The 72,089-nt window shown below is 37.4% G+C and overlaps 2 protein-coding genes across 2 annotated transcripts; one reads left to right on the forward strand and one right to left on the reverse strand.

Annotated features, from left to right (window-relative positions):
- Positions 1 to 8,779: 8,779 nt before the first annotated feature.
- dhcr24 (24-dehydrocholesterol reductase) lies at positions 8,780 to 34,905 on the reverse strand. The gene is made up of 9 exons (XM_056481181.1): positions 34,555 to 34,905; positions 29,515 to 29,670; positions 28,805 to 28,910; positions 19,116 to 19,234; positions 18,771 to 19,034; positions 17,684 to 17,827; positions 14,886 to 15,083; positions 10,379 to 10,557; positions 8,780 to 9,693 (listed from the first exon to the last, which is right to left on the reverse strand). Exons 1-9 carry the CDS (start codon positions 34,783 to 34,785, stop codon positions 9,540 to 9,542), a joined length of 1,551 nt encoding a protein of 516 aa, XP_056337156.1. The 5' UTR covers positions 34,786 to 34,905; the 3' UTR covers positions 8,780 to 9,539.
- Positions 34,906 to 37,192: 2,287 nt separating this feature from the next.
- si:dkeyp-51f12.2 (uncharacterized protein LOC100151460 homolog) lies at positions 37,193 to 47,725 on the forward strand. The gene is made up of 2 exons (XM_056481496.1): positions 37,193 to 37,784; positions 43,497 to 47,725. Exons 1-2 carry the CDS (start codon positions 37,501 to 37,503, stop codon positions 43,735 to 43,737), a joined length of 525 nt encoding a protein of 174 aa, XP_056337471.1. The 5' UTR covers positions 37,193 to 37,500; the 3' UTR covers positions 43,738 to 47,725.
- The last annotated feature ends 24,364 nt before the right edge of the window (positions 47,726 to 72,089 follow it).

Raw genomic sequence — 72,089 nt, forward strand, 5'->3', positions numbered from 1 at the left:
AGAGAGAATAAAACTACACCATGGTATAATAGTCATACCCGCGCTCTCAAAACAGCAACCCGTGCCCTGGAACGTAAATGGAAAAAAACTAATTTAGAAGTCTTTAGAATTGCGTACAAAGACAGTATGTCCAGCTATAGGAGGGCTTTAAAATTTGCCAGCACCTCCGCAAACTGATAGAAAATAATCATAACAATCCTAGATTCTTATTTAACACCATTGCTAAATTAACAAATAATTGGTCATCTTTGGAACAAAATGTTCCACCGCAAATTAGTAGTTGATGACTTCATGAATTTTTTCAGTGATAAAATAGAAGGCTTTAGACAGAAAATAGGAGATATTAAACTTTCTGCACCGCCTTATACTTCAGATCCAGTAAACACGCCACTGAATCTAAATAACCTACAGTGCTTTAAAATCATAGAACAGGAAGAGCTAGACAAAATTATAAATAGCTCTAAACCAGCTGTGTGTATATTGGACCCAATTGCAACAAAGTTACTGAAAGAATTGCTACCTGTTATAGGAGAACCTCTTCTTAACGTCATCAACTCTTCTTTATCTTTAGGCCATGTTCCAAATCCTTACAAGTTAGCTGTTATTAAACCTATTATTAAGAAACCACAACTGGAACCCAGCAACTTAGCTAATTATAGGCCTATTTCAAATCTTCCATTTATATCTAAAATACTAGAAAAAGTTGTTTCTGCTCAATTATGCTCCTTTCTGCAGACGGACAATGTTTTTGAAGTGTTTCAGTCAGGTTTCAGAGCTCATCACAGTACAGAAACTGCATTAGTGAAAATTACCAACGATTTACTCTTAGCTGCTGACCAAGGGCACATCTCGCTATTAGTTCTACTCGATCTTAGTGCGGCATTTGACACCATTGACCATGGTATCCTTATTAATCGCTTAAAGTCTACAGGTGTCCAGGGACAGGCCCTACAATGGTTTAAGTCATACTTAGCTGACCGTTACCAGTTTGTGAATATTAATGGACAACCTTCACAAGTCAGCCCAGTAAAATACGGGGTGCCTCAAGGATCAGTTTTAGGCCCTTTGCTGTTTACAATATACATGCTACCCCTGGGAGACATTATTAGAAGACATGGGATCAGCTTTCACTGCTATGCAGATGATACTCAATTATATATTTCAACTAAACCTGACGAGACGTCTAAACTGTCCAAGCTAACTGAGTGTATTAAAGATGTTAAAGACTGGATGATCAACAATTATCTTCTCTTAAACTCAGACAAAACAGAATTATTACTTATTGGGCCTAAATCCTGTACACAGCAGATCTCACAACTCAACCTACAATTAGAGGGATACAAAGTTAGCGTTAGCTCTACTATAAAAGATCTGGGTGTCATATTAGACAGCAATTTAACTTTTAAAAATCATATATCCCATGTCACAAAAACTGCTTTCTTTCATCTGAGAAATATCGCTAAGTTACGAAGTATGCTATCCATCTCAGATGCAGAAAAGTTAGTCCATGCTTATATGACTTCTAGGCTGGACTACTGTAATGCACTGTTTGCTGGCTGCCCAGCATCCTCTATTAACAAACTTAAATTAGTACAAAATCCAGCTGCCAGAGTTCTTACCAGGTCTAGAAAATTTGATCACATCACCCCACTTTTATCCTCCTTACACTGGCTGCCTGTTAAGTTTCGTGTTGAATTTAAAATATTGCTTCTTACATATAAAGCTTTAAATAATCTAGCTCCTGTTTATCTAACCAATCTTCTGTCTCGCTACAATCCAACTCGCTCTTTAAGGTCTCAAAACTTAGGGCTTCTGGTAGTACCTAGAACAGCAAAGTCGAGTAAAGGAAGTTCGAGCCTTCTCATTTATAGCTCCTAAACTCTGGAATAGCCTTCCTGATAACGTCCGAGGCTCAGACACACTCTCCCAATTCAAAACTAGATTAAAGACCTATCTGTTCAGTAAAGCATACACTCAGTGCACCACTTAGGGGGCTTCCACACAAGTTCTGCATCTTGTTTATATACACTATGAACAGCAGCTACGCTAATTATTTTCTTTATTCTCCATTTCCACCAGGGGATACTCTTCCCAAGGCCCTCAGACTATGCAGAGTCACTGATTCGATCCAAGACCAACGGCGAGATGATCCCAAGGTTTCCATATCCTGGACCAGGCCGTATCCTGGGCAGCTACTGTGGTGGTCATGGAAGAGTGGAGAACATGAGACTGATTCCTGTGACGCTCCAGAGACAGACGAGTCTTCGCTGAGGCCAGCTTCCAGCCTCCGCCACTGAGACTGCAGCTCTGCACAAGCCGTTTGGCCAGCGGAGAAATTAAAATGATCGTGCCCAACTGAGCCTGGTTTCTCTCAAGGTTTTTTTTCTTAACTTCCGCCATTTAGTGAAGTTTTTTTTCCCTCTCCGCTGTCGCCACTGGCTTGCATGGTTCGGGATCTATAGAGCTGCGCATCGTTGGATTTGCTCTTCAGTGTTTGGACTCTCAGTAGTGATTATTAAACCACACTGAATTGAGCTAAACTGAACTGAACTTAAACACTACAAACTGAACTACACTGTTCCAATTTACTATGACCTTTTATGTGAAGCTGCTTTGACACAATCTACATTGTATAAGCGCTATACAAATAAAGGTGAATTTAATTGAATTGAATTAAGGCACGCAGAAAGGCACGGAGAAACGGTGGGCGGGGAGGACTAGCCTTAAAGGAGCAGTACACCAAAACCGTCACCCAGTGAAAAAATGTATAAATAGGAATTTAATAAAAGGTATAATAACAAATCTGTTTTGAGCTGAAACTTTACAGAAACATTCTGGAGATGCAAAACACTTATATTAAATCTGAAAAAGGGCTAACCTAGGCGCCCTTCAAGATATCTTCACTGATTTGTGCTGGGACAACATGAAGCAATTTGGTGGAACCCAGCGTTTTTTACAGTGTTGACCACAAAACCAGTGTTAAGTTGCACAGGTATATGAACCACCAAGTTACAATGACACTTTTTTATTTTATACCAGAGAATCAGGCTTGTTAGGAAGATGGCCTCAGGGATGCATTTTTGAGAACCAAGAAATGTCTGCTTGCGGGGGTACATGTGGCTGCATTTTGAGTGTAAAGGCGCACTCACACTATGCTATCCGAACCGTGCCCAGGCCCGTTTCCTGGATCGTTTGAGAAGTGTGAGCGCTCTGGTTGGAAGAGGTGTGCCACAGCGCGGTATGCTTGTAGTTTGAGTGCAAAGCACGCCTGAGCCCAAAACTGAAGATGAGATGTGACTTTTAAGGGACTGTTTCATCTGGATTTATTAATATTCTTACTATTCAATGAACGCGAACTTTCGTAGATTATTAAAGACGCAAACCCCTCACTGCACGACAGCTGCACCTTTAGCAAACCTCCTAGTTCCTGCAGCACAAGGTCTTTATGATTGTTTATGAGTGTCAACTGTGGCTGATCTGTTCGTCGAAGTATTTGACTGCCTGTCACTGCATCCCAAACAACTAAAACGATATAACTAAAGAAATCTCCACTGTGCTGAGCGAGAGCACTTCTTAAACTGTACAGCGCATCATCTATGACATAAGTGTGCTCAGGCTCAAATGCAATGTGAGTGCAGGCCGTCAGGGGAGATGGGAGGGGGGCTTCGCCTGGTTTAAGGCAACTGTACATAGTGTGAGTACACCCTAACATGAATGCTACAGGGGCGGTATGGTACTTACCTCAGGACATTTCCAGAAACCAGGTAAAACGAAATTCCCAAAAAGCTGTGTGACATTGTGGTAGAAGCACATGGCCAAGTGTCTTCTAATTTGCTTTTGAAAACACTATCAGTTGGCTTAAGGGAGGGTGGGTCAGTAGATATCAAGCGGACACGACAGACTTTTCTCACGTACATACGTGAAGGACGTCGATATAGGCAAAAATGTCCACATCGCTCTCTGGTCGGTTTACGAGAAACGGGATGTATGAGAAAACGTGCCCCAATACGTATTTGAGATTGTCAAATATGTACACTGCGACCTCTAGTGGATTTGTAAAAATAATAAATTAAAAAAAATAGCAAGAAGTAGTTTTATAAAGGAAAATATGTTAGATATATCTTAGCTAAGGGCGACGCAGTGGCGCAGTAGGTAGTGCTGTTGCCTCACAGCAAGAAGGTCGCTGGTTCGAGCCTCGGCTGGGTCAGTTGGCATTTCTGTGTGGAGTTTGCATGTTCTCCCTGCGTTTGTGTGGTTTCCTCCAGGTCCTCTGGTTTCCCCCACAGTCCAAAGACATGTGGTACAGGTGAATTGGGTAGGCTAAACTGACCGTAGTGTATGAGTGTGTGTTGATGTTTCCCAGAGATGGGTCGCAGCTGGAAGGGCATCCGCTGTGTAAAAAAATGTGCTGGATAAGTTGGTGGTTCATTCCGCTGTGGCAACCAAGATTAATAGAGGGACTAAGCTGAAAAGAAAATGATTGAATGAATATTTCATTCACTTAGCTAAATATTTTAAATATTGTGTAAAAACAAACAAGCTCTACTTGTATCCATACACATTTTTATCCAACATAAAGTTTCTTTAAAATAAAAATAAAAAGTTGTTTTAAAAACTATAATAAACTAAATCCAATGGTGGAAAGAGTACTGAAAAAGCATACTTACGTAAAAGTACCATTACTTACCTAAAAATGTAGTGTGAGTAGAGTAAAAGTATCTGTTGTAAATATTACTCAACGTATGAGTAAAAAGTAGCCCTTTTAAAAGTACTCATGAGTAGTGAGTATTACGTTGTAAAAAGCTGATGCATTGACATGTAATTTGTGGATGTGTGTAAATGTAACATTCTGTAGTGCATTTAGTTATTGACCAGCACGCAGATGTCAAAAGATGTTAATATAAGGTTAGATTTAGGTTGTGATGTCAGGTGACCAAAATTCAATGTCTAGCCAGTGTCTAAGGACAATGTTATTTTGACGTCCAATAACGACATCAAATGACGTTGATATCTCGTCGATTTTAGGTTGTTAGAAAATGACCAAAATCCAATGTCGAGTCAACATCTTAAACCAACATCCTATTGACGTGAAATACTGACATTTATTTGTCAGGTATGGCAACCAAAATCCAACATCTGATAGACATCATAGTGGTAACGTCGACACAACATAAAGCTGTAACGTCATTAAACGTTGATATTTGATTGGTTTTAGGTTGGACATTGACGTTGAGTTCTGACGTCAACCTGATTTTCATTTCCAAACAAAATGCAGCATCCCCACGACGTTAGGGTACAATGTCAATCTGATGGCATGTTGACGTATTGTGCCTGCTGGGTGGGATATGACCATTTCAGTCATATCCGTCATCTTCTAATCAGTAGCATGCATCTAAACAGTCTCTGGGTCAATGCGTGTAAAGATTTTGAACATATTCTTGGACACTTTTAATGCTTCCAAATAGTTTGCTGTAATGTAAAGCACACATGTCTTGAAGTAGTTCATTATGATGCGATTTATCTTCTATGTGATTGGACAGGAATCACAGGACTGATTTTTCTAATCCCTATAGACAAGAAAAAATAAAGTAGTGACTGCAGGCTGACGGAAAGTAGTGGAGTAAAAGCAAAAACAACCTAAAATCGACGAGATATCAAAAATGTACTCACGGAAAAGTAAAAGTACACATTTTTAAAACTACTTCGTAAATTAAAATTCCTGAGAAAAACTACTCAATTACAATAATTTGAGTATTTGTAATTAGTTACTTTACACCACTGACTAAATCTATGCACGGCAATCTGTCCAGGTCAGTATCCTCAGCAGTAAATAGATGGCGCACTTTTAAACAAATGTTATTGTAAGGAAAATAATTACATCAATAAGGTTAATAGGAGTTAAAAATTACCTTTTTAAATAAAAAGTTTAAAATTGTATTGAGATGGATTTATGGTGATTGCATAGGCATTGGCCAGAATGAGTAGCAATACATGAACAACAGAAAATTAAGACCTGTTTAAAAATGATTTAAGACCTACAACACACTATTTCAGTAAATGTAAGACTTTTTAAGGCCTACAATTTAGATTTTGAGATTTAAGACATTTTAAGACCCTGCGGACACCCTGTTAATGTATTGATTCATATACCTCCAGATTCAGAGACAAGTATTAAGGCTATTCCTACACTACATTTCATTACTTAAAAAATAAAACAAATACAGGGCCATAGAATAGTTTCAAGATACACACCAGTAATGTGTTTTTCTGAGTTTTTTCAACAAATAAATGAAGGCATGATTCAGTCACTAGAGGGAGACATTGATAGAAATTCAGGGAGTCCAAAATAATGACAGTAATATTCACAAAAAAGCTTGTACTTAAACAAAAAAAAAAAAAAAAAAAGAGAAAAATGCTTTATCTTTAAGCATTTTACATTATTTATGTACATTTGGATGTCTTATAATAGATATTAATGAAGATGTGTAAGGAAGATTGGTTGGGGATATTAATAATGTAGCTTAAAAGAGAAAAATGAAGCACAGATGTCAATTATTACAGCACAGAGATGACTGCTGAACAAGGTATTATCATAATGTCCCGTATCATGTTACAGAGAGAGCCATTAATGTTCACTTTGGCCAGATGGATGATTGTTGTCTATAAGCTCCATAAATCCACTCTCATCCATTAAGCACTGCCATCAAAACCAGAAAACATGCCAAAAGATCAATCATCAGAGTTCTCTGAAGCTTTTGATGATGACCAAAGCCAAAACCACTGGTATTGATAGTAGAAGAGTTCAAATATTCAGTTTAATGGGCATGTTGAGAACTATAAAAGGGCTGAAACATGTTCAAAAGGGCAAAAATATGTCTTGAATTTTTTCATCAGTGTAAAATACAAAACTATTTTCCGTACAAATGACATAAGTTTGCACAAATATGCAAAGAATAGTACATTACGAGTCAAAAAAAAACAAAACATTAAGAAGATTTATTCACAATTTGCGCTAGGCTTATTTAAGAGTTTTAAGGATTTCAGTATGGAAAAATATAATTTTCAACAGCTCAGAAATGTCAGATATTGTTAACACATCTAGTGAGAAATAGGCAACATTCACAAATTAGGAAAATAGATTGGATCTCAAATAACACTTGAAAAATAACATTATACTTAAAAGCTCATTAATCTGAGCACTCTATATCGATATCTATCTATCTATCTATCTATCTATCTATCTATATATATATATATATATATATATATATATATTAATACAACAGTTTGTCTGGTTCTTGAATATGATTGGCTGATAGCCGTGCAATATTCTGCCAGTAACAGCACTCGTCCAACCTCATCACACTTCACCCTTGTGTATTACCAAAGACTATAGAATACACAGGACATGTCACTCGTATCTTTTTGAACGGGGAAAAGTGTAACGGTCAATATGGAGCCAATCACCGATCGTTATATGGCGAATAAAGCCCGCCTTCTAGTACGGGAGCCAATCATCGATTGCTGTAGACTGACGATACTCCGGTGGAGGGGCTCGGACCAGACGTGAGTTTCTGCAGATTTTGTGTGATTTGGACGTTTAGAATTGAAACTAAATACAGTTTTATTGGTGATTCCTATTATGAAATTTAATGGTAAGCTTGGTAAGCGGTTTTGGAAATGTTTCCCCATTCAAACAGAATGCCCGAGCATACCTCCGAGAGATGTTTCAAAGATGCTGCTGAGTGAAATGACTTGCCCTAAAGGGACTTTGGTATTACTCCGCCAACAAACAGCAACAAGCAGAGGACACTCTACAGTTTGACAAATATTGTTGCTGTTGGACAACATAATATACTTTTGAGGCTTTTTTTAGGCTGTTTTAGTCAAGAATATATAAATACTTGTAATTCCGGAAAGACAGAGCGTCGGCGGCCATTAGCCTGTCATTGAGCAGACCAAGGTTGTTGTCCATCCACAAGATGGCAACAGAGACCGCATAATAAAAGCTAAAACAGCGTAATTTCTAACTACAGCTGATCAAATCATTATTAAACTGGGATATTCTAAGTCGATCTCTCTCTTTTGTATGTTGTAGTGATGCTTTTATACCATAGTAATTGTAGTGTGTTGAGTGTGAGATGGGACTCGCATATCAGGAATGTGTGTTGTGTTGGCAGAAAGAAAGAAGAAATTCCCGCATTGTGTTTAGCATTTTTTCTTATGGCAAACACAACAGCAATCTGGTAGTGATTGCGCTGCTTTTATCAGGATTAATTATTGTGATATCCTGATTGCAACAGAGAAATACTGTAGACTAGAATACTGTAAGGAGATATCTCTGTAGACTGATGGCATTTCATGTCACGTTCAGCCTTATAATCTTAAAATGTAAAATCAAAATCAAAGCAAAATCACCTGTTTTGTCATCACTTTACACATTACGCTACAGAATTATTCAAATACTAACTCTAAAGTGACGTTGGTGAATTAGTAGTAGTTTCTGCTGTTCTGACGTAAGCTGCAGATGTGAATAAATGGCAGAAGAAAGTACTTCCAGGTGTATAAGCTTAATATCACACGAGTAGCAGTGCGATGTGGCTATTGGGACACTAAGGCACTCGGCCTGCAGTCTTGTGCCAACGCACGCCTCCCACCAGGGCTGATATACAGCCACATCGCACTGCTACTTGTTTGATATTACTCGTATACATGTATGTGTTTATATATATATATATATATATATATATATATATATATATATATATATATATATATATTTTTTTTTTTTATTATTAGCCCCCCTTTGAATTTTGTTTTTTAAATATTTCCCAAATTATGTTTAACAGAGCAAGGAAATTTTCACAGTATATCTGATAATATTTTTTCTTCTTGAGAAAATCTTATTTGTTTTATTTCGGCAAGAATAAAAGCAGTTTTAAAATTTTCAAAGGTCAAAATTATTAGCCCCTTTACACAATTTTTTTTTCGATAGTCTACAGAACAAACCATCGTTATACAATAACTTGCCTAATTACCCTAACCTGCCTAGTTAACCTAGTTAAGCCTTTAAATGTCACTTTAAGCTGTATAGAAGTGTCTTGAAAAATATCTAGTCAAATATTATTTACTGTCATCATGGCAAAGATAAAATAGTTCAGTTATTAGAAATGAGTTATTAAAACTATTATGTTTAGAAATGTATTGAAAAAATCTTTTTGGGGAAATTGGGGAAAAATAAACAGGGGGCTAATAATTCAGGGGGGCTAATAATTCTGACTTCAACTATATATTCAAAACCTTTTAAGCAATATTTGTTGTTTATATGAATATTGTTTAAACCGTAAAAAAATAAATAAAAAGGGCCCAGGAATAGAGGAATAAAAATTATTTTCAGAATATATTGTCAAATTTGCTGGTGCTCCTTTATGAACAAGAGTATCTATGTTCTAAGTGTGTCTGACCCCATTGTTGTCAGCAAAATGATTGTACCGTTTGTTTTGTTTATTTTTTTGCCCATGTATCAGGTTCATTTGGATTCAATGTCTTGCAGACTTGCAGATTTTGTCAAAGACTTCAGGGAATGCATCTATACAGCCGAGCTCCTCTCTGAGTTTATGATACAATGTGCCATCGAACATCTCCCAGAATTCCTTGCGCTCCATGTATACATCAGCATACAGCATCTGGAATCTAGAAAAATAGGTTTTGTGTTATACAATATTCTAGTATTTTTTTCACAATAATAATTTTAAAGAGCTTGAAATTATTTTGCTGGATTTCAAAAACTGTTGAGCATCACGCCAGTGTTTTTCATATCTGAAATGCACCACTTCTAAATTTTGCTGCAATTATCAGATGACATGTGAGATGTCAGATGACAAGAGGTGTTGTAAGTAATAATAATAATAATAATAATAATAATAATAACAGGAACAGTCAATAGAATACAATACAAATTTAAAAAAAGTGCAGTTGAGTTAAAGAGAGTAGGCTGTTCTAAACAGATGTGTTTTGAGTTTGTACAGTGAGTGTAACAGTAGAGTGTAACAATACTGTAATCAAAATTAAAAAAAAGTCACAGTTCGATACAATTTCAGAAAAAAAACAATTGGGGACTACTGAAAGTGTGAATAAAAATAAATATAATCCTGGTTTTCGCAAGGATACAATATTTAACTCGGCTATTAAAACATTTTGTGAAAAAGTGATTTGTGTCAGTGTTTTTCTACTGTTCGTTTCACCTGGAACTGCAGCGGAAGTAGGTATATTTAGAAATTCATGCGTGTTTCCAGTGAATTAAATGCTTGTAGATGTATCATGTTTTTTATAACATTGTTCATCCAACCAAATGGAAAGGTGAAATGTGCAAACTGACCCATGAACATCTCTGACAAACTTCTCTAGCTGCCGTGTGGATGATGTGGCCTCAAAGTGTTTGACCTTTGGTTCTCCATATGCTCCGATATCAACATACAGTTCATCTTGATCTCCTTTAGGATGCACCATTCCTGGCTGGTTGGGCAAGAGAAATGGACACAGCCACAGAGGATACACCTAAAGCACACACAAACCAAACCCTAAAGCAATGCGCAACCAGCTCATGGTATGAAATACTATCAGTAACTTTTTTCGGAAACACTTTACAATTGTTTTTTTAACCAATTGTAGTATTAGTATTAGTTCATATATAAACCAAAATTTAACAATGATATATACATATTTATACAACAGTTCTTTCTTGTTCTTGAATCTTAATTATCCATGTGATATTCTGCCAGTTTCTAAACTCTTCCAGCCTATACACCAGTGTGTATCACTCCGCCCAAGGCAAATGCCAAGCAGAAGACTAAACTCAATATTAAATTGACAAATACTGTATCTGTTGAAACACCCAACACAAAACATAGGCAAGAATGTAGTTGTTTAGATACTGCAAATAAGCAGTCGATTTACAAGGATAGTGCCTATTTAAAATTCCTTGTTGATGCCAGAGGTTAAAGGAGAATGGCCAGACTGATAGAAACACAGCAGTAACTCAAATAACCACTCTTTACAACCGAGGTATGCAGAAGAGCTTCTCTGAACACACAACACGTCGAACCTTGAGGTGGATGGGCTAAAGCAGCAGAAGACCACACCAGGTGCCACTCCTGTCAGCTAAAAACAGGAAACTGAGGCTACAATTCTCACAGGCTTACCAAAATTGGACAATAGACATTGCCTGGTCTAATGAGTATCGATTTTTGCTGCAACACTCGGAATAGTCGGGTTAGAATTTGGGGTCAATAATATGAAAGCATTGATCCATCCTGTCTTGTATCAACGGTTCAGGCTGGTGGTGGTGGTGTAATGGTATGGGGATATTTTCTTGGCATGCTTTGGGCCAATTAGTACCAATTGAGTATGGTGTCAACGCCACAGCCTACCTGAGTATTGTTGCTGACCATGTCCATCCCTTTATGGCCACAGTGTACCCATTTGCTGACGACAACTTTCAGCAGTATTACCCGCCATGTCATAAAGTGTGAATCATCTCAGACTGGTTTCTTGAACATGACAATGAGTTCACTGTACTCAAATGGCCTCCACAGTCACCAGAACTCAATCCAATCTGGTATTAGTAAGGTGTACCTAATAAAGTGGTCGGTATTATAGTGCCTGCTTTACTTGGCATCTTTGTATTGTTGTTGGTTACATGTTATTGGTCAATAAATTACATTTGATTTAAATTGCAGTAATAATTAAAATGCTTTGCCAGTACAAACTGCAGCATTGGAGAAGTAGTTATTGGCAGTTCACGTTACATTGTTCTGCCATAAGATGTCACTTGTAACAGTAACTTTAAAATCAACAATATGATTATTAAAGAGTATTTTTCATTTTTTGTTGATGTTGATGTTATTAATTAATTAATTACATTTCTATAGCGCTTTTCTAGATACTCAAAGCACTTTACATAATGGGGGGAATCTCCTTATCCACCACCAGTGTGCAGCGGTAAAGTCTAGATCGGATATGCGGCCCGCTGGAAACGTGATATGCACACCAATATAGCAGCATTTTTTATGACACTGTATAACAATAATTAATATTTTACATGACTGTGACGGTTGGGGTGGGGGTAGGCATTAAAAAGTACAATTTATTGGGTAATTTAATAGATAGCATAAATAACACTCAGTACAACAAATTTTTTTTCATTATATTGACGGTTGGGCTTAGGGTTGGGGTAGACGTTAATAAAATGCAATAAATGGGAAATGTAATAAATAATTCTCATTAAACGCAACCATATCCGATCTAGCAACAACCGTGTATAGCATCCACCTAGATGACGCAACGGCAGCCATATTGTTCCAGACCACACACCAGCTGATTGGTAGAGAGGAGACAGAGTGATGAAGCCAATTTTGATATGAGGATGGTTAGGAGGCCATGATGGACAGAGGCTAGTGGGCAAATTTGGCCAGAATGCCAGGGTTAAACCCCTACTCTTTTTCAAAAAACCACAGAGAGTCAGAACCTCAATTTAACATCTCATCTGAATAACAGCACTCACTGAGCAGTATAGAGCAGAGGTCACCAAACTTGTTCCTGGAGGGCTGGTGTCCTGCAGATTTTAGCTCCAACTCTAATCAAACACACCTGAACAAGCTAATCAAGGTCTTACTAGGTATACTTTAAACACACAGGCAGGTGTTTTGAGGCAAGTTGGAGCTAAACCCTGGAGGGACACCGGGCCTCTAGGACCGAGATTGGTCACTCCTGGTATAGAGTGTCCATCAATACACTTGGGCGTTAGGACCCACACAGACCGCAGGTTAAGCGCCCCCTGCTGGCCTCACTAACATCACTTCTGGCAGCAACCTAGCTTTCCTATGTGATCTCCCTTCCAGGTACTGACCTGGCACAGCCCTGCTTAGCTTCAGTGGGCGACCATGTGAGTGTTGCAGAGAGCTAGCTACCGGGTTTAACAAATTAAACCCAAGATGTTTTAAATGAATTGCCTCTGCTAACTTTCATTCATATTTTGTCTCTTTGACCCATTTGCAGTTGTTGAATTGTACAAATTAGTTCTGATTTGGTAGATATTGAGCTGTTTGGTTTTGCAGACTGGAGGAGAATTAGCTTTTGGAGTCATGGGTTCCCTTAAGAATTTCTAATGAGGTTTTAGAAAAGCAGCTTTCGATTTTTGAGCAAAATAAAGGTCTGTGGTGAACATTACTGGAATAGACTTTCATATAAATGAATTTTTGATGCCTGCTTTCAATTGAAATAAACATTACTTTCCATACTGAATTTATTTTTGTACGCTCAATGTCCCCTTTATTAGATACACATTGCCAACACCAGTTTGGACAGCCTTTTTATCTTCAGGACTGCTATAAATTTGTTGCATTGATTTAACAACATTGCTCAGAGATTTTGGTCCATATTGAAAGGTTAGCATTACTAGTTGCTATAGATTTGTTATCTGGACATCCATGATGAGAATCTCCCATTCAGCACATCCCATAGGGGCTCTATTAGAGTGAGATCTAGTGACTGTGGAGGACATTTGAGTACTTTAAGTTTTTGTGTTATGCCAAATTCTGATCCTGTCATACAAATGTTGCAGCAGAAATCTGGACTCACTGGATGAAGCAACCTTTTTCAGTCTTTTATTGTCTAATTTTTGTAACAGGAGTGTCACTGGTGTGCTCTTCTTTTTCTGCTGCTGTAGCTCATCTGCTTCAAGGTTTGAATGAGCTGATGATCTGAATCAGGTGTGTTTGGTTAAGGAGACTTGGAAAGGGTGCAGAGCTAGTGGTCCTCCAGGAACATGGTTGAGAAACACTGTTCTAGATTATAGGACTCAAACTGTATTCCTGGATGGCCAAAGCTCTGCACAGTTTTGCTCCAACACTAATCAAACACAACTGATCCAACTAATCAAGATGTTAGCCAATGACTACTAGAGACTATTAAGCAGGTTGAGTTGGAGCTGGTTGGAGCTAAACTGTGCAGAGCTGCAGCTCTCCAGGAATTGAGTTTGAGACCATTGTTCTAGATAAAATGAGCTCTATACTGTATGGGGCAGTATGATGCCAAGATTTTTTGTTCCTTTTCACACTAATGATATTTACAGGGACATACTATCAATGAATAAAAGGTTACTTTTGTGCAACTCCAAATAAGTTTTACATCTTAATGGTGTATTTGATTGTAATTAAATATGTTGCCTCACCTACTGAATCTAACGGCATATGTACAACTTTTATCTCTTTACACAAAAGAGATAAAAGCAATGTAAAACCAAGGTAAAACTGCAAGGTCGCAGTAAACTTTTTTTTTGAAAACACTATTAGTTAGGTTTAGGGTAAGATTTAGGCCAGCGGTCTAAGTTGTCTGTATAAGAAGCCCCATTTTCTCATGGATGTGCACCCTCTAGTGGATTTGTATGCAAACAAATACAGTGAAAAGTACCCGAAGCAACATATTTTACGTTTTGCAAACACGTAGCCATGCATTTTTTAATGAGCTTGGGTTGGCTATTTAAGTTACTATTGTCTTTCTATCAGCTGAACCTGTCTGCTCATTCACCTTTACATCAACAAGGCATTTTCAACCACAGAACTAGATATTTTTGCACCATTCTCTGTAAACCTCAGAGATACGTGTGTAAAAAAATCCAACAGAGCAGCATTAATGTGCAGCATTAATCCTCACTAAATAAAAAGTCACTTAAACTCCAGCAGATCCTCTTCACCACGTCTACATGTCTAAATGCAATGAGTTGCTGTCATATGATTGGCTGTTTAGATATTTAGCATTATTGAGAAGTTGAACAGGTTTACCTAATAAAGTGAGAGTAGATTTGAGTGCATGTCTGGTTTACTCACATGAATGTCCTCATGGAAATGCTGGATGGCGGCATTGATATCCTTCATGGGGACCAGCATGTCCTGCACCACATGGTGCTGCTCATACAGTTTTCGGATGGTCTCTCCCTGAGTGAGCTTTAGCAGAGAGATCTTTGGAGGAACCATCCAGCCAAACACATACCGGAACAACGGGTTATTCCCAAACGGAATGATGTCCTGAAAAACAGACAGCCAGTAATGGAAGAAGCAAATAAATTTCATATATATATGACAGATGAAGTAACAGTAAACAAGATAAGATGACAACAGAGAGGAAATGGGTTGCGTGATCAATATGTTGAGTTATTACAGTAAGTGCTGTATGCATACACCATTGTTTATGACCAGAAAAGTTGTGTTTGAAAGTCAAAGACACTCCTGGTCTTGTCCATCTCTGCTTCAGCTGCATAATTTATTGAGTAATGTCAAACTAGCGCTCCCAATCAAAAGACAATGCACGCTTCCTGTAGCTAATGGAAGGTTTTAGTGGATATAATGCATCAAAACTGTGTGTGAGTGTGTTGGTGAGTGAGAGAGAGGGATTAAGAGAGATAATGGAGACGTGGCTTGATTAAGATGGAAAAGAAGGGTAGTGGTCATCTCTTTAACTATGCATTATGGGACTAGTGAAATATCTAAAGCTAATGGAATCCATAGAGGAGAAAGTTTGTGTCCGCAAACCAAAATCAGGGGTTTTCTGGGCCTTAACAGCTTTAAGGTTTTTAGGTCTTATGCCAATCCTTCCCCTCCACTGTCCTATAACATTAAAGGGAAAAACCCCTATAAAATAATAATAATAAAAAAAAAATAATAATAATAATAAAAAAATCACACTTCCACAATTAAAAACCTTGGGATTAGAATTCAAAGTTGTGTCTTAAAATTAGGGAACTCTGATTTCTGTGATGTATATATCATGGAAAGAATTGTGGATTCATATATAAAAATGAAGATCAATGCAAACAGAATTTTGGGTACACACATCAAAAGTGAGATCTTTGCATTCATGTTATGAAATGGACTAGTATGTCAATATTAAACCACAAAAATTCTATTCAATCATGAATCCTTCATATCATAAATACACAAAACGCAAGCATCTTCATGACAACCAGTTAGTTTGGCGTAACTTCAAAAAAATATAATACTATTACATAGTACATCTTAATATAATATTACTACCAATGAAAATAAAATGTCAATTAAAAAAAAATTGTTTAAGAAATAATGATACTTTTTTTGTTTATAATGACAGTATTTTTTCTTAAAGTAAACCTTTGTTGTGAAGCAATTTTGTTCTCCACAAAAGATTCAATCAACACTATTTAAATACCAATTAAATTATGCATTAGATTTTTTTCTAAAACACAACACTGAATTTCTAGAATAAAAAAAATCCTTATTATTTTAAGCAAATGAATAAATTGTTTGTTATTTGTTTTATGAATTCAATAAGTCAGATATGCTTTGATTATTAACATTTATTAAACCATTAAAATATAATCCAGAATTAATAAAACAGAATTTGGTAAAAAAAATATATATATATACTTATATATACTTATATATATATATATACCTTAACTTATTAAAAAATGTAATTTTGGTCTAATAAATTGCTGTTAAACTGTACAATACATTTTAATGTATATAAATATGTATATAGCTTAAGTTCTAATCCTCCAATAAATCCTGGATGCCAATTAACAAATAAACAGTCCACTTGTTTCTAATGCTGGGACCTTTATAGACGATTTTGAGAGATGTAAACAAAAACGATGGTCCCAACGTATTTCCTGTCTTACATAACTTTAATTTCTATAGCTTCTGAGAATCCAAAAAAAAAAACATTGATAAATGATGTTATGATAGCTTTTTTAACATTAAGTTATGATTGAATTGCCTCTTGTTAGAGTTATGAAATAGTTTGATAACAAGTAGGAAATGTTCATGGGCCAAATACATCATCACATTGAAAAAGTCTATAAAATCTATAAAAGTCTATAAAATGTGTATAGAGACACAAAACAAATTAAATTTTCAAATTGTCCCATTTGTCAGTAGACTGAAGGTTGCGTAAAATGTCAAAAAACCAAATGACTTAGTTTAACGCAACAATTGTAGCCAAGTATTAGCCATTTAGCAACTGAAACCCAGTGGGCGGGGCCTATGGAGTGATGACATATAACTATTTGTTGTAATCTTGCGGTGTGTTTGAAATCTAATTTTTCCAAACTATTTAACACAAAAAATTATTACGAGAAGTAGCCTGATAACCTACTACTTCTGCCTAGACTCTGAAATGGGCATTAAAGGGACACTTTACAAACCTATGAGATACCAGGGAAGTCATGTGATTATGACAACATGGTGGAAGAAGTACGTCCAAATTCTTTTGATATGCCTCATATTTATACTATAGAGAAATTAGGTTTCATCAAGTTCAAATTTATATATAGTACCTATCATGCGATTTCAGACGCATGATTGCTGCTGTAGTGTATATGCAAATTTATGTAGCCTTGTGATGTCACATGCAATTTCCATTTGATTTTTAAGCTTGATTAAATAAATGCTTTGTTTATAATGAGGAAGACATTTTAAGCTATGAAACTTGCAGGATGTTTTAATTGTACAAATTAACCTCTAATATGTCAAAAGATCAAGGTAAATTTGATTCCTCGTGTCATGGCCCCTTTAAAACCAGAATGTACAAATAGGAAAAGCAGATCATTTGGTAATTGTGTTGCTGAGTGCAGTTTTCCGGAATAATTTACTTGTAACTCCCAGAAGATGCTGCGGGTGTGTCTGTGGTAATAGTGGCGGAGAGGTATGTACTCCACTGCAACGCGGTTCTGCTTCAGGAAACCCTCCACATGCCGAAAGAACCACGGCTTGTAATAATAACCTATACAGTTAGTCTGGCAAACAAGAGAAGGACAAACAGAAAAAAAATCAACAATACGATCACACAATGACGTTCCATCATATATGTTTTTAAAATAAACATGCACCTGTGATTTTTATTATATTTATTATGAATTGCACTGTGGTTGCAATGTGTTTACATTTTAACATGTTACTTGCATGTTTTGCACAGTGCTGGCAAGTTTATAGCATGTTTTATTCTTTCATTAATTTTCTTTTCGGCTTAGTCCCTTTATTAATAAGGGGTCGCCACAGCGGAATGAACCGCCAACTTATCCAGCATATGTTTTATATGTTGATGCCCTTCCAGTTGCAACCCATGACTGGAAACACCCATACACTCTCATTCACACACATACACTACGAACAATTTAGCTAACCCAATTCACCTATAGCGCATGTCTTTGGACTGGGAAGAAAACCGTGGCACCCGGAGGAAACATGGGGAGAACATGCAAACTCTACACAGAAATGCCAACTGACCCAGCTAAAGCTCGAACCAGTGACCTTCTTGCTGTGAGGCGATCGTGCTACCCACTGCAACGCCCCAAAAATTTTGACACATTTGACACATTGCTAGCATGTTTTAAAGCACTGACAACATGTTGTTTGCATGTTTTAGGTCATTAACATGTCATTACCGTATTTGCTAACATTTAACACACTGCTAGCCAGTTTCATCATGCATCATGCATTACTAGCATATTTTAGCACATTGCTAGCCTGATTGCAAGCATTGCAAGCATTGTTGCTGCATGTTTTTTTATTTATTAGAAACATATTTTCTTACATTGCTAATGTTTTACCATAATGCTAACATGTTTTCTTATAAAGTGGAACTGTGCATGTGGGCTTTGCTAGTGAACTAGCAAAACAGCCATAGGAAAAGTACTAAGAAAAGAGATGAGATAAATTTAGTAAAATCTTCATTATCACCTTGTCAGGCTCTGCATGATCCGTCATGACGCCGGTCATAATCACGGCCTCGTCCCGCGAGTACTGAAGTCCCTCAACAAACTGGTTCTCCTTATTGGCAGATTCCTCTGCAAACTTTTTGCAAATGGCATCCAAGCCACGAACAGGTTCATAGTGCAGCTTCACCCATTTCTGAGCTGGAATTATCCGGATCTCCGCCGCAACCAGAAACCCCAGAGTCCCGCAGGACCAGGGAACGGAATAAAACAGGTCAGAGTTTTCTTTCTGTGAGCAAAAATTTGATTTTCAGAAATATTAATATGTCTATGTTCTACAATTTTATTTAATCTGTAATAATGGACCCACCATAGTGCAGCGGACTAGACTGCCGTCAGACAACACCAGCTCAAAGGCTACACAGATGTGCTGAAACAGGCCGTAGATGTGAGATGAAGACTCAATGCCTGTTCCCATCACCAGCCCACCTAAACACAAGATGTTTCAAGTATTAGATGGGGATGACCTCTGTCCAAAAATTAATTCATAATATAAGTTGAATGCAAATTTCATACTGTATACTTTAACATTTAAAGGTTTAGAGCCTGTGACATTATGTATTCGTAACAAGTATTTCATAGTCATCAAAATTCTGTATATGTATATGATAAAAAGTGCATCATTATTACTTCCAACATCCTAATATTCTGATTTGATCTACTATTCGGATTACATTTAGCATTTTTCCAACCAAAAAAGGGTGTCAGTGCAGGACAAAAATCTCATATCACAATACAAGTAATCTCATATCCTGACAACAATATTGTGTGTGTGTGTATATATATATATATATATATATATATATATATATATATATATATATATATATATATATATATATATATATATATATATATATATATATACACACATATACATCACCTTTTCTGTAAATTTAATCAGTTAAAGGTTTATAAGTGTTTTACAGCATCGATAATGCAATGTAATTAAAATATAGTCAGTTAAATAGACTTAGGAATTTATTTAGTTGTTCAAGCTTAAAACGAGATGAAGGATCTTTTAAGCTCGGCCGCCATCAGGAGCAGCAGGCAAGTGCATAAACTACATTGAAATACTGTGGTAATTTCTTTATCCATATTTTAAAGGTATGGCATGGAACAAAGAAATTTAACACAGTGCTTCTTGTCTGGTCTGAGATCCATTTTTTATTATATCTCAATCAGGCAGTAAAGATCACTGATTTTTAAAGAAACCAGATCTTAAACACTGCAATTTTATAATGGGATGACAGTTCATCAGGAACGTTTGAGCTGGCTTATTGAAAAGTAAAAGTCCCTGTGCATATGCCTCATTGGATAAACAAAATTGGCTGTAGTGTGTGAATGAGAGTATGTGGGTGTTTCCCAGAACTGAGGGCTGTAACCTTGTGGTTAAATGCACAGACATGTATAGTGCAACTGTACTCTGCAATTGCTGCCACATGGCGCTTTGCTGATCCCTCTCCCCTTTCTACCCCAGCTTTCCTCTCATATCATTTGCTGTCCTATCTGCCAGGCCCTAAAAGGGCCAGAATTGCTAGGGCATTTCGTGCAGTTGTAAGGTTGACATGACATTTTTCCTTGTTTTTAAAGGTTACATGAATTTCAAAGGCTTACTTTTTGTGTATGCTAGGCTTACCTGTAAAGCTGCATTGGCTTATTAATTACTTGCAGGGTATCCTAAAGTGAGTTAACTAACTAAAGTAGATTATTGAGATATGTTAGCACATTCTAGCACACTGCTAGCAAGTTTCTAGCACATTTCAGCATGTCAAGTTGTGAGTCTGACAAGTTGTTAGCATATTATTTTGAAGCACTAATAACACATTGTTAACATGCTACTACCATTTAATCATGTTGCTAGCATTTGTGTTGCAAGTTAACAACACGTTGTTGTAAGTGTTACTGCTGTGTTGCTAAAAACGCTGACCCCACAAACCTTTGAACATGAGTTTATTTAAAATAGTGTTCATTTTAAATATTAAGGCATGTTCTAGCACACTGCTAGCATGTTTTCTAGCACATTTTAGCATGTTAATAACATGTTCTGAGTCTGAAAAGTTGCTAGCATATTATTTTAAAGCACTGACAGCACAATGTTAACATCTTAGGCCTACCACCATTTCATCATGTTGCTAGCATGTTCTAGCACATTGCTAGCATGTTTTCTAGCACATTTTAGCATGTTAATAACATGTTCTGAGTCTGATAAGTTGCTAGCATATTATTTTAAAGCACTGATAGCACACTACCATGTTACTACCATTTCATCATCATGTTGCTAGCATTTTGTTGCAAGTTTTAACAACATTTTTAACAACTTTGTTCTAGCATATTTTTGCTGTGTTGCTAAAAAAGCTGACCCCAAATATTTAAACAAGTATATTTAGTGTTCATTTAAAATATTGAGACATGCTAACATGTTCTAGCACACTGCTAGCAAGTATCTAGCCTGTTGTAGCATGCTAACAACATGTTCTGAGACTGTAACATGGTAGCACACTGTTACCATGTTACTACCATTTCATCATCATGTTGCTAGCATTTTTGTTGCAAGTTAACATTTTGTTGAGAGTATTTTTGCTGTGTTGCTAAAAAAGCTCACCCTAAATATTTGAACATGAGTTTATTCGGTGTTCATTTAAAGTATTGAGACATAGTAACACAGCTAGCAAGCACACTGCTAGCAAGTTTCTAGCATATTTTAGCATGTTAATAACATGTTCTGAATCTGATAAGTTGTTAGCATATTATTTTAAATCTCTGACAGCACATTGTTAACAAGTTCCCACCATTTGTTCATCATGTTGCAAGTTAACAACATTTTTAACAAAACTTGTTGTTTTAACAAAACTTGTTGTTGTTTTTGCTGTGGTGCCTAAAAAATGCTGACCCCAAACCTTTGAACATGAGTTCATTTAAAATATTAAAATGTGACATATTTGTTTGATTTACATCTCTATCAATGACCAAAAATCAATAAACCGCAACAAAAAGGAGCATTGCAATTTCTACAGTGACTTTAGCATCAGAATTGAATTGACTTGATAAATGCAACCAACACAATTTCTACTAAAATTAAGAAAATGGAACTCAAGATGAAAGTGCACTAAAGGCACATTTTAGATAATCGGAAGTTCAGCATCTTTTAGAGCACTTCTAAATTGCATTTACTTCCTTTTAAAATATCATATATCATCATATATATGTTTTTCGTCAGTCACTTCAGCCTGTGAGCATTTTTTAAATCTTACTGGTATCCACTGCAAATAACAACATGGCCCATGCATAAAAAAAACACTTAAGATATTTAACAGTTCTAAATAAACAAATATGGGCCTCTAAATCCTAAAACAACAAAGGAATGGGACAGAAAATTCATGAGAAAAGCAAACTTAGCACTAAAGGGGAATGGTCCAAAGTCCAAATAATTGATCTTTGATACAGACATACTGCTCTAAACTAAGATTTAGAAATGGCACTGTGTAAAACTACTGCTTTGATTTCAGTTTCAAAGATATATAAATCAATAGATGTGGCCAGATATGTTCCCTATCATCCAACACAGTACAAAAGTACAACACATCTTCCCCATGTCTTATTACCAAATACAGTCTCCACAGAATTACAAATGAATTTGAAGGAGAGTCTGTGTAAAGCATTTCTCCGCCAATGAGCGCTTTTTTTTTGTTTGTTTCTGGGATCTATAAACACTTTCAGCAATAGGACCCGTATCCGCTCTAATCTAATCTGCCTCATTGAACAGGGTCTATGCTCATCCATAACCCGATTACGAGCAGCCTCTGATGCACCACACACGGCATATAATATTGATCAGGAGAGCGTTATGTGCAATTTAAAGAAAGCGAATATCTGCAAGTGCTCGGAGACATTAAACAAATCCCCGGTGGAGCATGTGGAAAGAAAAGGGAGAGATGATAAAGGTCAGAGATGACTTACTGGCCTCATCTAAATAGAGAGAAGTGTTACTGTGTGCTGAATTGAAAATGTTCAGATGAATCTAGATGACATGCGAATATGCTGATGTTTATAGTATGTCACAGTTTTTTTCCTGCAAATTTATTTTATTTTGCAATAAATACAGCAGAATAAACCGCCAACTTATCCAGCATATGTTTTACACAGCGGATGCCCTTCCAACTGCAACACCATACTGGAAAACACCCATATGTACTCATTCATACACATACACTAAAGCCAATTTAGCTTATTCAATTCACCTATAGCAGATGTCTTTGGAATGTGGGGGAAACCGGAGCCAATATTAAAATTAATTTATAAAATTTTTTCATTTGTCTTTCCATTTACAATAAAATATTTGCTATATCTTTTTTTATTTATTAAATTTATTTAGTACATATTTAATTGTAAAAAATAAAAAGTTAGTTGTTTTGAACAAACACTAAATTTAAATAAATAACATTTTTGACAATTTTTCAAAAAGACACAAAAATTCAAGAAAATAAAACTGAAAATATTTAACATAATACATAATAAACTGAAACCAAATCTATAAAAACCTTTATTTATTTCAGCTAATTGTCTAAAAGAAAAAAAAAATCATTTCACTTAACTTGCTAATATAACTTAACAACCAAGAATGTACTTGGAATTACACACAAACATTCCAAAAAATAAAATAAAATAAAAAAATAATAAATAAATAAATAAATAAATAAATAAATATATATATATATATATATATATATATATATATATATATATATATATATATATATATATATATATATATATATAAATTCTTTAATTACACCAAATATATGTAAACTCAATAAATAAAACTAAAATAAAAGGAAAATAAACATAAAAACCTTGTTAAATTTTACCAAGAAAATGCTTTTTATTTTCATTTAAAGAGCCCCTATTATGGGTTTTTGAAAATGACCTTCCATGCAGTGTGTAACACAGCCCTGAGTGAAGCGAAATATCCAGCTAAGGCTTAAATCTGATAGGGCACAGAGTTTAAAACTATTGATACATCTATAAAAGAGTCGACTCCGAGTGGTTCAAATGAATCGTGGGGGTAACAAATTTTTAGGCGCATCAGCGTGACGTCCATACTGAACTCAAGCCCCGTCCATTTGTTGCACGCGCAAACCCTGGACAATTGAAACCACCGGCCATGCCCTAAAACACTGTAGAAAGAAAAAGAGGAAGACAACCACTGTAGCAGATCCTGGTTGAATCATGTCTTGAAGACGCTGTGCTCTGAAGTATGAGGGAAAGTTAGTGTTATTTTCCCAACCCAAAAATGAGGCTGTCAAGAGCCAGTGGTTGAAGTTTATTTTTGCAAAAATACCTCAGCCTTATAGCCCAGCCTTGTGCTGTGTTCCGTCATTTTTCTGACGAGTGCTTCAGCAATCTACACGCTTACAACAAGGGATTTGTTGGCCGTTTGTTAAAGGAAGGATCAGAAAAGACTATTGATGTATAGGATATGTCAGAGCTTGACATGAACTTTACAGTACACAGTTCAAAGGTCAGTTTCTTCTTGCATTTCCCAAGTGTAAGTAACTTAAGTGCGATTAAAATGGTTGCCTCCTTGTTTTCTCTAGCTTGCAAATGATGTAATATTTTATTGTGTTTTGTTACTTGTAACCGCTTGTACTGTATCTGGTTAACTCTTTATATAAAGAGTACAGATGCAAAACCCTATAAATCCATCAGACCACTTTTTTTGTAAATGAGCATTTTTTATCAGGCTCCTATAAATAGGTTCAGAAGTTTCATTTTACATGCAATGATAAGGTTATTAGCTAGTAAATAAATCACTTTTTTTTTCAAAAATGTCACTTTAGACAATTCTTTGGTTTTTAAGAGGGTAGATTTTCTTTTGCATCAAAACCAGCTAAATCCACTTGTGCTTTTTTGCAAAAACCTCGAAATTCACCTATTGGGACAAGACTGAAAATTTTTAGTTGAAAATCACTTAAGATGCAATTTGAAATTATTTTACCAAACATAAAACACATTACACAAACAACCTGAAATTAAAAATACATAAATCTGTCAAGTAAGTGGTGGTTCATTCCGCTGTAGTAACCCCTAATTAATCAGGGAAAAAGCAGAAGGAAAATGAATGAATGAAATCTGTCAAGTATATGCATTAATCAATATATTCTAATATTTGGGTTTTAGATTTAATGTAAGTAGAACAATGTAAACATTGAAAACTATAGTCCATTAATATAAAAAGCTTAACAGACGTATAAGTTTTATGAAGTAATACAAATAATTTATAGTTTTATACATTATATTCATCTTTTAAAAAATAGCTTAAATTAGCAAATCAAACACAAAATACCCCTATTGCGCAAAAAGGCGATGTCTCTCAAACACTTTTAGAAGCTGTCATTATTTTATTCTCACCATACTTAAGGTCTTGGTCCCTTGTTTATCCTCATAGCATCCATGTGGGATAAAAGAACAACATCTTAACTCTGTGAAACGCAGTTGCCGTTTAATTTATAGTAAATTGGACTCATTCAAAGTAGCGTCGCTGCGCAAAAAAACGTTATGAATGCATGCCACACTTCTGACTGTATGGTGTGTTTTCTTTTTCTTAAAATGCACAGAGATTTGAGGTAAGGGATGTTTTCATTTGCTATTCACTGACAGTCGGACAGGCTCATCCAGTTCATCAAACTCCGTCTTTTAAAAATGAAATTGACAGCAGAATAAAACAGTCTCCTCATAAAAGCCGCTGTATCAGCGCGCTGCTACATTGAAAACATATGATTCGATTAGCGTCTTCTAATTGGTTCTTGGGACATAGCGGCTTTTGCTGTCAAAGGCAAGTGGCGTTTAGCGGCTTTTGCCAACAAACTTATTTCTGAATGTGCTAGCCCTGGGAATTAGATGATTCAAGTACAATGATTTGTTGTCTACTAGGGATGCACCGATACCAGTATCGGGTCGATACTTGGTTAAAATACTCGTATCGGACATGAACGGCCCATAACATGCACCGACACCACTCAACAGTAATTCACTATACATGGATGTGATTTGTTGTCCTACCTGACCTCAATGTCTTAATGTATAAATTAGCCTAATGTATTATATATTAATAGCTCAGTCCTTATAAACAGTCCGTTTATAAAATACATTATTAACAAATCTTTAGGCTACTGAAGAATAAACCGAATATGAAATGTGATCCTTGCATAATGATCACAGCTAAACAAGCTAGCACTCATTTTATTTCTAAACTATAAATAAAAAATGAAAGAAATTTTAAGTAATGGAACATTTTGTAAAAATATAAAGACTACAGGCTAAATTAAAGTTTCTTGCCAGAGCTGAATATCACTGCCGTCGCTGCGTGCGTGTCAGTTTACAGCTTCTGTAAAGATCAGACAGCCTATACAGATCACACAATCTTAATAAACATTTCATGTAAATGTATAAATATTTTGATAAGTATTGTAAATGGAATATTTATAACGATATGATCTTGCTTTTGCTTATATGCCTGCTTTGAGCTCTTTACGCACACTCTCTCACTAGCCGGCAGTTGAGATGCGCTGCATAAGAGCGCTATAGCTACACATACTACATAGCACACTGGCAAGATAACAGGTGCTGAAATCCACGGGACCAGTTTTATTTGTTGCTTGTTCTTATTTTAAAATGCCTTTTATTTTTAAAATCTCTTGTTAATATAGGCTATCGAGAAACATAATCTCCCTTAGAAATATTGGAGTTCAATAACGTGGAGCGCAGTAACCAACACCGTCCTGTAAGTTTACACACTGCATAGACTATAGGCCTACTAGCCATCCTTTGATTTTTATTTTTTTTTTGTTTCTGTATATTTTTTAAGCAAACGAAAAATGCAATAATTGTTTATTTTGGTTTTCATTTTATTAGAATTAATATAATTATTAGGCGACACAACTTCTACATAACATTGGCTCTGATTGCGTTTATACAGATATCCTACAAATAAACTTTTTGACTCAAAGACATTTATGACTGTTAATTTCAGTGCTGTATTTTCACAGATTTCACAAAGTCTTCAGCTATTCTACCTGTCAACTGGCACCAGCCTCAGTTTTGCGACTTGACTTGGGTGGCGTCTATACGTATCGATGTCTGTGTCTGGGTGACAGCGAGAGAGAGATGAGATCATAGGCCTACCTCAGATTTGATGTGTGGCTGCACGTCACAGTTACTTTACTGCAATTTTCAAATACTGGCTTATCTAAACTAACTTTTCATTCGAATAAAAGCAGAAATATTGACAGACAGACAGATGAAGCAACTTTCGTTTTTTGAAGAGAGTGGCTTCAGTGACAAAAGACGCACACACACACAACACTCTTGTCGGCTGATTCATTATTGCTTTTTTAACATTAAACGCATAATAATCAAGTGTAAAAAAGAAGAGCTGAACTTCGGAAAAAGTGCTCACTGCAGTTGCCGCAATGGTTGCTTGTTTCTCTGCAGTTGGCTTGTCAGTGCTAAATCACTTTTGTTTTTAAAAAAATAAGATTATTTATTATTAAACATTGTTGAATGTAAATACTGTAAATAAAATTGCAAATTTATGGCTATTGATCTTATCTACTGGCGACCCACCCATAGTTAAACATCAAGTAGCCGACATTTTGATTACCTGACCAGCGGATTTAGGACAGGACTCATGAATATGAAAGAATCGCACATAACAGGGTTTTATGCATACCCAATATGCAATGCCAAGAGAGTGACTCCATAAGGTAACGTACACTGCACACACTTTGTGTAATGTGTGAAGTCGTGGATGCATAAGCGCAAGGATAAGTAGTCCTTTACTAGTAAATGTCCATGCTTAATCATTAATAAATAAGGTCTGGATTTGCAGGGTTATCAACAATGTGTGTATATTTTTGGCTTGACAGCCTTCTGTTAAAAGATTTTTATGTTCATCCTTGATACAGGAAAAAAAAACCTAACAAATAAACATCATTGAAACCAAATCCTTGAAGTATTGGTATCGGTACTTGGTATCGGCGAGTACACAAATTAAAATACTCATACTCGTATTGGTTTGTAAAAATGTGGTATCGGTGCATCCCTATTGTCTACGTACTACGTGCCTAAAGCATTCACTCAATGTCATTAGCTCATTTGTGGCGTAAGTGGCGTTTAGTGGCTTTTGCATCTGAACTCTTCATATTCTCATATGGCGTCTAAAACCATGTTGAAAATGTGATGCATGCCGCTTTGTGGCCACAGTCATCTGTTCCTACACACGTGCGGCGGTCAAGTTTCAAAATAGTTCAGCTTTTGCCACTGTGCGGATCATTACTGAATGTTTGTCATTGTTATTATTTATGTTTAAGAATAAAGCAATAGGCTGGTGTTTAACTGCAATGCTTTAATTCACTCCTGCATTGGGCTCACATATACACTCTGCACTTTGACTACTTCTAAATTGTTGATAAGTCGCTGAACGCAGTCCACCAATCACAACAGACTGAGTCATTAGACCAATCAGCACAGATTAGCATCGCTCTAAGGAGGGGGTTTGGGAACAAATGAATCACTGAACGAATCATTTGGGAGTTGTTGGGATAATTAGGTATAAATAAATGCATATTATAAGACAATGAAAGTGTTTTTTGACCTTACATAAATATCAGCATGTTGTTGGAAACCCCCAAAACCAAAATATGACCTTTTTTAACGCATAATAGGGGCTCTTTAATTTAAGTTGAGGTACAAAAAAATAACTAAAATAGAATTTAAAGTCTGAGTTAAATAAAAATGTACAATGTTTATTTTTCTAGTTCATGTTGTTATTCTTAGGGTGAATAGTTAATCTGTGCAAATGAATCTACAGATTACTTTTAGTTTTTTTGTTTTTTTAAATATAAATATACAAAAACAGCAATTTTTGAAATCTTAAATAGTATCTCGATGATATGAAAATAACACTGTTCGGAAATCTGTTCTTCTTTTAAAACCTACCGACTGTGAGGTCATCGAGTTCTGGCAGCACCGGCAGTGTCCAGCCAATAGAGTTGAGCAGAGCAGTCACCTGACCCATGTTAGCTAAAGGCTCTACACGCACCACCTGAACAATTGGTAGAAGCTTGATTTATCAAGTATACATTTCATCACACTTTGCAATTCTCTAACAATCACATATATTATGACAAAATAACTCTTATCTACATACATTTTTACAGTCTGCTGTAAACCTAGTCTTTTTAAATTATTAACTTTAAATGAAAAGTTGAGAGGTGGCATCGTGGCTCCATGGTTAGCACTGTCACCTCACAGCAAGAAGGTCCCTGATTCGAGCCCCAGCTGTGTCAGTTGACATTTCTGTGTGAAGTTTGCATGTTCTCCCGTGTTCAAGTGGGTTTCTGGGTGCTCCGGTTTTCCCCACAGTCCAAAGACATGAGCTATAGGTGAATTGGGTAAACTAAATTGGCAGTAGTGTATGTGTGTGCATGTGAAAGTGTATGGATGTTTCCCTGTGCAGGACTAGCTGCAGCTGGAAGGACATCCACTGCATAAAACATATGCTGGATAAGTGACGTTAAATGGATTCATTACGCTGTGGCAACCCCTGATTAAAAAGGGACTAAGCCAAAAAGAAAATGAATGAATGAAAAGTTGAAATCTACAATAACAGACTTTGCTGTCAAAAAAGCAGATTTGGAAACAGATACCTGTCGTTTTGTGTCCACTTCCAGGATGTCCATCATGTTAATCATGATGTTCCTGTGAGTTTTTTTGTATTTCCCCACTCTGAGGGACACAGTCAGCCATCCCGGACGTCCTGTGCACATGTACTTCTTCCCTCCATCTTTCCTCCATTCTCGCACCTGGGAAAGTGAAATGGTCACATTAAGATCTAGCTGCACTGAATGGTGTGTTTCCACAATTCAATCTGACTTAGTCATGGTTCATTACTAAATTAAAGTTGCATTTACTGTGCAATTTGTCTTTGCATTTTCATTAGTTTGACATATTCAGGTTGATTGGTGAACCTTAATATTATTTCATTTCAGTATATATTTACTATGGCGGCACGGTGGCTCAGTGGTTATCACTGTCACCTTACAGCAAGAAGGTTGCTGATTTGAGTCCTGGCTGGACCAGTTGGCATTTCTGTGTTGGCGTGGGTTTCCTCCGGGTGCTCCGGTTTCCCCCGCAGTCCAAAGACATGCTGTACAGGTGAACTGCATAAACTAAATTGTCTGTCGTGTGTGCAAATGAGTGTGTGGGTGTTTCCTAGTACTGGGATGTGGCTGGAAGGGCATTCGCAGTGTAAAACTGGAATAGTTGGCAGGTCATTCCGCTGTGGCAACCTCTGAAATAGAGACTAAGCCGAAGAAAATGAATGAATGAATATATTTACTATAACATTAATTATTAGCCGCAAAGTGCACTTAATAAGTGTATAAATTACAAAGTGCACCTAACAAGATATTGAGCTTCGCCCCACTCCTCTATATGCATTCTCAAATTGCTTCAATATTTCTATAAATACCCATATTTTGCAACAAACTCAAAATATGATAATGAGAAATATTCTGAGAAAATATATTATACAACTTTAAATGAGTAGCTTATTTTCTATCTATATCATTTTAACTTTGCAAAGCTCAGTGGGATTGTAGTTGAGTTAATAAGTTCCTTCATTAAAGGGATACTTCAACTAATATTTAAAATTCTGTAATTATTTACTCATCCTCCACTTGTTCAAAATCTGAGTTTCTTTCTTCTGTTGAACAGAAAAGAAGATATTCTGAAGAATGATATAGAAACTAGCAGCCATTGACATTCATGGAACAAAAACACTGTAAAAAGGGTCAATGGCTGTTACGCCAACATTCTTCAAAATATCTTCTTTTGTGTTCAACAAAAGAAAGAAACTCAAACAGGTTTGGAACAAGTGAAGGGTGAATAATGATGTGAATAATTTCATTAAGGATAAGTAAGATATAATCTGGTATCTGCCTTTTAGTTAAGTTTTAATATACAGGTCCTCCTCAAAAAATTAGCATATTGTGATAAAGTTCATTATTTTCTGTAATGTACTGATAAACATTAGACTTTCATATATTTTAGATTAATTACACACAACTGAAGTAGTTCAAGCCTTTTATTGTTTTAATATTGATGATTTTGGCATACAGCTCATGAAAACCCAAAATTCTTATCTCAAAAAATTTGCATATCATGAAAAGATTCTCTATATGAGCTATTAACCTAATCATCTGAATCAACTAATTAACTCTAAACACCTGCAAAAGATTCCTGAGGCTTTTAAAAACTCCCAGCCTGGTTCATTACTCAAAACCTCAATCATGAGTAAGACTGCTGACCTGACTGCTGTCCAGAAGGCTATCATTGACACCCTCAAGCAAGAGGGTGAGACACAGAAAGAAATTTCTGAACGAATAGGCTGTTCCCAGAGTGCTGTATCAAGGCACCTCAGTGAGAAGTCTGTGGGAAGGAAAAAGTGTGGCAGAAAACGCTGCACAACGAGAGGAGGTGACCGGATTCCAGACCTTGGGGGACCTGCGGAAGCAGTGGACTGAGTCTGGAGTAGAAACATCCAGAGCCACCGTGTACAGGCGTGTGCAGGAAATTGGCTACAGGTGCCGCATTCCCCAGGTCCAGAGGCAGAAGCGCCTGACCTGGGCTACAGAGAAACAGCACTGGACTGTTGCTCAGTGGTCCAAAGAACTTTTTTGGATGAAAGTTTTCGAAAAATTTTGCATGTCATTCAGAAATCAAGGCGCCAGAGTCTGGAGGAAGACTGGGGAGAGAGATATGCCAAAATGCCTGAAGTCCAGTGTAAAGTACCCACAGTCAGTGATGGTCTGGGGTGCCATTTCAGCTGATGGTGTTGGTCCACTGTGTTTTATCAAGGGCAGGGTTAATGCAGCTAGCTATCAGAAGATTTTGGAGCACTTCATGCTTCCACCTGCTGAAAAGCTTTATGGAGATGAAGATTTCCTTTTTCAGCACGACCTGGCACCTGCTCACAGTGCCAAAACCACTGGTAAATGGTTTACTGACCATGGTATTACTGTGCTCAATTGGCCTGCCAACTCTCCTGACCTGAACCCCATAAAGAATCTGTGGGATATTGTAAAGACAAAGTTGAGAGACGCAAGACCCAACACTCTGGATGAGCTTAAGGCCGCTATCGAAGCATCCTGGGCCTCCATAACACCTCAGCAGTGCCACAGGCTGATTGCCTCCATGCCACTCCACATTGAAGCAGTCATTTCTGCAAAAGGATTCCCGACCAAGTATTGAGTGCATAACTGAACATAATTATTTGAAGGTTGACTTTTTTTGTATTGAATGGCACCTATGGTAAAAAATCTACTTTTCAAGCTGTTTAGACAGACATATGTGCGTGTATGGTGTATAGACTGTCATATTGGGGTGATATAAGCACACCCAGTGCTTTTTTTTTCAATTTAACAACATAAAAAATGGTGGACTAATTGGAGCGGTTTTCAAACCGACCGCAACTTTACGTAGGAGAGCGGTCCCCCCGCCCACCAATATTGATTGACAGGCGCGTCATCATATCCTCAGTTTGTTGATTCACGTCCGCCATTTTCAGCGTGAGTTGAAGCGATATCACTAAAGGAACACCCTAGCTCTATTTTTAGATGCAAGGCTCATTGGGCTTAACACAAGAGCAATATTCTCCACATTATCGCTCTAATCGGAATTATTGGTTGTATCTTTAGGTAGGTTTGCAAACATGTGTACTTCTCATTGAGTCTACCTGATACTTCAGCCGTTTGCATTTCTCGCGATCCCAGAAGCTCCCTGTGATCTTAACTAGCATGCGTTTTAGAATTCTAAACATAGGCTTCTATCAGGGTACACTCACGGCTGGGATGTTTAGAATTCAAAAATGCGTGGCGCGACGATTCGGGACACTTCATGTATCTGCCGCGCTACAGAGAGTGTCTGGTGTGCCGTGTCGCGGCTTCGAGCGGCGCATCCGGTGCCTCAGTCAAAGTTAATTCAGTGTGCGTGGTTATTAGTTTCTGTGTACAAGCTCGGCACTTGAAACTAGCACACAGTTGGCTGTAAAACTGTACAAAGACATAAATGATTTTGTACTCTCTGCTTGGTCTGTGTCAGAGTCGTACATGTACGACTGATAGCTAAACCTCTCACTCCAGCTCGTTCTCGCAGTCTGCCTGTCAGACTCTGTTGCAAACGCAGAGCGGGTGAGCTCATGGCCCCGCCCCCTTTTTACGTTGGCGGGAAGCCGAAACTAATTTACATGCCCCCAACATGACACTTTTTAACACATTATAATAAAAAAATCTGAATTGTGTTTTAAACTGAACCTAAACTGGCACACTCAGAAAAAACATAATATTAATATTAAATCTTAAAAAAAGAGGTAAACTATGTGCCCTTTAAAACACTTTTCTTTTATTGGTCGGATGAAATATGCTCATTTTTTGAGATAGGAATTTTGGGTTTTCATGAGCTGTATGCCAAAATCATCAATGTTAAAACAATAAAAGGCTTGAACTACTTCAGCTGTGTGTAATGAATCTAAAATATATGAAAGTCTAATGTTTATCAGTACATTACAGAAAATAATGAACTTTATCACAATATACAAATTTTTTGAGAAGGACCTGTACACAACACAACACTTGTGATCACAACACTTTAACAAAGACTTTAGATCCTTTGGGAAAAATATTTTATAAAAAGAACCAGAGCCACTTTAAATGTGGGCGATGTCGTACCTGTCTTTAAACCAGAGCCACTTTAAATGTGGGCGATGTCGTACCTGTCATGCTGTTTAATAGTAAGGGGGCATGTAATGGTTACATGGAAACAAGCTTTTCCTTTGTCTGGTCAGCTATTAAAAATATCTCATTCTTAATAAAAGTAAAATAAACTAATTTTAAAATATTACATAGATATTATCCATGAAATTATTGTATTGGTAAGTTTAAGAAGGTTTTTCACCCTTGTGTTGTTTTTGTGAAATGGAGCCGGAAACAATTCTTCATTGAATTTTCAATTGCAGTTACACAAAACGGTTTTGGCCCCAAGTTTCCTTATTACTTTATTATGAAGTGTATTATAAATGTATCAATATAACTGATAAAATGGTTTTATTTATTTATGATTGCAACTCTGGATCACTGGAAAGAGACAAAATAACAAAAAGTTTTATTTTATTTGGAAAGTACAACATCCACAAAACAAAATGTTTGCAGACCGTACCAAATTGTAAAAAATGTTTATTCATTGATCTAAATCTTTTTTTTTTTTTGATGATTCCCTGACTTCTAGTAATCCCAAAGCTCTTAAGACACTGCTGAAATTTTGCTGATTATTTTTGTTATTAATTCCCTTGTATACTGTGTTAAGTATAATTCTGTACTCCCCTGTTTAATCAATAAAAAAGTAAGGGGCGTGTCCCTGTAACTTTACCACGCCCCTACCTGCCACAGACATAACATTCATTAACATTCTTTTAAAACAGCATTTCTTTTAAAAACTCTAAATAAAATCTCTCATAAGCTGTACATGCATAACCATATTATATTATAATCATACTAATGTACATACTACATAAAAAGACTGTCATAAAGTCCAATAAAGTATACTTGCATGGCATATTCAGTTATATTTAAAAGCTGTCTATTATCATGCAGTAACACGAGACCACGCAGCAGGTTTGTTTTTAACGTTACCTGTCTCTGGATGTCTCTGACCCGCTGGTCGTGCTGTTTGGGCGCTGAGCACATCTTAAAGATGATCCAGGCGCGCAGGTGATAGTACACATCAAACACGACGGACAAGGGCAGGAGAAACAGGCACACGAAGATCCATCTTTGGTGTATTATCACGTACTCCAAACCTTTCACTTTGATCCATATCAAAAACAAAACAGGTAACCCTCCCAAATACAATAACGGATCCATCTCGACGGCGTTTGTAATTTGAAAGCACTTTAAAAACGCATGAAGCTTAATAAACTGTTATTTCATGCGTCTCCTCCTTTCCCTTAAGCTCAGTTTCCCCGCTTCCACGCGTACGATTCGTCATCTGTATTTTGCATGGTGTTTAGACACATGCCCAGGTGGTCGAGGCACCGCCCCCTAGGTGCGCTGATTGGTCGGTAGGACGTCAAATCAGATGACACCAGTGGTTGCGTGAAGTCTCTTCGGCCAATCACAAGAAAGGAACACCGTCACACCATTGACAGTGCGATGTTCATACTATGCTGCTGTTGAGAAATGAGGCGACTGCTGATTGCTGTATGCAGTTATTACCTATGGTTATTACAGGCACGAGTCAGATTTAATGATAATTATAATACTTAATAGTGATGGGGAATACTTTTCAAATGGAAAGAAGGTTTTATCTATTGTAACAGTGTCTATGAGTAGGCTGAAATAAAGTATTCGTTTATGGTTAGCTTATATTTTTAAGAACATTTTATTTGACTATTAAAAAATGCTAGTAAACTGAATAAGATTTCTGATTAAGATGCAATTGTTTCCTATTGAGCAACAAGGTAGCAATTTTCAATATTTTAGATGCCACAGATGCAAGGGTAAGATGCAAGTGACCTTTCTTTATGGATCCTAAAATGTAAAGCATTGTTTAAAAACCAACCAAGCAATACTTAAAATTTGGGCTGTCCGCGAATAATAGACAGTTGACACCTGGCACCTCCGGCGCCTTGACTGCAGCTCTGCGCACCTCTGGCGCTTTGACTGCAGCTCTGTACAAGACGTTTGGCTAGTGGAGAAATGGTCGTGCCCAACTGAGCCTGTTTTCTCTCGAGGTTTTTTAATTCTTCACTTTCGCCAGTTGGTGAAGTTTTTTCCTCACCGCTGTCGCCACTAGCTTGCATGGTTCGGGATCTGTAGAGCTGTGCATCGATGGATCGATGGATCGATGGATGGATCAGTGTTTGGACTCTCAGTAGTGATTATTAACCACACTAAACTGAGCTAAACTAAACTGAACTTAAACATTGAAATACACTGTTTCAATTTACTATAATATTCTATGTGATGCTGCTTTGACACAATCTACATTGTAAAAGCACTATACAAATAAAGGTGAATTGAATTGAATTGACAAAAAGACAGATTATGGATGTCTAGATGTCTTTTAAACTCAAAATTGAGAATATTTAATGGAGAATATTTAATTTCTATTAAGTAAAAATACTCAAATATGTATATTAATTGCAGTGTACTGTACATAGCCTATTTAATTACACATTTCTTTATTTTAATCAAATATTAATTATCCGTTTTAATATGTGCAGGGGCGGATTTAACCAATAAGCGAGGTAAGCGGCTGCTTAGGGCCCCAGTAAATTTGGAGGCCCCCAATAAATACATATATGTATAAATTATATCTATAAATCATATATAAAATATTTATTCTCTCATTTTTAGTGAAGTCAATGGTCTAATAAATAAAAGCGTATCATAATTATTAAGTCTGCGCAAATTTAGATTAACTTAATCTAATTTAGATTCTGTGAAATCAGATTAACATTTAGTTTTAAAAATGAAACAGTTTATTTATTCTTTTTTTATGTTTTCTGTTTTTTTTAAGAAAAAAAATTAGAAAAGAAGATTTACGATTCACGATTTAACTTTAGCAAAATATTGAAGGGAGTGACAGTAAACATTAAGTGCATTTAATTTGAATAATATCTAAATCTAATTATGAATAATGTATTTATTTTAATCATGTTTAAGAATTTAGTATTTATTACTTAATAATTCATAGATTTTTTGTCAACATTTTTGTTATTTGCTGTTTCTTTTATAGTGTTTATTTATTAAACCTCATGCCCTACAGTTTAATTTGGTTCATTTAATTAATAAAACCATTATTGTTAATAAAAAAACTTAAATTGTTTGAGCCTGTGTCATTTTATATTTTGACGTCATGACTGTGCATCCCATAAAAACAAAAACGCAAAATTGTTGCAACCCAAAATGGGTAAAATATTGACAAACCGAAACATTGGGTTAAAGCTGGTCCTATAAATTTAATAATAATATAAAACAACCTACCAGTCCGTTTAGTGCATTTTACACTTAGAATTGTGTTGAAATAACCAATATTTATTTTAGTGAAGGGCTAACTTGTGAAATGTTTTGTCATCTGTATTTTTCTTTTTAACCTATTAAAATCGTGTGAAAAAAAGCTATATTTTAAAGAAATTGCACATACAAGTTTTCTTGGGAATCATATGCATATATAAAATCATGCCAATAAGCATCTGGCCTACAGACTGCTCTTGGGTGGGGCATGAACTCTAATGATGCTTTTGAAATGACAGAGGAGTTTGACAGCAAAGCAGCTGCGCTCACTCCAGCGTGCGGACTGAAGCTGATGCGCGTGAACAACAACTCAACCGAGCGCAGCCGGTGTTACATCTCTGTAATGCACTTTATGTTCGCCTGTTTTTAACTGCAAGTGCCTCAACCAAGACTTAAGAATAACTAATATGTATTCGCAGTCAGGATATGCAATTTCCTCCAGAAGTGAACCAATGCATCTCCGTTTGAGGAACTTGATTCGCCCTGGAGTCTCAATGTCATCCTGAAGCTGAGCGATGCCCGAGGAACTTTCCAGATAGATCAATGTTATGAACTTACAGTATGCCTTCATTACACCATGGCGCTATTTTCATTGGAGTATTTTTGATAGTCACCGGTGGCTCCACCGCGTTTCTAACTTCTAACCAAAGTCGTCTGCAGGCGTTCAGCATGTGCTGCGTGGTGCTCGGGGCGGTCATGCTCATATTAGGACTTTTCTGGGCGATGAACGGCAAGAGAAACCCGGTGCCTTATAATGAAGAGTACAGTCACGACTACAGCCAGGTCCTGTTCACCCCACCGCCCGGAAACCACTTCCCTGAGTCCCAGTCCGTCTTTCTACACGGGTAAGTGAAGACTCGCCTCATAAATGAACCTAAATTGTCTGATAAATATCTGCGCTACAGCATACAGGAGATGAAATCATTCTGAGAAATGTAATGTGGAGTTACAGCCGAGGTTGTTATACGTTTTTTTAAAAACATATACTGTTTCAACCCTCCAAATTCCAAAATAAAAAAAATAAAAAATCTCGAAGTTATAATTATTACGTAAACGTTTTGTATTGTCCATAAATGATAAATGTGCACTTACATAAACTTATGCCAATTTTAACAGCAGTTTTGAGTAAAAAAATCTGTAACTTGAATTAAACTTAAACAAAAAAATTGTACTTAAAACAATTAAATTTATTTTAAATATGTATAATATTCAAAATATATTTAAATTCTAAATACAATACCACTAACCAGTTTATTATTTTTTATCCTCTTTTAATAGCTCTCTTTCTCTGTAAATATATTTTTATAATAACAATTTATACTTTAATAATTATATACATTGACATTTTCAGCAGGGGGACGCAGTGGCGCAGTAGGTAGTGCTGTTAACTCACAGCAAGAAGGTTGCTGGTTCGAGCCTTGGCTGGGTCAGTTGGCGTTTCTGTGCGGAGTTTGCATGTTCTCCCTCCCGTCCTCCGGGTGCTCCGGTTTCCCCCACAGTCCAAAAACATGTGGTACTGGTGAATCGGGTAGGCTAAATTGTCGGTAGTGTATGAGTGTAAATGAGAGTGTATAGATGTTTTTATAGATGTTTTCCAGAGAAGGGTTGCAGCTGGAAGGGCATCTGCTGTGTAGAACTGGATAAGTTGGCGGTTCATTCCGCTGTGGCGACCCTGGATTAATAAAAGGACTAAGCTGAAAAGAGAATGAATGAATGAATGACATTTTCAGCATAAAATGAAAGTGCAAACTCTATATCATAATTTATGTATTGAAACCCCTATTTTCCTGTCTCAAATATTTTCGCTGTGCATTAAAACATTTTATGTGTGTTTTAACTTGACAGAAACATGACAAAAGACCGAACCTTAAGTGAATATTACTTTCTTTTAGTTTTGCTTATTTTGTCTTTGTCTTGGAGTTACCAACAATCCAAATACTCTTCTTGGAATTTGGAGATCACTCCCTTAAATACCATATATAATACATTAAAGAACTGGCTAATCTGATGAACCACTATACAAGCAAGCCCATAATCAGTCCTCAAGGGAATTTTGTCACATTTAGGGAGTGGTGATGGAGGTCAGTGTACTTTTACTGTCTGACCCTCCAAGGAAGACTTCACCAGGCCCACTCCAAATCCAAAGTCATCAAACCACAACAATTATAGGGCCAGCATGAAGGGCTAACCCTCTCATTGGAGCCCAAATGAGAGGTGACCGGATCAGGTGAGTGAGTATAATTCATAATTCTGGTATAATTCATAGGTATGGCATGAAGACTTGCCACTACATTATATCCTGATGCTATGGAAGAAACTCTGCCTGTATTTCTCCTGTAACTCTCCCCCACTTTTTTTGTATAGCTTTGTATCTCCTGAATTTCTGCTGGTTCTGTCCAGCTCTGAATCTCTTTGCAGTTCCACCTAGCCACCCCTCCATTGCCTCCTCTTTTAAATTCAGCCTATTTTTTTGGCTCTGCCTTCATTGGCTTATGTCAGTCCCTTGCATTCATCTTCACCCTCATTCTTCTGCTGCATCTTAATGTGTGGAATTCTCTTGGGCCTTGCACTTCCCAGCTCTATGTTGGCATGAGGATCTCTTGTCTAAGCCTCCAGCCCGGGCACCACCTCAGACCTCCAACCCATGGAATCTGCCCTATAGCTACATGCTCCCTCATCTCCACAATGGCCTGTCATCCCACTGGCTCCATCAGGCTCCCTCATTCCTCCAGCTCCACATTGATCAGTTGTTGACCCGCTTCCACCATGATTTCACTCATTTGGCTATACCTGGTTCATCCATCCTTTGACTCCACCTGGTCCCAAAGGCACTGGAAGGCAAGTCTGCAGCCTTTAGCCAAAAAGTGTATTTTTGGTCTTAACACCAAATCTGAAGAGGACACTTTTTGTTTTATGTGAATCTTATGCTTGAGTTATATTTTTTGTAGCTTTCATGGTAGATGCGATTGTGGCAAATGCGCTGCTCATTCCACATCTTTTGCGCCACCTGACAGAACATCACCTCTTTTGTATATTTGCATTGAATTTGTATGCAACCTACTTGCCCGAATACATAAATTCACATTTGGTGTGGACACAGAATAGAAGCTGATGCTAACATTGTGGCGGTTTGAAGGGAAGGAGACCAGCAACCATCATGTGAACCAAATTAGCCCTTACACTTTCTAAAATGGTAACTCAAACAATACTCTCATCTCCCAATAGTGAGACAATCTCTGGCTCCGGCTCCACCAATCTCCTGCACCAGCAGTAGGAAATATGTCACATTTGTGTTCTGTTTTGCTTTAGTTTTCTATTTCTACTAGCTTGTCTTGTCAGTTATTTGAGTATCTGATTGTATTACATATACTTACTGTCATTGAGTTGTTTTTCTTAGGAATTATAGTTTAATTTTACTTTTACTTGAGCTATGTATCCAACCCAACGTTCTGAAAACGTACCTCTATATACATTTCTGTAGACTGCAAATACGTCCCAGGGGCTACGTTTTTTTCGCAAATTCACCAGAGGCCACTGTGTGTTTTTTGATATCTTAAATTTCTCTCGTGAGTGCCGTGCGCACCTGATGTTCTCTTGTAAATCCACCAGAGGCCGCTGTCAATTGACTGATTCACTGACTGAATGACTGACTGACTGACCGATCAACTGACCCCCCCCCCCCCCTTTTCCTAAACCCAACCAATAGAATTTTACAAAGCACTGATACCTCTAAGCGGTCAGCTGGTAAGTGCGAAAAGGAACAGCGTCATACCGCCCTGTAGTGTTCATTTAAAAAATGAAATCCTGCCATACGTACCTATGGCTACATAATTTGCGATCTCCAGAAACTTATATAGGGCTACGTTTTCAGAATACGCCTGTGTTGGATGTATCAGTATGTCTACTCTTCTATTTTCCTTCAACCTGCAGTCACCAAATTATATGTCTATATGTTCAAGTAGAATAATAAGTCCTGTGAATTCTGTCCAAAAAATAGTGCATAGAAAAATGGCATCAGACAAACTGACCTCAAGACACAGACGCTTTATAAATGCAGCAAACATGTGCAGTGTGGAAGCAAGTGACCAAGTAGTTACACAATCGTTACACACAACAACCGAGAAAGTCTAGACTAAATGTGACTAAAGGGAAGCAGAAGGATGCCTACTAAATTATGACTGTAATCAGTTCTGTGATCTCGTTTATGATTCGACTTGTAGATCTGATTTTTCTGTGGATTTTACTCTATGTTTTAAAAACATATTGGACATTTTATGACATCTGCAGTGTAAAATTCAATTAAGGACCTGACCTACAAAAAAAAAAAAACCTTGAAAAATGTCTAAATTGTTCATCATATAACTGACCAAAAATGGCCTAAAGGAGATAACATCATTCACATCAGTGAAATGGATGCATACATTTCTCTTTTGCTTTTTTCTGTGAAATAATGCACACATATTTCTTTTAGCTTTTGATAAGAGCAAACAGGGATAATTGTACTTTTCCACCCATAACCCTTATTCCCTCTGGATTTGTGCCATTTTTCCTTTCTCCCACCCTCGGATGTCATTAAAAATCACTTAGATTACTTAAAGTCTGCTCCTTTGTTCTGTTATTTGATACTGAAAGGCCCTCTAGTGATGATAAACAGCATATACCACCTTTCCAGGCGCAAGTCTAACTGTAAACAAGGAATTTCATGCAAAGGTCAACGAAAGTTGTTTGTGTAGGCTTGTATTATACGGTACTGTGTAAATACTAAAAAAATGTCTGTCAGCGCTTTCAAATTTTTAAATTTGATTTACCAAAGTCACACAAGTGGCAATTTCACATCTGTCACATCCCTAACAGACAGATGACAGACTTTCTCCAGAAGAAAAAAATATTATCAGACATACTGTGAAAATTTCCTTGCTCTGTTAAACATAATTTGGGAAATATTTAAAAAAGAAAATAATTCAAAGGGGGGCTAATATTTAATTAAATTTTTCTCTAAAAGAGCCTGTTCTTATCCAAGGTCATAAGCATTTATATATATTCTTATCCAAGGTCATAAGCATCTCCTCTAGGAGAAATTGGTTCTGAAAATAGAGCTCTGCTGTGCCTTAGGACTGCACGATATTGAAAAAATCTGACATTGCGATATTTTGTTTTGCCACGATATATATTGCTGTATGAATATAATTTCACCAAATGATTTGAATAGATCTATATGGAACGATTTCATTTATTTAGATTGACTGGGATGATGAAGTCTTTTTCTGTGCAGTACATCTGCATAAATTATAATAAATTACAAACAAAAATAAACAAATAAATAAATAAACAGTGCTTTGTGGTTTTCTGGGGAGCCTAACAGTATTCAGGTATAGAAATTGAACAATAAAATATCTAATAAAAATAACATGGTCATCATTGTATAGATAATTGAAAAATATATAGTTTATTAATATGTTTATCTTTTAATCTTAAATAAATGATCTAATCCTGCAATGTGACATTTGCAAATACACACATTGCGATATTGATGCTGAAATGATATATTGTGCAGCCCTAATATAAGTACAACAACACCAATGAAAGATAACATATAACATACACAATTAAAACAAGATATTTTAATGTAGATATTGCATCTGTTGCCACGGTTACTTTTATAAGAAAAATGTTACTGATCTAATAATTTTTTTTTTTTTAAATGATTTCATGACTTTTGATGTTAGGGCCTCTGGCCTATTGTCATTATTGTTCTGTGGTCACACATTTTTTGGGGATTGGACTTATCAATGGGTTTTTTTTGCCCCCCAAAGTTCTGGTACTGTATCATTTTTCTCATTTAAAATAAAAAACACAACTACGGATATTTTCCTGATTGTTTAACTATTAAATATTAATAGATGTTTCAATATACCGTTACTAACCACTGTTAATGATCTTTACAAATTATACAGTATTCAACTGTAATATAAACTGTATTTTACCGTAGACAGTATGTTATTGTATTTAAAGTTGCATTGTGAAAATAACTGCATATTTTATAGTAAAGATACTGTAATTCTGTAAATACAGTAAACTGTAAATACATACTGTATACAGCAAGATAAAGGGTGCTGTAAATGTAAATACAGTATTTTTGTTGTAATTGATTTACAGTAAGTTCCTGGTAAACTGAACTACTATGAACTGTACTTTACTGTTGAACATTTATGCAGGATGTTATTGTATTTTCAAGTTGCATTCTGAAAATTACTGTATATTTTATAATAAAGATATACAATATTGTAAATACATATACAGTACACAAAGATAAATGGTGCAGTAAATGTAAATAAAGTATTCTTGTTGTAATTGATTGACTTTTGGCAAACTGCTGCCAGTAAGTTACTGTAAATTCTACTGGAAATTGTTAACAGTGTTTCTCTGTGAATTTATGCTTCAAGTTTGTACTGCAAATGTCACATCCATAATGTCGGAATTGCTCAAAACTTCAATAATCACTTTAAAAAGTAACATATTTTGTCATTTGAATTGTACTGTGTGCTTGTATTTTGTAGGACTTTGCAAAGACGAGGTGTATACGGTGAAGATTTGGACTATCCCCCAATGGAGCCAACGTGTTTCAGTCCTACTAGTCGTGTCCGGCCGCCTCACTGGGACATGGAGCCTCCTCCGCCATATGAAGTGGCCATCAAAACCACCAGGAGCTCCACACAACTGAGACGTAGCTTCTCAGACACACACCTCCTCACTGAGCCTCTGTTTGGACGCTCCAGGGAGATCAGCTTCGAAGTGTGATATCTAGACCATGTGCATCTCTTGAGACCCAAAATAAGGAGCAAAACACACCCTGAAATATTTAATAAGAAGTGCAAAACAGGCATTGACCGTCCACTGCTTGTCCAGGAAGCGTTTGTGATGATTCTTGCGTCTTAATTCCGTGTTTACAGCCTTACATAGACAGAACTGTCGAATTCTATGCTTCCCCCCCCCCCAAGTAAAATGAACTCTAAATGTAAAACCTGTACATGGAAGCTGAAGCGGATGGAAGTAATGCTGCAGTCACACTGGAGTTTGAGTTTTTGAGCTTTCTGCTGTACAGCGCTGCGAGAAGGGGTGGGATTAAACAAGATGATTAGACATTAAAAAGCAAGCGATTGGTCCATGTTTTAAATTTCTGTCCAGAGAGGTCATGTTTTGATCTTTGATTGGTATCACGCAATCACGTGATGCAATTTCGCAGGTCAGAGTTCACCAAGCTTGAACTTTCCAACGCAACGAACTGCGAAACTTGCCGCACAACATTGTGTTTCCGGTCTGACGCATTCACGTGCATATGAATAGAAGTCTATGGGGAGAAAAGTGCAGTGTGACCGCAGCTGAAGTGTTTAATCACTCAATAAACAATCTAATGCAGGAGGTTTTTATTTTAGGTGTATAAATAAATATTATTTTGCCTATATATGTATATACAGTATACTGTGCCCAGCATAAATGAGATACACTCCTTACTGATCTTTTTTTTTTTGTATTATTACATTCTTTTGACATTATTCTTAATGTTTGAGCAGGCACCACCATTGCAATCTTTTTGGCTCGAAACTTCCAGTCTCATTCATTAGAAAACAGCTGTGCTGCTTGTTGTGCTGCTTGATGTTGCAAACTGATTCATTCATTTTCTTTTCGGCTTAGTCCCTTTATTAATCTGGGGTCGCCACAGTGGAATGAACCGCCAACTCATCCAGCATATTTTTAACGCAGCGGATGCACTTCCAGCCGCAACCTATCACCGGGAAACATTCATACACTCTCATACACACACACTCATACACTAAGAAGTCTTTGGACTTGTGGGGGACACCGGAGCACCCAGAGGAAACCCACGTAAACACGGGGAGAACATGCAAACTCCACACAGAAATGCCAACTGACCCAGCCGAGGCTCGAACCAGTGACCTTCTTGCTGTGAGGCAACAGCACTACCTACTGCGCCACCGCGTCACCCATGTTGCAAACTGATATTTTTTATTATATTATTATACTTTTTATGTATAGTCATGAACATACTTGTTTGTAGAGCTAGTTTAATTGTTTTCTGCCGTTTATTAGGCTATTCCTAGTCATTTCTTCCATAGGCAACTGAGACAGAAGTTCTAAAACAATCCCAAAAACAAGCACACTTCCACATTGAAGAATAAGGTCAATAGGATGCTATACAACTACATATGTGTGTATATACACTGAAAAAAATGTTGCAAACGATTTAGATGGGTTGAATTTAAACAAATCAAATTTAGTAATGTTCAACTTAATTTGTTAGTTTAAATTCAGCCCAAATAAACTGTTTACAACCACTTACCTTTAAAAATTTAGTAAATTCAAGGAATCAACTTTGAATTTTTTTTTCACACACACACACATGCACGCACACACACACACACACGCACGCACGCACGCACAAGCACGCACGCACGCACGCACGCACACACACACACACACACACACACACACACACACACACACATTACATTTGCCAGTACTGGAGCTAATCAAACAAAATAACTCGAAGTGCAAAAATAAGTACACCAAAATGAATATGCTAGGAAAATATAATCAAATTGTAATGAAGAGGAAAAATAAAACAATATTAAATTTAATACTTTAGTAATTAGTTTTTTTGCAACACCTAATTAGAATTTAATGTATTATCTTTATTCCTAAATATGTTGACCACAGTGTTATTATTGGCCCGTTTCCACTGAGTGGTACGGTACGGTTCGGTACGCTTTTATGGCCGTTTCCACTGTCAAAAAGCGTACCGAACCGAACCGTACCGTACCACTTTTTCGGCACCCTTTCGAAAGGGTACCAAACACGAGAAAGTGTACCAAAAGGCGGAGCCACACGCGCAGCTGAACTCTATTGGTTTACAGAGAGGCGTCATTCGCTTACGCAACAAGCCAGAATAAAAACAAAAAACCCGCCATGTTTGAAATACACAGCCGACGAGCCGAGACATTACAGCGGAATGATTTATACATATAATAACGAGCCATGGTCGACCCGGGCTCAAACAAACCTTGTCGTCGTCTTAATAAACAGCCACAAATCCAAGAAGAAGAGCAGATTTACCCTGTGCCCCGTAGTTTTTTACGAGCCAATCTGAGGCGCGAGCGGTTTCGCTTTCTTGCTAGCGCTCGCGCGCGTCTAATGGCCCGTTTCCACTGAGTGGTACGGTACGGTTCGGTTTGGTTTGGTACGCTTTTATGGCCGTTTCCACTGTCAAAAAGCGTACCGAACCGAACCGTACCGTACCACTTTTTCGGCACCCTTTCGAAAGGGTACCAAAGACGAGAAAGGGTACCAAAAGGCGGAGCCACACGCGCAGCTGAACGCTATTGGTTTACAGAGATACGTCATTCGCTTACGCAACAAGCCAGAATGAAAACAAAAAACCCGCCATGTTTGAAAAACACAGCGAGAGATTTTAGCGGAATTATAAATACATATAATAACGAGCCATGGTCGATCTGGGCTCAAACAAACCTTGTCGTCATCTTGATGGACAGCCACAAATCCAAGAAGGAGCAGATTTACCCTGTGCCCCGTAGTTTTTTACGAGCCAGTCTGAGGCGCGAGCGGTTTCGCTTTCTTGCTAGCGCTCGCGCGCGTCTAACATTATATCTGAAATAACAAACTTCTTGAGCTGATGATAATAACCTGCGCTTGATTATTGACGTGCTTTTGAAACCCGATCCTGTCAGACACTGACAAACGCGAGAGTGAAGCGCGAAGAAACAAAAGAGAAGCCGGGAAAAAAGGAGCACATTAAATACGGGCGAAATGTCTACTTTATGTAGTTCTTCTGTAGTTGGGAACATATCGGAGACTGTAAGGGGCTGTATGTGTTTATATATGTTCATTTATTTAGTTATTTAATATAATTACAGACGTTACAGTAGGCTGTTTCGCACTGTCTTTGATCTGCAGTTATAATCAACTCATGTTCATAGAAAAGTTAGTAATAAACATTTCTACACAATTATTTATATTTATGAAGCATCTGTTTTGTGAGAAGTGCTTCTCATATGATATGTAAGTGACCCATACAGCTTTATTGTAGACATTTCCTGGAGCGAGAATGACGTCGACTGAAACTTTCTGTCATACACCACGCCCACCAAAAAGGTACCCTTGTTAGTGGAAACGCAAGCCTGATAAAGGTGACCCGTACCAAACCGTACCGTACCGTACCGTACCAGTCAGTGGAAACGAGCCATAACATTATATCTGAAATAACAAACTTCTTGAGCTGATGATAATAACCTGCGCTTGATTATTGACGTGCTTTTGAAACCCGATCCTGTCAGACACTGACAAACGCGAGAGTGAAGCGTAAAGAAACAAGAGAGGAGCCGGAAAAAAAGGAGCACATTATTTCAGCAAACATGAACAAAATGCCATGTATAACTAACTTATTATCTTCACATTTTGGACCAATATGAACTCAGAATGACGGAATTACTGTCTAACAGAGGCTACATGTGCTGCTGAAGATTACAGACACAGATAAGAGGTTTTCACTGACTGTATAGGCTATAATTTGTGTTGTTTTCAACCTAAATACTGACGAAATGTCTGCTGTGTAGTTCTTCTGTAGTTGGTAACATATCGGAGACTGTAAGGGGCTGTATGTGTTTATATATGTTCATTTATTTAGTTATTTAATATAATAACAGACGTTACAGTACGCTGTTTCGCACTATCATTTAACTGCAGTTATAATCAACTCATGTTCATTGAAAAATTAGTAATAAACATTTCTACACAAGTATTTATGTGTGTAAAGCATCTGTTTTATGAGAAGTGCTTTTCATATGATATGTAAGTGACCCGTACAGCTTTATTGTAGACATTTCCTCGAGCGAGAATGACGTCGACTAAAACTTTGTCATACACCACGCCCACCAAAAGGGTACCCTTGTTAGTGGAAACGCAAGCCTGATAAAGGTGACCCGTGTACCAAACCGAACCGTACCGTAACGTACCAGTCAGTGGAAACGAGCCATATAATGACTATAACTGTTTAATAAAACATTAGTTTTAATGCAGCAAAGAATACTGTTTATATTCACTAAGAATTTAAATTTAAAAAAATAACAAACAGGATCATTTATGCTGTGCACTAGTGATGTAACGGATCACAAATATCACAATTCCAATCACATTATGTTTTTTTTTTTTTTTTGGCATGGATCTGACCATTTTTGGGATCAGCCAAAAAGATGAAGAGACAAATGTAGCCTAATTTGCTTTACCATTTATTACAAAAACACTGCAAGTGCGACTGGGGCCCATACTATACCAAAATAAAATAAAATACAGGTGGACTTTCTTAATGTCCACAACTTTAGGTTTTCTCCAATCAAAAGGAAGAGGTGTACAAACAATCTTCTTTTATAAGACACTTAAATAGATTTTAAAAATGTATTCATACAAAACATGCAATCCCTTACAATGAGTCACAAAAACAATACGATTCGAGTTTGTATACTAGTTGTCAGTGGCCACTGATAAATCACACTCAATAGTACTCTGTAAAACACAACCCAACACTTCAATACAAACAAAACCCTCAAAACAAAAGCACACTCCCCGCCACTAAAGAAAGATAAACTAACCCTAACTCAAAATAAACAGCCACGCCACCCAACAAACAAAGCCAAAATATAACAACCCTCCCCATATAAGATAATTCTGGCTGTTAATGAAGAAATTGAGGATGAACAATAACAGCAGCCATTCACAATTTACACAAACAAAATACAAACAAACCAGATAGATCAAAACACGCACACACATTCACAAAGCGCCAACATCAAAAGGATAAGCATACCCTCACACCATACGCGCACGCATACACACACAACCACACACTCTGCCTTGACGCGACCGGGTCACACACTATCAGGTGCCCGAGAAGAAAAGCGAATCGCTTCTCCTCACAATCGAGTCGCCAGGCAGCAGCAAAACAGCAACGGGCAATCTGCATCACAGTTAACTGACTCTCAACTCAAGTGGTGAGTAATCAACCGATCAGGGGCGTAGCAACCGGGGGGAATACGTCCCCGTCACTTTTAGTGGCAGACCATATAGATGCAGGGGATTAAGAATGTAAATTTTTGGATTTCATACAGCTGTCCCCCCACTTTTAAAATGTCCACTGCCACCGATCACACATGCCGCCTGTCGCGCGCTGACGCAATTGCACTTCCTCAGGCCCCATGAATTAGAAGCAGAAATAGAGACGAAATCCAACCTTATACAGGTTTCTATGAATGCTGCAGGCTTAATGCTTAACGCACATCAAAAAGTTAGGACGCAATCAGCACACCGCCACTATTTCATGCCACTGAGTAACGAACGCGGAACGCTCTGCACTTTTAAAGGGGTCTTGAGCTTCATTGTAGATTCCATTCTCCCACATACAGTATAATGGCAAACCCTCCACTTTGGGGATCACCTATTACATCGGGGATACACTAACAACTTTTGGTTTCATAAAATAAAATGAAGAAATAATCAGCTGAATAAAAATAAATTGTAAAATGTTCAGCACTGTGAAAAATTCACTGTTACTACCTCTGTTGCTGGAAATGCTAAATGTAGAAATGTAACATTATCATTTGTACAACCTATATTTATTTTTAGTCTCATTTTCAATAAATGATTCAGGTATTCACTTATAAAACGTCATGTTTCATTGCTAGATGTGCTGCTTTTGAAGAATTATTCAGAGGCATATTTTTGATTCTTTTGGTTAAATAATGTAATTGACTACATTTAATTTTTAAACACATGACGGTGATTTTCATCTTTACCATAAACATCAGTGGTTTTATCTAAACTATAAACTGTTATCCCAGTACTTCTGTGTTATTTGACTGTTTGTAACTATATAACTAACTCAAATGACTAAAGACTCAATCTCTTTCTTGATTTTTGCATTTTCACATTTGAATGCAGCGATTTAAAGAATTTATAATGTGCAAATCAGCATCATTTATAGTTTAGGTTGTGTGGGTGTTGATATCCCGATCTTTTAATGATTAATCATGCAGATTACACTGAATGCATTGATGCAGGCTAAGCAAGTAGTGACAGAAAACACCTTTAATAAAACCCACAACATCCTGAATAACCTACCTGCGAGAGGCAATCTCTCTGTGATTGTTACAAATTTAGGATTAATCTACAAGTAAAAAAAATTATTAATTCACAGGTCACGTGTGTGCCAAACTGTGAGTTGTGTTCCCTATGAAACAGTGATCCGTTACACCCCTACTGTGCACTGTGTATATTTATATACTATATATAATTTCCAAGAACAAAAAATGTGTGTCTGCTTTTGGTTGTAATATAAAAATAATGCAATGTACTGTATTAATATGAAGACATTTTCTGTATTCATTTTTGCAGGTGTTTTACATGTATTTCAATATTGCACAGCTCTGCAGTTTAGTTTTATAGTTAAACGAAATGTCAGTAAAATGAATGAATAACCTGGCAGAAAAGGTGCATTTTTCTGTTTGTATTTTGATTTTTTTACAGTGTAAGTTAATTCATTTTTGTAGACTCTCAGGGTGAAGCACTGCATTTAATTTATAGAATATTTTTTCATTCGATAATAAGCACACGAGTCTGAAGATCCGCTGTCTTTTTTAGATGTTGCCGAAGAGATGATTTATTCATAAGGCCCACATTGTGGTACATTTGTGCTGGAAAAACCCTCACACAGCATTACTGAGTTTAACGATGAACTAATGCCCTGTTAATATTGTTTGGAACATTATAAAACATTCACAGCCACGACTTCCTCTGCCTCACCCATTACGATTATATCCACCATTAACAAGGACACTTCTGTATATTCTCCAACACAGTGTTTTCCCAAACCTGTTCCTGGAAGCACACCAACAGCACATATTTTGGATGTCTCCCTTATCTGACCCATTCGTTTCAGGTTTTAGAGTCTCTTCTAATGTTCCAATGAGCTGATTAGGTGTGTTTGTTTAGAGAGAGGTTGAAAATGTGTACTGCTGATGTGCCTTTAGAAACGGGGTTGGAAAATACTGCTCTAACATTGTGTTTGTGCGTTTAGTTTAAACTGTGATGGATTATCCACAGTGTTGTTTACAGTTCAGTGTGCATGCTCAACCATTTTAGTTGTGCTGTACTTGCTGTTTCTTTTATGGAACACAAGTAAAATACAAACCAGACTCCAACTTGTTTTTATTTGTTAGGGGATGAAAAGTAAACATTGTATGATAATACAGTTTTGCACTAGTCTTGGAGTACACATGGAAACAATAACAGGTGGACATCAAATTACCATCATTGACAAAGTGGAAGGAAAAAAGAATGTTTGTCTCTGTCTCACACTATGAAATAAAACTCTGTAAATCCCATAGACTGGTTCTTGGTTGAAAGTATAATACTGTATGTCTGTGTATAATTGCTCTCAGTGGTGGTGTCAATAGTTTTTGTAATACATATAATTTTTAAAAAGGTTAAATTAAGTTTCTCTTACCATAACAAACCGTTGTTGGTCCCATTCCATTGACTTCATAATATTTTTTCCTACATCAACTTGATCAATCATTGGTTAACACGTCTTAAAAATATGTGTCTGTGTACTGGTTTTGGATATTTATTTGTATAATAACATGGGTATGACCTATTACAATATTGAGGTGGTTTGTGAGGACATGCCTTGTGTCCTTATAATTCAATTCCATTCAATTCACCTTTATTTGTATAGCGCTTTTACAATGTAGATTGTGTCAAAGCAGCTTCACACAGAAGATCATAGTAAATTGAAACAGTGTAGTTCAGTTTTCAGAGTTTAAGTTCAGTTCAGCTTAACTAAGTTCAGTGTGGTGTAATAATCACTACTGAGAGTCCAAACACTGAAGCGCAATCCATCGATGCGCAGCTCTACAGATCCCGAACCATGCAAGCCAGTGGCGACAGTGGCGAGGAAAAACTTCACCAATTGGCGAAAGTGAAGAATTAAAAAACCTCGAGAGAAACCAGGCTCAGTTCGACATGACCATTTCGGAGCTGCAGTCAAGGCGCCGTAGGCTGGAAGCTGGGCCTTAGCGAAGACTCGTCGGTCCCTGGAGCGTCACAGGAATCAGTCTCATGCTCTCCCCTCCTCCAAGACCACCACAGCAGCTGCTCAGGATACGGCCTGGTAAAGGATATGGAAACCTTGGGATCATCTCGTCGCCGGTCTTGGATCAAATCAGTGGTGCTGCATAGTCTGAGGGCCTCGGTATGAGTATCCCCAGGTGGAAATAGAGAATAAAGAGAATAATTAGCATTGCTGCTGTTCATAGTGTATATAAACGAGATGCAGAAACCTGTGTGGAGCACATTCATGTACCATACCACTAAGTGATGCACTGAGTGTATGCTTTACTAAAAAGATAGGTTTTAATCTAGTTTTGAATTGGGAGAGTGTGTCTGAGCCTCGGACATTATCAGGAAGGCTATTCCAGAGTTTAGGAGCCATAAATGAGAAGGCTCGACTTCCTTTACTCGACTTTTAATTAAGGTTGCCATAATACCCTTAATTCATGTCACGATACTATAACAGCTGAAGTATAGTGATACCAAGTAGGATTGCGAGACTTTAATTCATAACTCAAATCTATGAGATAAATAAATATATCGAAATACTACATTTTATTTGTTATAATAGGCCTACTTGAATTGAATGAATAATTTCCTTATTACTGAAATGCTATTTGTAATATTATTAAAGTATTTGCATGTCTCTTCACCTAAAATGTATTTGTACCAATAAAAATATATTATAATAAAGATAAAAAATAAACCAAATGAAATTCATTATAAAAAGAGCATTTTTCCAACTAACTTAGGCTATATGAAGTCGTCAAAATTTGTTTCAATGTTTCCTGTTGCTATTTTTGGTTTTTCATCTAATGTTTTTTTTTCCAGTCTTATCAGGTAAGAATCCAAAGTAATCCAAAGTGTTGTAGCTATTAAATCATATTGACAAGTGCAGAAATTGACGGATTCAGATTCGAACTGAAGCATCATAAAATATGCAATAGGCTACCATAAAAGGCGCAAATTCTACACAGATTTGCAACCTTAGAAGGCTCAATAGACTATTAAAATAAAATGGTCTATTGTTGCACAAACGTGTGAGCCTTTAGTGACTTTTCCACATGCAACATTTTGTATTGCAGACAGACTGTTAATGGCGATACTACAATTTCCAAACTACAGTGGCACCGCCAGTATTTTGGAGCCATAGTATCACAATGCTACCATAGTACCAGTAAACCAGGCAACCCTACTTGTAATTTAATAGCATTATTTTTTTTCTGACAATACAGTATATTGAACCTATAACAGTCATAGGCAAGATGCATGGTGTCAGTTTGTAACAAAAATGTTACCGTCTACCTGTAGTTTCCAACAGGTTGGTTTTAAAAAGTTGTTGGAATAAAGATATTATGTTTGTTGTGTAAATTGTTTAAATAGATCAATCACAATACATAAACAAAGTATACCAGACGTCCCATCAATCAATAAACATTATTTTAAAATCAATCAAAGAATCAAACAACCCTGCACCCTCAAAACACACTTACACACACAGAATGAACAAACACTCCTTAAAGATACAAAACTCACTTGTTTTGATATTATCCATTTTTTTGTCAGGTGTGAGTGACAAACTGTTTAAAATCATACTTAAGAGGGTTTTTCCACAGGTTTCCTGTGAGGTTGGGTTTAGGGTTTTATGGTTGGGGTTAGGCAAAGGACATACTGTATAATAAGTGGGTTTTAGAGTATAAATTTACGCCAATGGCGAGTCCTCATAAACCTCCAAAATATGTAAATGTGTGTGTGTGTTCAGTTGAACAAATAAACTCATACAATTTTGGAACAACTTGAGGGTGAGTAAATTAGTACATTTTTACTTTGAGGGTGAGCTAAACCTCAGGGGTGTCAAACTCATTTCCTGGAGGGCCGTAGCCCTGCAGAGTTTAGTTCCAGCCCTGCTGTATGTGTGTATGTTTTTGACTCTTCCAAAGCATAAAAATACCATGTTTGCAGTTATTTAAGAAACATGTTAAGTGAACATTCTTGTTTATCTGAAAAACAATACTGACGTCAGATATTCTGCTTTGAAAATGTGTATTACTTGCTGGAACGACTGTCTTTGTTTTGGTTCCTTTAACCCGCCCAATGCCAGTTTAGCCAATTATACCCTGAGTTGCCTTGATGGAAAACTGCAAATTTCATATATTCAGTCAGTCACAAAGGCTTTCAATGCACGCATCCGTGACTGAAATGTGACCTCCGGTGGAGACTAGCTTGTTGGAAACCTGTAAGCATTGACTTTATTAGTACTGGATTTTCCTACATTGAAAGTCAATATTCAAAATAGAATCTTTTGTATTTAACAGAAGAAAAACTCCTAAAGGTTTGGAACCATTTTTGGGTGAACTATCATAGTCATTTCAACTATAAGAACATCATTTACCACCACTAAAATATGTAAAAAAAAAAAAAAACATTTAAATAAATTATTTTTAAAATGTATGTTTGATGACCAAACAAACAGCATCAGAAGATTAAACTAATAAATTATGTACTAAACATAACTTTTTTTTTGTATTGTATTTCAAACTCACATTTTAAGTAGATATCGATAATAGCACAATTCGTCCCTCTCTGCAGGTCAAGAGCTTGGGTGTCATTTTGGATAGCACACTCTCGTTTGAAGGTCACATCAATATTAAAGCCATAGACTTTCATTCATACGCACGTGAATGCGTCACACCGGAAACACAAGGTTGTGCGAGTTTCGCAGTTTGCAGCATTGGAAAGTTCTAGCTTGGTGAACTCTGACCTGTGAAATCACTTCACGTGATTGCATGACACCAATCGAGGATCAAAACATGACCTCTCTGGACCAACATGGACATAGACAACATTGATCGCTTTTTTATGACTAATCATCTTGTTTATCCCGCCCCTTTTCCCAGCGCCGTACTACAGAATTTCACATGCACAAACTCTAGTGTGACTGCGGCATTACGCGTACTGCATATTTTCACCTGCGTAATATTACTCGTCTCCGAAAGTCCGCCCTCAGGGTCGGTGCGTCCATAGAGGCAACCTAGGCAGCCGCCATGGGCAGCATAATAGTGAGGACGGCATCCGACAACCCCACCCCCCACCTTCCGGTCCTCACGTTCATCCACAACAGCTCCCCCTACCAACCCACCACCCCCCATCTTCACTTTCAGTATGAGGACGGCATGATCGTCCTTTGTCTAGAGCAGGGGTTTTCAAACTGTGGGTCGCACTGTTTGGAAAGGTGGGTCGCGCAAAGTCACTTAGCTGCAGGTATATTTACGTTATGGTGAATCAATACCAGTACGATAATGAGCGAACGACTCTTTAGAGACTATTCTTTTTTTCAAATGAATCATTTAAGTTAAAACACATGAGCTGAAACTGTCTGAATCAGCGTTCATTGAATGAACTCTGTCCGATTCAATTGTGTTGAACTGTCACGTGTCTATGTCCGTAACATACAGCATTCATGACCGCAGCAGCAAAGCGTTTGGTAAAATGGAAGAGTTTTTAAAACTAAAGGCATCACAGACTTCTGATACGTCTTCAGATCAAACCAAATCTAAAAAAAGAGCGCCACAGAAAATATGATCAGTCCTGCCTCGATCTTGGTTTTATTTCTAGCGGAGGTTCAGAGGATGAGGAAGTCCCGCAGTGTCTTTTATGCTTAGAAAAGCTTGCAAGTGCTAGCATGAAACCCTCAAAACAAGGTCGATCGTATTTTCTTCTAAAAAAAAGAAGAGTACCTTCGTCAACAAAAAAATTATCACAGGCACAGCCAGCATCCCACAAAAAGCAACTCGAGCCTCATTTTTAGCTGCATTTCGAATCGCAAAATCCAAAAAGCCACACATAATAGGAGAGGCACTTCTGCTGCTGGCGTGCATAGACATTGTTGAGGAAATGCTGGGTAAAAATGCTGCAGTAAAGATAGCTAAAGTTCCACTTTCAGCTGCATTTGCTTTACAACTTGACGAAAGCACAGATGTTGCAAAAAGTGCACAGTTGCTGGCTTATGTCAGGTACATTTACTCATTTGACATCATTGGGGATTTTTTATTTTGAGAAGAACTGAAAGAACAAATGACAGGAGGGGATATTTTTGACTGCTTGAATGGATACATAATGGCCGAGGGCTTCCATTGGTAAAAGTGTGTGGGCCCCCTTAGCTACTTTCACCCATTGTTTTTTACATTGAGATGCCCTTGCTAAGAAACTGCACCCCAAGTAAAATGATGTTTTGCAGACTGCCGTAAAAATAGTAAATGCTATTAAGGCCGGCACCCTCTCTTCCCTACTTTTTGCATTGCTATGCAGGGAAATGGGATCAGAACATCAGCACCTGCTTCTTAATTCCGAGGTCAGGTGGCTATTGCGGGGCAATGTGTTAACTCGTCTGCTTGAGCTGCGAGAAGAGGTCTTGCAGTTTTTATCAAATGTTGATTCTCCCTTTGCTGTACACCTGTCAGATGATGAATGGTGCACAAAGCTTGCCTATCTGTCGGACATTCATTCATTCATTTATTTATTCATATAAACAAACTAAATAAGAGCATGCAAGGTCTATCATCATTCAATTCAATTCACCTTTATTTATAATGTAGATTATAAATGTCACCTTATACAATGTAGATTGTGTCAAAGCAGCTTCACATAAAAGGTTATAGTAAATTGGAACAGTGTAGTTCAGTTTTTAGTGTTTAAATTCAGTTCAGTGTAGTTCAGTTCAGTGTGGTTTAAAAATCACTACTGACAGTCCAAACACTGCAGATCAAATCCAACGATGCGCAGCTCTACAGATCCCGAACCATGCAAGCCTGTGGCGTCAGCGGAGAGGGAAAAAAAACTTCACTAATTGGCAAAAGTGAAGAAAAAAACCTTGAGAGAAACCAGACTCAGTTGGGCACGACCATTTTAATTTCTCCGCTGGCCAAACGTCTTGTGCAGAGCTGCAGTCTCAGTGGCAGAGGCTGGAAGCTGGCCTCAGCGAAGACTCGTCTGTCCCTGGAGCGTCACAGGAATCAGTCTCATGTTCCACTCCTCCATGACCACCACAGTAGCTGCTCAGGATACGGCCTGGTCCAGGATATGGAAAACTTGGAATCATCTCGTCGTTGGTCTTGGATCGAATCAGTGACTCTGCATAGTCTGAGGGCCTCGGGAAGAATATCCTCAGGTGGAAATGGAGAATAAAGAGAATAATTAGCGTAGCTGCTGTTCATAGTGTATATCAACAAGGTGCAGAAACCTGTGTGGAAGCCTGCTAAGTGGTGCACTGAGTGTATGCTTTACTAAACAGATAGGTCTTTAATCTAGTTTTGAATTAGGAGAGTGTGTCTGAGCCTTGGACGTTATCAGGAAGGCTATTCCAGAGTTCAGAAGCTATAAATAAGAAGGCTCGACCTCCTTTACTCGACTTTGCTATTCTAGGTACTACCAGAAGCCCTGAGTTTTGAGATCTTAAAGAGCGAGTTGGACTGTAGCGAGACAGAAGGTTGGTTAGATAAACAGGAGCTAGATTATTTAAAGCTTTATTTGTAAGAAGCAATATTTTAAATTCAATACGAAACTTAACAGGCAGCCAGTGTAAGGAGGATAAAATTGGGGTGATGTGATAAAATTTTCTAGACCTGGTAAGAACTCTGGCAGCTGCATTTTGTACTAATTGAAGTTTATTTAAAGAGGATGCTGGGCAGCCTGCAAACAGTGCATTACAGTAGTCCAGCCTAGAAGTCATAAAAGCATGGACTAGCTTTTCTGCATCTGAGATGGATAGCATACTTCGTAACTTAGTAATATTTCTCAGATGAAAGAAAGCAGTTTTTGTGACATGGGATATATGATTTTTAAAAGTTAAATTGCTGTCTAATATGACACCCAGATCTTTTATAGTAGAGCTAACGCTAACTTTGTATCCCTGTAATTGTAGGTCGAGTTGTGAGATCTGCTGTGTATAGGATTTAGGCCCAATAAGTAATAATTCTGTTTTGTCTGAGTTTAAGAGAAGATAATTGTTGGTCATCCAGTCTTTAACATCTTTAATACACTCAGTTAGCTTGGACAGTTTAGACATCTCGTCAAGTTTAGTTGAAACATATAATTGAGTATCATCTGCATAGCAGTGAAAGCTGATCCCATGTCTTCTAATAATGTCTCCCAGGGGTAGCATGTATATTGTAAACAGCAAAGGGCCTAAAACGGATCCTTGAGGCCAGAGCCGGCCCAAGGCATAAGCGAACTAAGCGGCTGCTTAGGGCCCCGTGGCCACCTGGGGGCCCCCAAGAGTGCACGAAATGAATGAGCATTTTATGTTTGTTTGTTGGGTTATGGATAAGGGGTGGGACAAAACAATTTATCATGTTATTTCCGGCAGCGATAAATACTCTGGCGCCAAGTATCGATACTTATCTAAATTTACAAAAGATATGAATTAGTCTTGCACACTGACTGCAACAGATTACCGCTTTAGATACAGTACACTCAGCCACCACCAGGCGCTTCCCATAACAGCAGATCATCAGAGACACACCGGCGTCATGTAAACCGCTGACAGGTGAGCCATTGCAATGGTGGAAATCTCAGGCATACGGACATTCTTCTGTCCAAGCTGGACCAAGGTATTTGTGTTTCAGACATCCAGCTCCCCCGAATTTTCCGCTAGTTTCTTCCTCACAGACGCGCTTTCACTTCGCTATATCGCTTGCGCGTGCCCGCGGGCAGTGCTGTGACTTAAATGTGCTTAAACTTTTTAATTGAGACAAAATATGTATTAGATAACGATATCAATAGGGGGTGAACATATAATTTAAAAGGCCTTGCGTTTATTTAACCCTTACAGATTTTGGCAAAGTCTTGTAGGTGGTATTTTGGCTAAAAAATATTAGTGTAATTAAAAAATCTTTTTAAATAGATGAGTAAATAACTGATGTTCTCCACTGCTGAAAACTTCATACGCGATCAGAGGAGTCTGTTCTCACCACTCAGAGCATTCTGATCAGTTAAAGAAAAATATTAATGCATAAAAAATATTACAAATATGTATTGCATGATTGTTTATTCAAAATAAACCAGAGCTAAGAATAAAAACTTTGCATGTTTTCATAAAATAAGTTGATCAAGTTGTAATAAGTGTTTTAAGTTTACAGAAAACTAGAAAGCAATAATTGACTATTTTGACAGTGTTTTCTTAAATGCATATTCCACAAAATTGAGATTCTGCTGCTATGATAGAGATGACTGTGATTTTCAATCACAAACTGCTCTTTGCAGTTGATTTATCGCAGAATCACTGATATCGTGATTGAAGCAACAGTGTACGGCACAGCAGCAAAATGCTTCATAAACTTGGTGATAAAAAATAAGCTTCTGATTTATACATTTGTTTCAAATTTCTTATTACACAGCCATTAACTATGGATGGTAAATACACTGCAAAAATGATTTTCTTTCTTCTTTTTTGTCTAGTCCAAATATCTAAAAAAAATTTAACCAATAAACATTTTCTAGACAGATTATTAGTCACAATTATGTGCGTTTTTTTTTTTTTTCATAAAAAAAGCTCAATAATCTGCCAATTAGGGTAAATAAAAGAATATTGTTTTTGGTTTTAAATAAGATTATTTTACTTATCTCATTGGCAGATTAATTTGTTCACTTTACAGAAAAACATTCACTTAATTTATAATTATTTCTGAAAACTTACTTTTTTTTCTAGATATTTAGTGGTATGCTATATGCGAATACGTCTACAAAATGCTTCCTGATTTAATTTGCATTTGATGTAAATAGTTTTAAGCTATTTGAACTACAAAATGCATTTATGTTAACATTTATCCATTTTTAAAAAATTATCTTTATTGTCACTATTTTTGACTGTTTGGCAGCGTTTTGTGACTGAATAATAATAATAATAATAATAATAATAATAATAAGTATGCTATTGGCTACTTCCAACTGTTTTTGTTTCTGTCAACATTAATTACAGCTTAGATTAATGTTTTGTGTCTAATTGTTTAGTTTTGTGGCAAGTAGTCATATAAAAAGTGGGATCAATAGGCAGTTGATCAATAGGCAGTTGTTTCTGCAGTATAATATTTGCAATTGTCTTTAAACATATTTTATGATTTAAGTAACACAACTAAAGCAAATAAAATCGATAATGCATGTTTTAAATTTACAGTGTGCAAATAATCAAGGATCAATGATAATTTGTCACATTGTTTGCACCAAGGGGGCCCCAACTAAAATCCTGCTTAGGGCCCCCTGAAGGCTTGGGCCGGCCCTGCTTGAGGCACCCCGTATTTTACTGAGCTGACTTGTGAAGGTTGTACATTGATATTCACAAACTGGTACCGGTCAGCTAAGTATGACTTAAACCATTGTAGAGCCTGTCCCTGGACACCTGTAGACTTTAAGCGATTTATGAGGATACCGTGGTCAATGGTGTCAAATGCCGCACTAAGATCGAGTAAAACTAATAGCGAGATGCACCCTTGGTCAGCAGCTAAGAGTAAATCGTTGGTTATTTTCACTAATGCAGTTTCTGTACTGTGATGAGCTCTGAAACCTGACTGAAACACTTCAAAACCATTGTTTGTCTGCAGAAAGGAGCATATTTGAGCAGAAACAACTTTTTCTAGCATTTTAGACATAAACGGAAGATTTGAAATAGGCCTATAATTAGCTAAGTTGCTGGGGTCCAGTTGTGGTTTCTTAATAATAGGCTTAATAACAGCTAACTTGTAAGGATTTGGAACATGGCCTAACGATAAAGAAGAGTTGATAACGTTAAGAAGAGGTTCTCCTATAACAGGTAGCAATTCTTTCAGTAATTTTGTTGGAATTGGATCCAACATACACGTAGCTGGTTTAGAACTATTTATAATTTTATCTAGCTCTTCCTGTACTATGATTTTGAAGCACTGTAGGTTATTTTGATTCGGTGGGATGTTTACTGGATCTGAAGTATAAGGCAGTGCAGAAAGTTTAATATTATGGAACAAAATCAATGCCAAAAGTATTGAATTAAAAAGCTTGTTGAATAGCATAAACTGAAAAAAATAATACACCGTATAAGTTCTTGCATTTTAATGACTTGAATTGCAGGGTTTGTATTTTTAGGTCCTGAAATTTAACATAGCTGTTTATTTAAGCTGTGAATAGTTCAACTAAAAATATTTCAAACATGTTTTCGTACTTATAAATTCAATAATTCATTTTCAATTTCCAGGATTTACTTACAAAATATTCAATACCCTTTAAAAATACGATGTATAATATTCAAAAGGTAATTTTCAGTTAATTTTATTTCAGTTCAAATATTCGCTTCCATAAATTCAGTGGCTCAAATTCGACTGTTAAAATTCAACATTACATCCGGGAACTGCAGGAAAAGCAATAGATTGCAGATTGAAGATCGCCAGCTGCTTTTCCACCAGCAGGTGGAGATGGAATAATTTAAGATTTTTTACCCAGTAAATAGACGAGAAAAAAGCTAATAAAGAAATGGCAGATGGCAGAATCCCAAAAATTAGAAAAATGAAAGGCAGGCAGAGTGTTAAAAAGAAATACTAATTTAGAACCACGGATGACTTATTCAAGCGCAGTAGCCTAAATAAATGTTATAAAATAATAAGAATAATAACAATAATAATAATAAAATAATAACAACAACAATAATAATTTAAATAATGAAACTATAACCTACCCCAATCCTGAAAAAAAGCTGCGTTTAAACAGCACAAACACTTCTAATAACCCCTTAATGCTTATGCCATATATTAGACGGTTCTTCCACAGCAAAAAAATAAATAAAAAATAAATAAAAAAATAGTCGAAAAACTGTGCCCATTAATTAGATGTGCAAGACAAGCTGATAAGTTTTTGGGGTTGCTATGGACAACTACAAATGTGAACATTATTAGGCTATAATGGAAATGACTTATTCTATCTATTTGCTAAAAAATAAAGTGAAATAGGCATTTAGTAGTAGGCTAAATAGCAGCATGTTGAAATGATGTGTCAAAATGCGTTTTCTATTAGGCTACTATTAAAAAAAATGTACAGTACAGTGCGTTTAATTTAGACTATTTATTTTTGTCCCTGTGCGCCGATCGGAGACGGAGTTCACTGCTGATATTCGTGTTGGATATTCTGAGAGTTTTATAGGGTGCTTCTCATTTCTTATTTGTGCATCCTCGTTTCCTTTCCTTGCTTTCTTTCCTCGTGTCTTAGCTCCACCCCTCCGGGATGCGAGGGAAGGACGCAAGGAAAAGACTCGAGGACCAAAGACACGTCCTCGTATCGTTTAGCATCACTTCAAAGCGTCGTCAATTAATGCTGGATTTGGCTTGCACGTTTGGAGTAACTACATGTCTACATTAAAGTCATTCTCTATTTTCTAATAATCAAAAAAGAAACATTCATCTAATAATAAAAATGAATAAGCCATTCAAATAAAGAGCCCAATCAGCAGATGGCGGGCGGGTGCGGTTTTAAAAATTGGTCAGAAATATTGGTGCGGATAGATGGCGGACGGATGATGAGTTTTGTGATGCGGTTGCGGATGAAATAAAAGCCCATCCGCGCATCTCTTATGTGCATGTAACGCCACTGGTCCGAGCAGGGCGCGAGCTGGCGATACTGGTATGGGAGACAAATGCTGTGAGGAGATTAAAGATAGTAAAGTCTAGATCAGATATGTTGCCAGCCGGAAGTGCGATATGCACATTATTAAAGCAGCATTTTTTAATGAAACTGTGTAACAATAATTAATATTTTTACAGTACTGTGATGGTTGGGTTTAGGGTTGGGGTGGGAGTAGTTAAAAAATACAATTTATTGGGAAATTTAACAGATAACATAAATAATACTCTGTACAACAACTGTTTTTACGGTACTGTGATGGTTGGGTTTAGGGTTGGGGTGGAAGTAGACGTTAATAAAATACAATAAATGGGAAATTTTATAAATAATAGAAATAATTTTCATTAACTTCCGGCTGCAAACGTATCCGATCTAGCAACAACCGGCTAAATATTGCAGAACAACATCTGTCGCTGAATCCGAGGAGTGAGGTTTACGCGATCACCAACTGGCTTCTGTTACATAAGGGCAAATATAAATGACCAAAAGATCATTTACTTATTTTACTCATACTCATTTTATTACTTATAATGTCCAAGACACTGATATTAATATTAAATGCTACTTTTGTGCCTTTATTATCTTTTTTTCTCGTCTATTTACTGGGTAAAAAATCTTAAATTATTCCATCTCCACCTGCTGGTGGAAAAGCAGCTGGCGATCTTCAATCTGCAATCTATTGCTTTTCCTGCAGTTCCCGGATGTAATGTTGAATTTTGACAGTCGAATTTGAGCCACTGAATTTATGGAAGCGAATATTTGTAAAATAAAATGAACTGAAAATTACCTTTTGAATATAATACATCGTATTTTTAAAGGGTATTGAATATTTTGTAAGTGAATCCTGGATATTGAAAATGAATTATTGAATTTATAAGTACGAAAACATGTTTGAAATATTTTTAGTTGAACTATTCACAGCTTAAATAAACAGCTATGTTAAATTTCAGGACCTAAAAATACAAACCCTGCAATTCAAGTCATTAAAATGCAAGAACTTGTTAATTCGGTGTATTATTTTTTTCAGTTTGTGCTATTCAACAAGCTTTTTAATTCAATACTTTTGGCATTGATTTTGTTCCATATAATATCTCCTATTTTCTGTCTAAAGCCTTCTATTTTATCACTGAAAAAATTCATGAAGTCATCACTACTAATTTGCGGTGAAGCGTTTTGTTCCAAAGATGACCGATTATATGTTAATTTAGCAATGGTGTTAAATAAGAATCTAGGATTGTTATGATTATTTTTTATCAGTTTGCGTAGGTGCTCAGCACTGGCAGATTTTAAAGCCCTCCAATAGCTGGACATACTGTCTTTGTACGCAATTCTAAAATCTTGAAAATTAGTTTTTTTCCATTTACGTTCCAGGGCACGGGTTGCTGTTTTGAGAGTGCGGGTATGACTATTATACCATGGTGTAGTTTTATTCTCTCTAGCCTTTTTTAGTTTGATGGGTGCGACAGTATTTAGAGTGCTAGTAAAGATGGCATCCATACTGCTGGTTACTACATCAAGGTCATTTGCGCTTGCGGGTGCATTTTGAAATAGAGAAAGATCAGGTAGGTTATTTATAAATTCATCTTTGGTGGATGGAACAATAGTTCTACTAGGGCGATATATCGGAGTGGATATGCTAATTTCAGGTAAAAACAACTTATATAGTAAGAGGTAGTGGTCTGTAATATCATCACTTTGTGGTATAATGTCTACATCAATAACCTCAATTCCATAAGACAAAATTAGATCTAGTGTATGCTTTAAGCGATGGGTTGGACCAATAACGTTTTGCTTTATCCCTAGTGAATGTAGTAAGTCCATAAACACGAGACCTAATGTCTCTTGTAGCTTTAGCCTGCTAGCACTGCTGGCCAGCTAAAGCTACCAACCTCTTTCACTCACTTATTTTCTCACTTTCTGGCTTTGCTCTTCACCTTGTACAATGTCGCTTGCGTGTCTGTCCTTGAGTGCAGGAGAGGCATCGTTGGAGGCGCTGGAGCTGGAGCTGGAAGAGGTGGAGTCCCAGATTCGCTCGCTGGAGACGAAGCGAGAGGGCATCAGGGCTCTGCTCTTAACCCGTACTCGCTCGTCTGAGGTAAGTGTTTGATACAACGACAATCTCCCTGTTTCCTCAACCCCGTGTGCTTCTCTGTCCAGGCCCAGCGCACCGAGGACACGGTTCACCCAGGCGTCGTTCACGCCGACTCCCGGCTACCACAGCCACTGGGTGCAGCCGCGTAAGGTGCTTACCAGGTCCCGGGGCAGAACGTCTCCTCCTCCGGTGTTCGAGATCCCCAAGGAGAACCGCTTCGTCCCTCTCCGCGAGACGGGTCGCGATGTTGCCATCATTGGCGACTCAATCGTGCGCCACGTCCGCTCCACTTCCTCCAAAGGTAACAAAGTACGCACTTTCTGCTTCCCTGGTGCCCGAGTTAAGAATATTTCTGCACAGATACCTACTATCCTGAGCGCTGCCGAGAGCCTCGGTGCCGTCGTCCTCCACGTGGGGACGAACGACACCGGGCTCCGGCAGACGGAGATCCTGAAGAAGGACTTCAGGAGCCTGATCGAGACGGTTCGACGCACCTCGCCCGCCACGCAGATCATCGTTTCTGGACAGCTTCCTACCTACCGCCGAGGAAATGAAAGGTTCAGTAGACTTTTTGCTCTGAATGAATGGCTATTAACATGGTGTGAAGAACAGAAATTGCTCTTTGCCAATAACTGGAATCTTTTCTGGGAGCGTCCTAGGCTTTTCCGCGCTGACGGGCTGCACCCTAGTCGAGCTGGAGCTGAACTCCTGTCGGACAACATCACCAGAATACTTTGCTCTATCTGACTAGTAAGTCAAAATTCACAAAATTCACAATTTAGCCACACAGACTCCTATTCGTCCCACATAAATATCAGTAATGCATACCTAGCTAACCCCATAGAGACTGTGTCTGTTCCTCGTATTATTAGATCAAGAAACAAACGTACTGTGTGCTCCAGAAATAATCTATTAAGAATTAAACCAGAAAAAACACTAAAAAGTGAAAATACAAATTTCATGAAGCTTGGTCTCCTAAACATCAGGTCACTAGCACCTAAAGCACTTATCATAAATTAAATAATAACAGATAACAATCTTAATGCACTCTGTCTCACTGAAACCTGGCTGAAACAAAATGACTATATTAGTTTAAATGAGGCAACTCCTCCAGGATTCTTATATAAGCATGAGGCTCATCAAACTGGTCGTGGTGGTGGAGTCGCGTCAATCTTTAGTGATATTCTTAATGTTAATCAGAGAAACGGACTTATGTTTAGCTCCATTGAAGTACTAGCGCTTAATGTTGTCCTTCCAAACACTATGCAAAAACCTGTTATCTCTCGCTCTAATCACCATATATAGACCCCCAGGACCCTATGTCAATTTTCTAAAAGAGTTTTCTGATTTTATCTCTGACTTACTAGTTAAAACTGATAAAATACTAATTGTAGGAGACTTTAACATCCACATAGATGACGCTAACGACACATTAGGGCTCGTGTTTATGGACTTGCTGGTCTCACTAGGAATAAAGCAAAATGTTATTGGTCCAACCCATCGCCTAAAGCATACACTAGATCTAATTCTGTCTTATGGAATTGAGGTCATTGATGTAGACATTATACCACAAAGTGATGATATTACAGACCACTACCTCTTACTATATAAGCTGTGTTTACCTGAAATTAGCAGATCCGCTCCGATATATCGCCCTAGTAGAACTATTGTTCCATCCACTAAAGATGAATTTATAAATAACTTACCTGATCTTTCTCTACTTCAAATAGCACCCGCAAACGCAAATGACCTTGATGTAGTAACCAGCAGTATGGATGCCTTTTTTACTAGCACTTTAAATACTGTGGCACCCATAAAACTAAAAAAGGCTAGAGAGAATAAAACTACACCGTGGTATAATAGTCATACCCGCGCTCTCAAAACAGCAACCCGTGCCCTGGAACGTAAATGGAAAAAAACTAATTTAGAAGTCTTTAGAATTGCATACAAAGACAGTATGTCCAGCTATAGGAGGGCTTTAAAATCTGCCAGGGCTGAGCACCTCCGCAAACTGATAGAAAATAATCATAACAATCCTAGATTCTTATTTAACACCATTGCTAAATTAACAAATAATCTGTCATCTTTGGAACAAAACGTTCCACCGCAAATTAGTAGTGATGACTTCATGAATTTTTTCAGTGATAAAATAGAAGGCTTTAGACAGAAAATAGGAGATATTAAACTTTTTGCACCGCCTTATACTTCAGATCCAGTAAACACGCCTCTGAATCTAAATAACCTACAGTGCTTTAAAATCATAGAACAGGAAGAGCTAGACAAAATTATAAATAGCTCTAAATCAGCTACGTGTATATTGGACCCAATTCCAACAAAGTTACTGAAAGAATTGCTACCTGTTATAGGAGAACCTCTTCTTAACATTATCAACTCTTCTTTATCTTTAGGCCATGTTCCAAATCCTTACAAGTTAGCTGTTATTAAACCTATTATTAAGAAACCACAACTGGAACCCAGCAACTTAGCTAATTATAGGCCTATTTCAAACCTTCCATTTATATCTAAAATACTAGAAAAAGTTGTTTCTGCTCAATTATGCTCCTTTCTGCAGACCAACAATGTTTTTGAAGTGTTTCAGTCAGGTTTCAGAGCTCATCACAGTACAGAAACTGCATTAGTGAAAATAACCAACGATTTACTCTTAGCTGCTGACCAAGGGTGCATCTCGCTATTAGTTCTACTCGATCTTAGTGCGGCATTTGACACCATTGACCATGGTATCCTTATTAATCGCTTAAAGTCTACAGGTGTCCAGGGACATGCCCTACAATGGTTTAAGTCATACTTATCTGACCGTTACCAGTTTGTGAATATTAATGGACAGCCTTCACAAATCAGCCCAGTAAAATACGGGGTGCCTCAAGGATCAGTTTTAGGCCCTTTGCTGTTTACAATATACATGCTACCCCTGGGAGACATTATTAGAAGACATGGGATCAGCTTTCACTGCTATGCAGATGATACTCAATTATATATTTCAACTAAACCTGATGAGACGTCTAATCTGTCCAAGCTAACTGAGTGTATTAAAGATGTTAAAGACTGGATGACCAACAATTATCTTCTCTTAAACTCAGACAAAACAGAATTATTACTTATTGGGCCTAAATCCTGTACACAGCAGATTTCACAACTCGACCTACAATTACAGGGATACAAAGTTAGCGTTAGCTCTACTATAAAAGATCTGGGTGTCATATTAGACAGCAATTTAACTTTTAAAAATCATATATCCCATGTCACAAAAACTGCTTTCTTTCATCTGAGAAATATCGCTAAGTTACGAAGTATTCTATCCATCTCAGATGCAGAAAAGCTAGTCCATGCTTTTATGACTTCTAGGCTGGACTACTGGAATGCACTATTAACAACTTCAATTAGTACAAAATACAGCTGCCAGAGTTCTTACCAGGTCTAGAAAATTTGATCACATCACCCCAATTTTATCCTCCTTACATTGGCTGCCTGTTAAGTTTCGTATTGAATTTAAAATATTGCTTCTTACATATAAAGCTTTAAAATATTCTATCTCCTGTTTATCTAACCAATCTTCTGTCTCGCTACAATCCAACTCGCTCTTTAAGGTCTCAAAACTCAGGGCTTCTGGTAGTACCTAGAATAGCAAAGTTGAGTAAAGGAGGTCGAGCCTTCTCATTTATAGCTCCTAAACTCTGGAATAGCCTTCCTGATAACGTCCGAGGCTCAGACACACTCTCCCAATTCAAAACTAGATTAAAGACCTATCTGTTCAGTAAAGCATACACTTAGTGCACCACTTAGGGGGCTTCCACACAGGTTATGCATCTTGTTGATATACACTGTGAACATCAGCTACGCTAATTATTTTCTTTATTCTCCATTTCCACCTGGGGATACTCTTCCCGAGGCCCTCAGACTATGCAGAGTCACTGATTCTATCCAAGACCAACGACGAGATGATCCCAAGGTTTTTTATATCCTGGACCTGGCCGAATCCTGAGCAGCTACTGTGATGGTCATGGAAGAGTGGAGAACATGTAGGACTCAAATAGTCCATTGCATGCTCAAAAATTGACGGAGATCTGAGTTGAAAATTAAGAAGTTTTATTTTGAATGCAAGAAGTTAGAGAGTACAAGTTCTGCGCAGGAGAGATGTAACCTCAGTTCAGCTCTGATTTTTTTAGGCTCTCCTTCATGCTTTTATGTCTTTCGCACATTATCTAATCCCAAGCCTTGACAGTTTGACCATTCAGCAACCAGACATTCCTCTTTCTGGTAACTGTGTATCTTCTCTTGACAGTTGACCTTGTAGATGTTTCAGAGCACGAACACACAGCTCATACATTCTGTCATCCTCAAAACTATCTGCACTTTTATACACCCATACCCAATAACAGAATGTACTGTTCTCAGCAACCTTCAGCAATAATATACTGTAGTAGTTAATTCCTCAAAAAAGAAACCCTTTATGTCTGTATTTATTAGCAAATGTTAACAAAGCCTAACAATAAAAAATGCTATCCTTCAAACATGAGACTGATTCCTGTGACGCTCCAGAGACAGACGAGTCTTCGCTGAGGCCAGCTTCCAGCCTCCGCCACTGAGACTGCAGCTCTGCACAAGTCGTTTGGCCAGCGGAGAAATTAAAATGGTCGTGCCCAACTGAGCCTGGGTTCTCTCAAGGTTTTTTTTCTTCACTTCTGCCTTTAGTGAAGTTTTTTTTCCCTCTCCGCTGTCGCCACTGGCTTGCATGGTTCGGGATCTGTAGAGCTGCGCATCGTTGGATTTGCTCTTCAGTATTTGGACTCTCAGTAGTGATTATTAAACCACACTGAACTGAGCTAAACTGAACTGAACTTAAACACTACAAACTGAACTACACTGTTCCTATTTACTGTTACCTTTTATGTGAAGCTGCTTTGACACAATCTACATTGTATAAGCGCTATACAAATAAAGGTGAATTGAATTGAATTGAATAATGTGTCATTAGCGTCATCTATGTGGATGTTAAAGTCTCCTACAATTAGTATTTTATCAGTTTTAACTAGTAAGTCAGAGATAAAATCAGAAAACTCTTTTAGAAAATTGACATAGTGTCCTGGGGGTCTATATATGGTGATTAGAGCGAGAGATAACATAGGTTTTTGCATAGTGTCTGGAAGCATAACATTAAGCGCTAATACTTTAAAGGAGCTAAACATAAGTCTGTTTCTCTGATTAACATTAAGAATATCACTAAAGATTGATGCAACTCCACCACCACGACCAGTTTGACGAGCCTCATGTTTATATAGGAATCCTGGAGGAGTTGCTTCATTTAAATTAATATAGTCTGTTCACAGGTTTCAGTGAGACAGAGTGCATTAAGATTGTTATCAGTTATAATTCCATTTATGCTAAGTGCTTTAGGTACTAGTTACCTGATGTTTAGGAGACTTATGAAGCTTTATGAAATTTGTATTTTCACTTTTTAGTGGTTTTTCTGGTTTAATTCTTAATAGATTATTTCTGGAGCACACAGTACGTTTGTTTCTTAATCTAATAATACGAGGAACAGACACAGTTTCTATGGGGTTAGCCAGATATGCATTACTGATATTTATGTGGGACGAATAGGAGTCTGTATTGCTAAACTGTGAATTTTTTTAATTTTTACCTACTAGTCAGATAGAGCGAAGTATTCTGGAGATGTTGTCCGACAGGAGTTCAGCTCCAGCTCGACTGGGTTGCAGCGCTCAGGATAGTAGGTATCTGAGGAGAAATATTCTTAACTCGGGCACCAGGGAAGCAGAAAGTGCGTACTTTGTTACCTTTGGAGGAAGCGGAGCGGACGTGGCACACGATTGAGTCGCCAATGATGGCCACATCGCGACCCGTCTCGCGGAGAGGGGCGAAACGGTTCTCCGTGGGGATCTCAAACATCGGAGGAGGAGACGTTCTGCCCCAGGACCCGGCAAGCACCTTACGCGGCTGCAACAAAGGGGCCATGGTAGCCGGGTGTCGGCGTGAACGACGCCTGGGCGAACCGCGTCCTCTGTGCGCTGGGCTTGGACAGAGAAACACGCGGGGTTGAGGAAGATGGAGAATAACAGGTTCGAGCAAATAAAAAGGAGCAAATAACAAGGAGCAAATAACAGGTTCGAGCAAAGCCCGGAGCCACGCTCGCTTCGTCTCGAGGGAGCGAATCTGGGACTCCACTGCTTCCAGCTCCAGCGCCTCCATCGATTCTTCTCCTGCACTCAAGGACAGACACACAAGCGACATTGTACAAGGTGAAGAGCAAAGCCAGTAAGTGAGAAAATAAGTTAATGAAAGAGGTCGGTAACTTTAGCTGACCAGCGGTGCTAGCAGGCTAAAGCTACAAACAACAGGCGGATGCTAGAGAGACAGAACGTTTGAAAGTAGATTTGTTTGTATCAGTGTGTTAAGGGATTGTTCACCCTTAGTAGGAGAGATAAATATTTAGTGAATGAGAAGGTATTTTATGATAAAAATGTAAATTGCGAGTCTAAACTCCAACTACACGCAGCGAGGCTACCGTCCGGTGACAGTGACGTCACTCGAGTCATCCATCATCCATTCTGACATACATAGACAAGATCGCAGCTTTCACCAGCAAGCTGAAACTGAATTGTGGAGATCCCGAGTGGAAAAAGGAGTGTGGGATATGTTACCATCACTGTGCGTCAATGACGGTGAACGCATCTGGGAGACTGTACATACTCACCTCAGCGCGCTGATTCAGAAATTTCAGGTAAGACATTTTTGTTCTATAATTAGCTATCATTATGTATATTAGGGGTGGGCGATATGACCTAAAATTAATATCACGGTATTTTTCATCTTTTGAACGGTGACGGTATAATATCATGGTATTACTTTCAATAGCAAAATAATATACATCTCAAGGAAGAACGGACAAAAGAAAGTCTCACTTCTATCACTCTTTAAAAGTTTTGGTTTGGGTCATTGTAAATGCTCAGTCTCGTTATGAGCTGATCTTCATTTCTCTGTGTTAGTGGAAAAAAAAGGCGAGTCAGCCGCACCAATTTATGAGCAGACAGAGCAGGATTCTCGCGATGACCACCAGCGTAATTCCGCTCTTTGTTATGAGCCGTAGTTTCAGTGTAAACTTAGTAAAGGTGAGTTTCTTTGGCGATGATGTGTACAGTGTTAGATTTTATATTTCGCGGACATTTGCGCTGAACACGCGGTGAATGCAACG

This window comes from Danio aesculapii, chromosome 20 (assembly GCF_903798145.1).
Source record: "Danio aesculapii chromosome 20, fDanAes4.1, whole genome shotgun sequence".
Lineage (NCBI taxonomy): Eukaryota > Metazoa > Chordata > Actinopteri > Cypriniformes > Danionidae > Danio > Danio aesculapii.

Excerpts from the sequence above, each read along its gene's own strand:
- dhcr24 (XM_056481181.1), bottom strand. The coding sequence starts at position 34,785 with ATGGATCCGTTATTGTATTTGGGAGGGTTACCTGTTTTGTTTTTGATA. Across the intron at positions 28,911-29,514 it reads AAGTGGACACAAAACGACAG|GTGGTGCGTGTAGAGCCTTT; the intron begins GTATCTGTTTCC and ends CCAATTGTTCAG. Across the intron at positions 19,035-19,115 it reads GTCTAGTCCGCTGCACTATG|AAAGAAAACTCTGACCTGTT; the intron begins GTGGGTCCATTA and ends TTTTGCTCACAG.
- si:dkeyp-51f12.2 (XM_056481496.1), top strand. The coding sequence starts at position 37,501 with ATGCCTTCATTACACCATGGCGCTATTTTCATTGGAGTATTTTTGATA. Across the intron at positions 37,785-43,496 it reads CAGTCCGTCTTTCTACACGG|GACTTTGCAAAGACGAGGTG; the intron begins GTAAGTGAAGAC and ends TGTATTTTGTAG.